The 71,644-nt window shown below is 36.2% G+C and overlaps 5 protein-coding genes across 9 annotated transcripts in view; 3 read left to right on the top strand and 2 right to left on the bottom strand.

Annotated features, from left to right (window-relative positions):
• The first annotated feature begins 20,069 nt into the window (after positions 1–20,069).
• Positions 20,070–25,234, top strand: LOC137962555 (heat stress transcription factor A-5-like). Of its 3 annotated transcripts, none has more exons than XM_068809489.1 (3): positions 20,070–20,571; positions 21,528–22,770; positions 25,095–25,234. In XM_068809489.1, the coding sequence occupies exons 1-2, from the start codon at positions 20,344–20,346 to the stop codon at positions 22,746–22,748; spliced, it is 1,449 nt and encodes a 482-aa protein (XP_068665590.1). In that variant the 5' UTR covers positions 20,070–20,343; the 3' UTR covers positions 22,749–22,770; positions 25,095–25,234. The 3 variants fall into 3 exon arrangements, with proteins under 3 accessions (XP_068665590.1, XP_068665592.1, XP_068665589.1); XM_068809491.1 differs by lacking the exon at positions 25,095–25,234 and adding an exon at positions 23,460–23,472; XM_068809488.1 differs by lacking the exon at positions 25,095–25,234 and having other exon boundaries at positions 21,528–23,007.
• A 13,496-nt stretch (positions 25,235–38,730) lies between these two features.
• LOC137961885 (adenosylhomocysteinase) lies at positions 38,731–41,248 on the bottom strand. Its single transcript, XM_068808498.1, has 3 exons — positions 40,413–41,248; positions 39,243–39,779; positions 38,731–39,142 (listed from the first exon to the last, which is right to left on the bottom strand). The coding sequence occupies exons 1-3, from the start codon at positions 41,121–41,123 to the stop codon at positions 38,933–38,935; spliced, it is 1,458 nt and encodes a 485-aa protein (XP_068664599.1). The 5' UTR covers positions 41,124–41,248; the 3' UTR covers positions 38,731–38,932.
• A 1,236-nt stretch (positions 41,249–42,484) lies between these two features.
• On the top strand, positions 42,485–46,480 carry LOC137962343 (serine hydroxymethyltransferase 4-like). The gene is made up of 4 exons (XM_068809153.1): positions 42,485–43,515; positions 45,228–45,618; positions 45,706–45,807; positions 45,930–46,480. Exons 1-4 carry the CDS (start codon positions 42,838–42,840, stop codon positions 46,172–46,174), a joined length of 1,416 nt encoding a protein of 471 aa, XP_068665254.1. The 5' UTR covers positions 42,485–42,837; the 3' UTR covers positions 46,175–46,480.
• Positions 46,481–51,608: 5,128 nt separating this feature from the next.
• On the bottom strand, positions 51,609–56,878 carry LOC137963552 (small ribosomal subunit protein eS21-like). Of its 3 annotated transcripts, XM_068810674.1 has the most exons (5): positions 56,773–56,856; positions 54,325–54,385; positions 53,887–53,985; positions 53,668–53,800; positions 51,609–51,829 (listed from the first exon to the last, which is right to left on the bottom strand). In XM_068810674.1, exons 3-5 carry the CDS (start codon positions 53,934–53,936, stop codon positions 51,764–51,766), a joined length of 249 nt encoding a protein of 82 aa, XP_068666775.1. In that variant the 5' UTR covers positions 53,937–53,985; positions 54,325–54,385; positions 56,773–56,856; the 3' UTR covers positions 51,609–51,763. The 3 variants fall into 3 exon arrangements, with proteins under 3 accessions (XP_068666775.1, XP_068666772.1, XP_068666774.1); XM_068810671.1 differs by lacking the exon at positions 54,325–54,385 and having other exon boundaries at positions 56,773–56,878; XM_068810673.1 differs by lacking the exon at positions 54,325–54,385 and having other exon boundaries at positions 53,887–53,994; positions 56,773–56,874.
• Positions 56,879–68,507: 11,629 nt separating this feature from the next.
• Positions 68,508–71,644, top strand: part of LOC137962998 (UV-B-induced protein At3g17800, chloroplastic-like) — a 3,810-nt gene continuing 673 nt past the window's right edge. The window contains exons 1-3 of the mRNA XM_068810162.1: positions 68,508–69,362; positions 70,229–70,494; positions 71,363–71,644. The exon at positions 71,363–71,644 is cut by the window's right edge and continues 673 nt beyond it. Of these exons, the coding sequence (XP_068666263.1) occupies positions 69,216–69,362; positions 70,229–70,494; positions 71,363–71,644 (695 nt within the window). The 5' untranslated portion in view covers positions 68,508–69,215. The remainder of the gene's footprint in view (positions 69,363–70,228; positions 70,495–71,362) is intronic.

Here is a 71,644-nt window from a genome sequence, read left to right as displayed (position 1 = left end):
GGCATTGTTGTGGTCCATTCACACAACATCTAATCGACTTGTAAAATAAATGACTGCAAAGAGAAAAAAAGGTTTTGTAAATAACCATTCACCTCACTAGCCTAACCGATTTGAAGAAAATGGAAGGAGCACTTTACATAGGCCGTCCAATTGGAGATTAATCGTCTAAATGGCTTGTTTGGAAAACCATACAGAAGATATTTTAGAGATTTAATTTGGCCATTGTAGGAGACTTAAAATTTAAAAGTGACCTACCATTATCATTAGCAACTCAAATCGTGGTTTTTGAATATTTTTAGAGGTTTATTGCACTCGATTTGGTAAAAAATTTAAATGATAAAGTGTTATTTCTAGGAGAAACAACACTCAAATTGTTAGTTTTTTTAACTGTTTAATCTTGTCTATTTAAAATTTTTTGTGCCACCACATGTTGACTACATATTGCAACAAAAAGAAGTCTTCTCACACTCTCTAAGCATTATAGTACAATATGAGATTTCCCAAAGAGCCACAACTAGGTGGATATCAAAAGAGTTAAATATGTTGTGCCTATAAAGTGAAATTTTTTTTATATACTTAATATTTTTTGTGTTAAACTAGGCTGAAAAGTGTTTTGAAATCATTTGAATATTTAGAAATTTCGGCTATAGCTTTATCATATTAGATTCCAATTAGTTTCTTGCGTTTCAAACTCTAATTTAGGAAATTTTCAAACCTCATTTGTTCATATTTTAAAATCATTTGTTAAAGATTAAATTAAGCTATTAATTACTTTGGTAGAATATCCTAGGATTGGGTGTATTCTTTTAATTTTTGTTACTGTAGCATATGTTAAACTAAAGAGGTTTTGCACTTGAATTGAAAAACAAGTATCCTTGTTGTGTTGTAATCCAATAAAAACTCGGATAACTTCATTGATAGTTGGTGTTGAAAATACTTTTCAAGGTTTTAGGTATTTGTACCTAGTAGTTATTGACCATAAGTCCAAATATTGTGCAGGTATTGTAATTGGACCTTTGATGCCTGTTGTTGTAAATGTCGTTTAGTCTATAAACATAGTGTATTAACTCTAAGGTGTATGCACCTTAAGAATGGATTAGTAATCCGAGATAGTATCGGGTTGTGAACCACGATAAAAATACTAGTTTATTTATGGTGGATTATTTTGATTGTTGTTGGTATAGAAGATCTAATCTCATCTTTGAAGAAGTTATCCATTGCATAAGTCATTCAAGTTTTCGGATCTCATTTTTTTTTTATATTTGCATCCTAGTAAAATGAGATTATTGTAGTTGATGTTTCTTTTTTTTAGTTTGAGAATTTGTTAGGGTTGGTTCATCCCCTTCCTCTTCATGTTGAATAGACAAAAGGAAAGGGAAAGAATTTCTTACTCCAAGTCCTTTAAGGGAAAGGGAAGAGAGGGAGTGATTATGAGTTAATTATTAACTATTTAATACTTAATTAATGAAAAATATAATAAAAATAGGTAATAGAAAACATAAATTAAGTCATTACTACTAGTTATTAAGTACTAAAACTAATAAATTGTTCACAGATGTCATTGAAAGAGTTGTTCAGTTCACAACTAGTAATGTGAGCTGGCTTTTATAGACTGTCGTGACTTGCTAATAAGATAAAAGTGTGAATTGGAGCAAATAATGAATAAAAATGCTTATTTGTGCATGGTAATCAACATAGTTCGAAGGATATTATGAATATTAGCAAATTATTTACCTCCATCATATGAAGGGGCCATGTCAGCATATGTTCCATCACTTTAGTTAAACTCATACTACCAACTCTACTTAATTAGACAAAACGCATATAGATCAACCTCTTCTACCTTCAACACTCATTAGAAAATATCTTTATTTCGAGATGATGTGTATGCAAATAATAGAATTTCCGACTTCTCACTTTCATTTTCCATAAGCTTTGTGCTTTTAACTGGATGATTTTTGCATGGATGGATTGATTTTTCATTGCTCAATTTTTCTTTTTCTTGGTTTTTTTTTGAGCCACATGTTATAGGCACCATATCATTTATGTCACACGCAATGTCCATCTCATAAGTGTCACATTTTTGTGTACTCGATCATGGTACGTATTGATATCCACAAGGTAGCTCTCATATGATTGAAGATACCATGTCTAGGTGTTCATACTTAGGAATGAATAAGTAAGAGGGACACATTTCATAATGATCCCAAAAAAATTATAATGAGACCTAGACCAAATTTAGGTAGTTTAACGACACTTTCAAGAGTACTCAATTGGTTAAGTTCGAATCAATGCTTATGTACATTTCAAATATGCCAATATTTTTCTACATGATGTTGGATTTTTTTACTTTTAGCTAAAGGTACTAGTTCTCTTTGAACCTAGTTCGATTAGGTTGGTAAGCTCCAATTCTTAGGGATGTCAATTAGGTAGTAAACAAATTGGGAAAAAGGTATTCCATTACACATTACACATTTTGATCATCTAAAAGATATTATGACACCCATTTTATTTTAGAATGGGTCAAAATTATTTTATTACCGATTTATTTACTCGTACATCTATGGATAATCTAGTAAATAATGACAAAAGTGTAGAAAAGTAAGATATAAAATCAAGATAAAATTATAAAAAGTTTTAAAATAATACTAAAATACTATAAATATTTGAAAAATATTAATTAAACATCATATTAGGTTATATTAAACGAAATATCTTTAATTTATGTTCTGTACAAAATACAAACTTTTGTTACACTTACATTTGAATGGGTAAAAAATTACATAGATGTCTCTTTCCTTATAAACGTTTTTGAGTAATTGGATATAAAATAACCTTTACCTATATCATTCTATTTAATAAACATTATGTAAGTGAACAAGTAAATCTTTATATGAGTAAATATTTTTTTTCTTATCCTTTTCTAAATGAATAGGTAAAACAATTTAATAGGTAATGGAATAAAATTATCACCTCCACCCGTTCTTATGACACTTCTTGCATCTCCTTGTTTTGTACCATTACTATGAAGTGGGTGCAGAATGCTGACATATGTGGAACAAACTAACATAGTCACAAAAGAGAAGTTCATACATTGAAGAAATGACAAATAAAGTTAAATAAAGGTACATTATTAAAAAAAATCTCTATTTTATGGTTATTTGAAACCGAACCCATCTCTTCCCTAAAATTCCGAATTTGACTGAAAATCGGGGGGGAAGTAACTTCTTGTATTGAACTACTTATTTCATGTAAAATTTCTGCTGTGGTTGGATTGCACATTAAAGTTTTTCATTGGTACACTTATATAATTTAAGAATTGAGAATAATAATTGTTGTGATTTTCATTGATGAGGAGACAAGTATTTATAGAATTACAACAGAGACTGTAAAGATTACAACTCTTTAGAGTTTGAGTTTGAGTCTATTTGATACTTGTATTTTAATATTTATCCTTATCTCTATCATTCCCCCACAAGATGGTGCTCCGAGAGGAAAGTTCAATCTTGATCTTCAAACAGGGGAAGCGTACTCGTGGAAGCTAAATAATGGGAAGAACAGCGGTATTGGTAGTGGCTGAGAAGAGCAGCGGTACTGGTAGTGGTTGAGAAGCGCAGAGGCACTGGTAGGGGGTGAGAAGAGTAGCGACATAGGAAGTGGCTAAGAAGTGCAGCATAGGAAGTAGCTGAGAAGTGCAGTGGCATAGGAAGTGGCTGAGAAGTGCAACAACATTGGTAGTATTTGAGAAGAGCAACGGCTGGGAAGAGCAGTTGCATTGGTAGCTGTAGGGAAGAGTAGGGGTTGAAATCTCATTGTCCGGTGAAGAAATGTGGAAGGGCAGCGACACTGGTAGTGGCAGGGGTGGACTTTCGTATTGTCCGATGAAGAGATGTGGAGAGCAGCGGCTGGGGAGGACGAAATTGCATCGTCCAGTGAAGAGAGGTGGAAGAGCATCGACACTGGTAGTGGTTGGGGCAGACGGAATCACATCGTTCAATGAAGAGAAGTGGAAGAGCAGCGACACTGATAGTGGCTCAGGTGGACAAAATCGCATTGTCCAATGAAGAGATGTGGAAGAGCAACAACACTAGTAGCGGCTGGGGTGGACAAAATTGCATTGTCTGGTGAAGAGAGGTGAAAGAACAGTGACACTAGTAGCAGCTAGGGAGGACGAAATCGTATCGTATTGTCCGGTGAAGAGATGAAAGAGTAGTGGCTGGGGCGGGCGGAATCGCATCGTTCATGAGGATGTTTAGTAGTGAGGGTCTTTTTTTTTCATTGATGAGGAGACATGTATTTATAGAATTACAACAGTAACTTTAGAGATTACAACTCTTTAGACTTTGAGTATATTTGGTACTTGTATTTTGATCTGTATCCTTATCTCTATCATGCCCCAACAAGATGGAGTTCTGAGAGGAGATTCCAATCTTGATCTTCAAACATAGGAAGAGTATTCACGGAAGCAAAGGAAAGGGAAAAGCAGCAACATAGGTAGCGGCTAGGAAGAGCAGCGGCACTAGTAGCGTCTGGAAAGAGCAACGATATTGATAGCGGTTGAGGAGAGCAACGGCATTGTGTTAGAATTATGGTTTCAAATAGATAATTTATAAAATAAAATTACCATGATATTAGAGGCATGGGGCCCACTTCTAGATGTTGTCATTGGATGTTCAGTACAGGGAATAATGGCCAGCACATCCCCCTGTAGAGGTAGATTAAATGGGTGCATTGACTTAGTAGACACATCCCTTGGGACTAAGGAGATATGTCTCTCTTGAGGGGATGTATCCCTCCTGAGAGGATGTATCTCTTCTAAGAGGATGTGTCCTTATGAAAAGTCATTAGTGCACCCTTTGAAAATCTATATAAACCTCCATGGTCTTACAAGTGAGGTTAAGGCTATTTTCACACCCAGTCTAGCTGAACAGGAGCAAACTTATCACTTGTAAACGAAGTATAAAAGATTATCTTGTGCACTTCAAGTTCTGTTTATATTGTTCAAGATGAAAGGTACGCTCTCTTTATTCTTCTTATTTTAATTTTATGATATATGTATGGTTTTCATGATAATGGAATTAGGAAGGATTTGATATCTATTTTCTATGATGTTTATATTATTATTAGACATCAAGTCTAACAAATACAAGTGAATAATGCCTCTGCTGGTATCATAGAGATAGATTATAGGTTTCTATATTTTTCCATTTTTTTTTTGGATTTTTTGGCTATTTATTAGTGAATGAAAATAAGCCTAATCTAGGCTTATTGGGTTCTGGCGCCGCAGGCGGGCCTGCTGTGTGTGGGCGACTGTGCGCGGGCCTGCTGCACGGGCTACTGTACGCAGGCCTGCTATGTGCGGGCTACTGTGCACGGGCTTGCTGCGCGGGTTACTGTGTGCGGGCTGTTGGCCACGGGCCTGCTGGTGCAGGCTTGTGCGGTCCGGGTCGGTGATGACCCAGAACCATGAACCAAACCGTGTTTTTACTAATATAATGAACCAGAATATGTTTTAAGGGTTTATTATTACCCAGAATTGTATTTTGAATAGGATTTCCATGTTATTTGGCTATTTGAAGTATTTATAATTAGTGTTATTGCATGCCTTGTTATATATTTATGTATTTGTATGTGAAAATTAACTTAATTATATAATTTGCAAAATCCCTAAAGGGTAATGCATTTTGTATACATTAAATTAATTTTATGTGTGTTTATTTTGAGTATAATTTGTTTTATGAGTTATATTAATTTTATTATATGATTAGCAAAATCCCCAAAGGGTAATGCGAATTGTATAATTAGATTAGTATGTTGTAAATTAATTCATATGAATCCCCAAAGGGTAAGTATGAATTAATTTATTTGTTTGTTTGTTGGTTTGTGATTGTTGGTTGTTTATCATGTGTGGAATGATTTGCCTAGTAACTCTCATGAATCCCCAAAGGGTAAATGGGAGTACTAGATGGTTGAAATGATTATATAATTATGTATGTTCTCCCAAATATTGAAATATTTTCGGGATGACAGGAATATCCAGTAGTGGACATAATTTTGCTGAGTCCCTAAAGAAAAATGTACTTGATGGGACTAATTATGTGAACTGGTCACAACGGGTTGACTTAATGCTACGAGGCTATAGGTTTGATAAGATTATCAAAGTGGATACTCCTCCTCAAAGACCTTCCCGAATAAACTACCCTGATAATCTGAAACAGCATAGGAAGGACCTTAGAAAATTCAAGGAATGGGATAATGCTAATGAAATTTCTAGGTCATATATTCTTGGGGCTCTAAGTGAGACTCTCTTGATGACTTATTTTCATGTCCCCACTACAAAAGAGATTCTCAACCAGATTGAGGCCAAATATGGTAAAAAGTCGTCTACTCACATCAATAACTTATGGCAAAAGTTCACTTGTGCCAAATGGGAAGAAAATACTGATGTGAGAAAATATGTAAATGACATGCTTGCCATGGTAGATGAGTTACAATATCATGGTAGACCAATGGATGAAGAAACTAAAGTGGTCACCATTATCAACTCTTTACCCAAATCTCTCAAATATATTCAAGACTTTTATTCTTTGTCCAAGACAAAGTGGACTATATTTGATTTGGTTAATATGATCGACCACCAGTCCGAAAGACTCAATCCAAGTATTGAGTTAGATAAACCTTCACCTAGTGCTAACGTAGTTTTGAAGCCGAAGAAAAAGAATTTTAAGAAGAAGGGAAAGAACTTTCGATTTCAAAACTTCAAGCACAAAAAAGTCAATCAACAAAGGGTTGAAGTACATGCAAATCAACGTGTTTGCTTCTTCTGTAATAAGCCATGACATATAAAGAAGTATTGTAGGGCTTTGAAAACCATGCAAGAAGGGCAACAGGAGAACACCAGTGAGTCCTTATCTTTTGAAACTTGTACTATTTATATCAAGCCTTTTAGTTGGTGGGCTGATTCTGGTGCAACTGTTCATGTATCGAATGAGTTGCAGGGTTTCAAGGAGTTAAGAAAGATTGAGGACAAAACAAGCTTTATTTACATGGGAAATGATGAAAAGGCCATTGTGGAAGGCGTGGGAACTTACCGGCTAAAGCTTGTTGATAATAAGTTTTTTGATTTAGAAGATTGTCTTTATGCTCCTTCTATGAGAAGAAGTCTATTATCTCTATCTTGTCTTGAGAAACTTGGATTTACATTTCACTTTGGAAATGGAAAGTTTCTTATGTTACAAGATGATAAAGTTATTTTGAGAGGTTTTCGAAATTCTGGTCTATATCAATTGCAACTTAGTGGAAATGTGGTGTTCAATATTTCTACTTCTTTGGATATTAAAGAAAATGAATTGTATTTGTGGCATTTATGACTAGGGCATATAAACAAGGATAGAATTACAAGACTTGTGACACAAGGATTATTGAAAAATCTTTCACATAATGATTTTCCTATTTGTGAGTGTTGTATATATGGGAAAATGACAAAGATACCCTTTCCATCCAAAGGCTCAAGAAGTTCTCATGTTTTGGATATTATTTATTCTGATATATATGGACCTATGAATGTGAATACTCGTAATGGTCATTCGTATTTTATCACATTTATAGATGATTTCTCAAGATATGGAAGAGTATATTTACTGCATAGAAAAAATGAGGCCTTAGATTATTTCAAAACCTTCAAATTGGAGGTAGAAAACGCCACAGGAAAGAATATCAAAACATTGCACATCGACAGAGGTGGAGAGTATTGTTCAGAGTTATTCTCTGAATTTTGCAAGTTAAACGGGATTATCCATATGTTTAGCATGCATTATACACCTGACCAGAATGGTATTGCTGAAAGGAGAAATCGAACCTTACTAGAGATGGTAAGATCTATGATGGCACTTGCAAATTTGCCAATATCCTTTTGGGGCGAAGCATTATTGACAGCTACCTATATCTCAAATAGAGTGCCTTCAAAGTCGGTTGAGAAAACACCTTATGAGGTATGGTCAAGCAAAACTCTTAGTCTTAACCATTTTAAAGTATGGGGATGTGTTGCTCATGTTTTAAAACTTGATTCTAAGGACTGAAGGCTAAGACTCGAAGATGTTTATTCGTTGGGTACTCTGAACATTCGAAAGGATATAAGTTATATGATCCTAAGGAGAAGGTGATTATTGAAAGTAGACATTTAAAATTCATTGAGGATAGATTTGATTGTGATGAAGATTTAGGTATGAAGTCTCACTTGGAAGAATGTGTTGAAATGTTTTCTTCTGAATCTCCTTCTAATATAGAGAATTCTACCCAAATGGATATTCGAAGAGGGACTGGAGAAAGAAAACCTAGTCAACTCTTATCATCTTCAGATTTTTATACCTATGCTGGAGAAACTTATGAAAGAACAAGGTTGAATGAAGATGTTACTGATCCTGACACTTACGAGGAAGCACTCCTTGATGTGGATTCCGACAAGTAGAAGTCGGCAATGGAAGAAGAGATGGACTCTATGTATAAAAATGAAGTTTGGAAACTTGTTGATCCTCCTACATCGGTTAAGCCCATTAAGTGCAAGTGGATTTTTACAAGGAAGAGAAATGTTGAAGGTAAAGTTGAAAGATTCAAAGCTCGTCTTGTTGCCAAGGGTTTTACTCAACAATACGGGATTGATTATGATGAAACATTCTCTCCTGTTGCAAGAATACAGTCTATTCGAACTCTCCTGGCATTGGTAGCATATTATGACTATGAGTTGTTCCAAATGGATGTTAAAATCGCTTTTCTAAATGGAAATTTGGATGAGAAGATTTATATGGAACAACCACGTGGATTTGTTAGATCTGGAACTGAAGCAAAAGTGTGTAAATTGGACAAGTCTATTTACGGTTTGAAACAAGCCTCAAGATTATGGAATATCAAGTTCAATAAAGCAATTATAGCGTATGGTTTTACTCAGAATCCAGAAGATCACTGTGTTTATATAAAAACAGTGGGAGATCGCATTGCTTTTCTTACTTTATACGTAGATGATATTTTATTAGCCGGGAATGATATTCAGTTACTCCAAGGTATAAAGACATGGTTGTTTCAGACATTTGATATGAAAGACCTTGGGGAAGCTTCTTATATTCTTGGCATTAAAATTCTACGGGATAGATCTTTGCGAAAATTGAGTTTGTCTCAAGAGAAGTATATCGACACTCTTCTGGATCGGTTTCACTTGTCTAACTGTATACAAGGTAAAGTACCTTATGATAGCACTAAAAAGATGAGCCATGTGGATTGTCCTTCTCGCCTCAAAGATAAGTTGGACGAATTTAAGTATCCATACGCTTCTGCTATGGGGAGTTTTATGTACAAGACCTGATCTTGCTTATGCTGTTGGGATTCTTAGCTGGTTTCAGGCTAATCCAAGTTTCACTCACTGGGAAGGGGTAAAATGGGTAATGCGCTATCTAAAAAGAACAAAGTCATATGCTTTGACTTATCAAGCAGACAAGTTGGAATTGGTTGGTTATTCCGACTCAGATTATCAAGGATGTGTTGATACCTGAAAGTCTACTTCTGGTTTTATCTTTATGTTTGGAGGAGGTGCCATTTCTTGGAAAAACAAGAAGCAAGATTGTGTCGCGCAATCAACCATAGAGGCAGAATATGTGGCTATGAACTTAGCTACAAGGGAAGTTGTCTATCTTCGCAAATTCTTGCGAAGTCTTCTAGTGGTAGACTGTGTGGAGCGACCTATTCTTCTCTTTTGTGATAATGAATCTGCTATTGCTATCACGAAAGATCCGAAGTGTCACTCCAAGGCTAAACATATCAAAGGAAAATACCACTTCATATGAGACGTGCTGAGGAAGGAGGAAGTTGTTCTTTATAAGATATATTTTCCGGATAACTTAGCTGATCCACTAACCAAGTATCTTCCCGTGACCAGTTTCACTTTCCATGTGGGGAACATGGGTTTTATTTGTTTATAATTGATGAGACCAAGTGGGAGAACATTGTTTTGTATGCATTGTGGTCTCAATGATTTGTAATACTATATATGTCATGACATTGTAATTTATATTCCATGGAATGATTTTGAAAGAATGCATATGCTTTTGTGAGATAATATGAGTACTCAGTGTATGCCTTGAGATTCAGCTTCCCTATTAGGTATGCACTTGTACGTGTATATGTGAGGGTCTCAATAGGGAATGACGGTTGAGTCTCTAAATTATCCAGGCCAATGGGACTGCATAGGCACAGTTTCCTTTACGGTTAATACTCATGCTGGTATAGAGCTTTACCCTGAGCTCCTCAAGTATTGAGTATGTTATGGACGGTGAGATGCCTTGATGTCCAGCTTTTCTATTAGGTATATACTTGTATGTATATACGGAAGGGTCTCAATAGGAAGGTGGGGTTGAATGTCTAAATTATTCAGGCCTATGGTACTGATTAGGCACAGTTACCTTAGTGGCTAATACTTGAACTGGTACAGAGCTTTACCCTGAGTTCAGGTCCGAGTATGCTATGAATGGAGACCGCTGAATTGGCAAGTTTGACAAGTATGGATTTTGTTTATTCCCCAACCTTGGATATCTAAGATATATATTGTGTAGGCCCGGGTTAACTACACATGTATATTAAAGTGTTTAAGGTAATGCCTATGGTCATGGTATGGTTTTATGTATCAAAATTGATTTTTCATGTTTTTTTTCGAAAAGCGGAATTTGAAACCAAGTGGGAGTTTGTTAGAATTATGGTTTCAAATAGATAATTTATAAAATAAAATTACCATGATATTAGAGGCGTGGGGCCCACTTCTAGATGTTGTCATTGGATGTTCAGTACAGGGAATAATGGCCAGCACATCCCCCTGTAGAGGTAGATTAAATGGGTGCATTGACTTAGTGAACACATCCCTTGGGACTAAGGAGATATGTCTCTCTTGAGGGGATGTATCCCTCCTGAGAGGATGTATATCTTCTAAGAGGATGTGTCCTTATGAAAAGTCATTAGTGCACCCTTTGAAAATCTATATAAACCTCCATGGTCTTACAAGTGAGGCTAAGGCTATTTGCACACCCAGTCTGGCTGAACAGGAGCAAGCTTATCACTTGTAAACGAAGTATAAAAGATTATCTTGTGCACTTCAAGTTCTGTTTATATTGTTCAAGATGAAAGGTACGCTCTCTTTATTCTTCTTATTGTAATTCTATGATATATGTATGGTTTTCATGATAATGGAATTATGGAGGATTTAATATCTATTTTCTATGATGTTTATATTATTATTAGACATCAAGTCTAACACATTGGTAGTGGCTAAGAAGAATAGCGGCATAGGTAGTGACTTAGAAGAGTAGCTGCATTGGTAGCGGTTGAGAAGAGCAACGACATTGGTAGTGGCTGAGAAGAGTAGCGACATTGATAGTGGCTGGGAAGAACAATGACACTGATAGCGGCTAGGGTGGATATAATCGCATAATCTAGTGAAGAGATGTGGAAGGACAACAATACTAGTAGTAGTTGGAACTCACTGAATTACATTATCCAATGAAAAGATGTGGAAGAGCAGCGACATGGGTAGCCAATGGGGGGGACATAATTGCATTGTCTCGTGAAGAGAGGTGAAGAGTAGTGGCTGGGGCAGACTGAATCACAACATCCGGTGAAGAGATGTGGAAGGGCAGTAATAATGGTAGTAGCTAGGGCAGACAGAATTGTATCATCCGATGAAGAGATATAGAAGAACAACGACACTAACAACGGTTGGGGCTGATGAAAGTACATTATCCGGTGAAGAGAGGTGGAAGAGCATTGACAATGGTAGTGACTGAGACGGATCGTATGTCCTATGAAGAGATGAAAGAGTAGTGACTAGGACAAACGAAATCACCTGGTCCGCGAAGAAGTTTAGTAGCGAGGGTCTTTTTTTTCTCATATGTAAAACTGCATGTGTGAAATACATGTGCAAGTTCGCACGCTACGCAGGTACGTACACGGGACGGGATGTCGAAGGGGAAAAGTATTTTCCCCCCTGCAGTAAGATCCCCCGTTCTCCGCTGAGAAAACAGGGGGGGGGGGGGGGGTCAGGTGCGGCGCCGGCGAGGGAGGTTGCTGACAGAGCAGACGGCGGCAGCGGCGAAGGTCTATTCTTGGAATTGGTTTCTGCGGGAAATCAGCTGCGGTGTGTATTTCCAACGAGAATTCTCGCCGGGAAACATGCGAATACTCAGCGGTGGCCGGCGATGATGGAGAGGGGCGACGCCCATGAATGCGTGGAATGGACCTTGGGCGATGCCCTTGGATATGGTGGAATGTAGCATAACGGAAGTGCCGATGCCGAAGTCGAAGAAAGGCTGATGCCCGCGAGGCCAACAACGGCTGATCGGGATGGAAGAGGAAGACGACACAGGGTGGGGGTGGGAGAAGGGCGGCGTGGCGCGGCTGTCGCTGAAGCTAACAGCAACGCTAGGCGGCTGCTAGCCTGCAATTTCTGCTATGATGGGTTTCCTCTGCTCGACGACGACAGAGAGTAAGCTGAGCGTCGTCGGCAGCTTGGAGACGGAGGGATTTTTGAGGGATATTGGCGACGGGAGAAGAGCAAAGGGTGGAGGTTCTGGCTAACAGGGGCGTTGACGGTGACGGCGACGTCGGTAGATCTTCCAGCAAGAAACGAAATTCCGGGAGGGATTGAGAGATACAGAGACGAAGAGGAGGGAGAGATTGGCGCAAAAGGGGTGCAGGATCTTCGTTGGCGACAGGGAGCGGCGACGGTGACGACAATAGATGGTAATTTCCAGAGACGACTTGCTGGTTCTGATTAATCGATTGAAGCTCTAATACCATATAGAATTTAGGAATTGAGAATAATAATTGCCATGGGTAGAGATTAAACTCTTTAGAGTTTGAGTCTATTTGGTACATGTATTTCGATCTTATCTTAGCGTAATGTTTACATGATTCAGATACGACAACGTGTAGAAGAAAGGAAATTAAGTAACAGAACAGAAATCATAGATACAAGAATTAGAACTGTTTTATGCTTCGTCTTCTTTAATTTATGGATCTTCTTCTAGTTGTCATCACAGACAAATCGAATACCTCTTCAGCGCTTCTTTTTCTTGATCGCCGATCAGCTGCAGAGTTCATTTTTTTAACCTCAAGATCTGGTGAGCTAAACTTCCTATACGTGAATGGCAGCTCGTCGATGAAGTCTTCATGGGAATAAGAATTCAGAGAGACCAGGGTCATTGTCTTCGCTGAGATGTCATAACAAACAAGACCTGCGCTTGTTTGGAGATGGATGATTTGAAGATGTTCATTAAAAGCACATACCCGAATCACATATGGGTATGTATAATCGTCTGATTCGATGGTTTCAGCAAGCAGTAAATTTAATGTTTGCTTGGACACTGTAGATTTTTCGCCACCTCTCTTGTATGCCAGTATCCTCGTAAAAAACCCAGATGCAGAGTCCATGGTTTGGACAGATTTGACAGTAGTTGAGACGCTCCTCTGATTCCCATAACAGTCCACGCCAATGGTACAGAGTCTGCGGCAATTCGATGAGTCGAAAACTCTCAGTCTTCAAGCAGAAGGCTACCAAGCATGAATCCCTGATCCAATATAGACTCCCATTGAAACAGAGGGAAGAAACACGAAGACGAAAGACGAAATGACAGAGATGCCAAAGTACATCAAAAGAATCCTCAGAAAACTTAGCTGGTTTCGTCTTCCAAACTCCGGTTTCGGAATTGAAGATTGCAACCTTTAGACCACGAGAGAGTGTACTGTCTATTCCTCTGGAACGGCGGACGTATGTAACGATCAATTTGTAGTGATTGCCATTGGAACCGGGCGCGTAACCTAAAGCAGTCGGCCAGGGATCAGTCTCCATTCTGAAAGGAGGAAGTCGAGGAAGAGTAGTGACATGCTTTGTGAGAGGATTATAGATACGGTAACTGGGCTTTTGATCTGTTTCGTTTTCCTCGCAATAGAAGAGGTCGCCATTGCATGAACCTATGTTGGAAAGAACGTAAACTGAATGGAAGACGAGAGAGTGTTGGTATGTGAGAGCTCCTTTGTTATCCAAGCGATAGAACATGGCTTGATTTGTTAAGGCATGGAGGTAGACGAAACCGTACTCCGTCGGTTTGGCACTAAAAGAAGCAGCTTCTTTGACCAGATTTTCCGACCTCTTCGAAACAACTTCACACTTGCGTCTTGATTTCTTCGGCAGGCGAGAAAGAATTTCAAGTAATAGGTCTTCAGGCAAGCAGACGTCCATTGAAACAGAGCAAGATCCGGCACCGCCTGTAGATGTCTTACTTATATGAAGAGAGTCACTGTTGGAGTGTAATTGGGACGTCACAGGTTGTCGATAAAAACATATTTGTCGATGAAGTTTGAATTTCTTTAAGAAAAATGTTCTCATTTGTTGACCCTAAGTGGTTTGTTTCGTCACAGGTTGACGTGGTTTGTATCACATCTCAAGAGAAATATTCAAATTAAAAACGATTTGTCCATGTGATTAAAAATTCATACATAAAAGCAATTTAAAGTAAAGAACAACATGCACGCACCACATGGACAAATAGAGTTTTTGTTATCGATGTTCTCCTAATGGAAGTTACCACCCAAGAATCCTTGCTTCATAAAATTCCACTATTAAACTCTAATAGCTGGAAAACTACACAAGAGATTCTGGCTCTCTTTGGCTACGTGTAGCTCAATACACGAATTTACACAATGCCAGTCTCCCCAAGACATTACTGCTAGATTCTAGTTCTAACTAGGCATTTTTATCTAGATTAATAGGTTATTGATGAATATTTCTCAAATACATAAAAAAAAAGGGAAAAAATTACACCCTTACTTCGAGAGATGTTTCTCCTTGATAGATTCAAGCTGCCTCCTCCTTTGTAGCACGTTGTAAAATGATCAAAGAGCTTATACTATGCTGAATGCATGGATGATTGAAAGAGAATAAAGTTTTCAAAATGAGTGGCACTTCTTTCTTTTGTCTCTAAGGCACTTTTAATGGAATTTGCCAGATAAATTATAGTGGCTTGCAGATATGCCAATAAATGCTCATTCACTCCTGTACTCATGGTTTGGTGGGGGATTTATAGTTTCCCCAACTCAAACTAGCCTTTGTTTGTCCATTTTCAAAAATCAGCACTTTGATTGATCAATCAATCAATCATAACGGTTACTTTTCTGTCAGATAGTAACTTATTGATCGATAGATTAATTTCAACAAAAGGAAAAACATAAAGTATAGTTTAATTGGAAAGGAAAATTAAAATTAAGTAAAAAATTTACTTTATAATCAAATATAACACCAATGAATACTTGTTATAAATATTTTTCTATAATTGATCATGTTTTATGTCCCTTATTGGCAAGGTTCCGACTGATCGATCAATTAGGAGGGATGATCAATCATTTCATAGAAAATTATTTACCTAGACTGTAATAATCGATCAATCCAAGTGGGATGATCGATCATGCATTATAGCATGAAACAACCATGTCCTTGATGATCGATCAATCAACTATGGTTGATCGATCATGCTTTATATTTCTGGCATGCATAGTTCTGGTTGATCAATCATTAGAGGTGCCCGATCGATCATTCCAATGCCAGTTTAAAAGTTTGAACTTTTTAAAGAATGAGATTTTTTCTCTAAGTTCTCTAGCATTTTCTAAATGATGTTTATGATAATCGTAAACATGTCTATATGCAATTTATAATCTAAAGCTCTGATTTCACAAATGCACTTGAGGAAAGGGAGTTTAGAATGTTCTCTTAGAAAATTGATTGAGTTTAGACATTTGTCTATTACACTTGAACTGTAGTTTCTAGTTGTCTTCTTCCTTATGATTGCTTCTTCAAGAGACGGTCTTCAATCGTGCTTGAGGTCTTGAATTTGGGCTTTCACTCTATAGACCTTGAGATACTTGGATGTTTAAATTATTAGTTCAATTAAGCATTTGTTATCATCGAAAACAATGTGGGAGTCAACCTATAGCAACTTGGCTGGTTAAACACTACATTTCCCAATTAAAGTTTGCTACAAAAACATAAAATTAAGATATGAATAAGTTGCTCAGGCATGTATGAGGTCAACTTTGCAATTTCAAATAGAGAATGCACAATGAACATTTGGATCAACATCATAAAGCTTTACCTTACTAATTTTAATTGATCAATGTAGGCTTAGAACACAATATGGTGCCTCAATAATGCCCAAAAACATCAGACTTACATCCAATAGAATTTATAATAGTACTTGGCTATTAAAAACTTATAGGGAAGATGAACTATATGATAATTCAACTCAAAGGGACATTAAGGATGAATTGCCTAAGAAATTGTTCACATGCCACACTTGAATAGCAGCAATTTTTTTGAGAAGGACAAATCAATGATTTTAGAACTGAATGTAGATCTGTTCTGATGGCATCCTCTTACTACTTCCATCCACACTGACACCCCATCTACTGGCCCACCAAACTACTAATCATCCTTTTGGCAATCTAAGAGTAGGTTATGGTTTATGAGGATTTGAATATAGTACTTCAACAGTTTCCAACTTTCTCTCAAGTCTCCGTTGTTGCTCTCATGGAAGCCTTTCCCCTATCCCATAAATCAACAGTTCCTTCAATGGAACATAACATTCTTCAGGAAACAAGCAACAGAACAAAAAACACTTCCTCATCTTTTTGGACTTTAAAGGGTCAAAACTAATCCTGATGATCTGAATAACTTCACCCATGACATTGTTTTGGGCAGATGGTTCTAAATTGTGCAAACGGTTCTCAGTCCCATGTCGCATGGTCGCATTCTCTTCCCCTCTCAAAACTGACCCAATTGTCACAAGAGCCAAGACTGATCTGTTTCATTTTTTAACAATTTCCTATGCTAAAGGGTTTAAATCTGGATTCAGAGCCACATCACCTATGGTAGAGTTGAACAGCATCAACAAATCCATTGGAGAGAGACCATTCCTCGCCATAATCTTCTTTACACCCATTTGTTGGCATGCAGTTCTAATTCTTGTAGCAATGATAATCTTGCAGCTCGTGCTTTTATTATCACTGGGAATTCCCAATTCATGTATCCCTAACTTTTTCCATACATTAACCAATATTATCAACATAATCTTCTGCCCTTTCAATGCATTGACTAATTGATTTGCTCTCATATTAATTTGGTTCTCAGGGTCAAGTGTTATGCCCAATCTATCAGCAATTTGTTTTTGTATGTTTTTTACATCTGGATTTTCTACATTCTTATATATCTCTGGGTTTTCTAAAACAGTCACCACAATAACTTTGTTGAAGAGTTGAGTACCTTGAAGCTTGCTATTGATCAGGCTTTTCATCGAGGTAGTTTTGCCAATCCCACCCATCCCATGAACACCAATGGATCTAATTTTGTTATCACACAATGCTTCCATAATCTCTAACAAAAGTGATTTTCCCTTCTCTAGCTCTTCAGCATTGTGAGCAAATAAGTTCAATTGCTGGTGTGGCTGGAGTATATGACACTCTTTCAATCAAGTCTCCTGTTCCTTTCAACCTCGTGTTTCAATCTCCAACTCTTTTGCTGCTTTCCTTCCTAGCTGGTACCTCCAGAAGTTTATGACAGTCCAAGAACACTCATCAATCCATTCCCTGTGTACCCTACACGTTGAACAAGACAGCAGAAACAGACTACTCCCTCTACTGTCCCCATATTCACACAGAACAGGAGAATTCCCAGCGTTCCTTCTACAAATGTCTTTATAACAGATAATTAATCAATGGGTCCTTGGGTATCGGTAAAGCTACCCGAATATAAATTCAGCTATGAAATCTTTAAGTTGCCTGAGAGATGCGAAGTAGCATTACATCATATGGAGCCAGAATCCATGTTTACGACAACAAATTATCAAGAAAACAGCGGGTTAAGCAGACACATGATCAAATCCAAGTAATCATAGTTCTAAAATTTTCCAAAATAGCCAAATAGCAATTCCACAGATAATTCATCCTTTAAGTCCTGAATTTATGCAGGACAAGAGAAACAAGAAACAGGAATGGTTAAGAATTAAGAGCAGAAGAGCTAATGAAAGGTTTTGTCCTATTTTCTTGATAATTTAGCATCCTCTTCTATGGCTAGAAGAGGAAAAAGCAGTTGGAAATAGAAGAGGTCTTATCCTGTCATTTTATCCTTATTTGACTCATTGGTTTTGAGTTTAGTATCATTATGCAGCATCCAACAGAAATGAATTCTCCAAGACAGACAAAACACCTTCTCACTGGATTCTTTCACAATATTCTGTGGCTAAATTTTCCAAACAGATAACTAGGACCAAACCCGTATCCCCTGGATACAACAGATAACCACATAAATCCAAATGAGTGACTCCCCTGTTTCACCACAACGAGTTATTTCACTAGTAATTAGTTGTAAACATCAGAGTTTGTAGCAGTTCATTAAGCACCCACGTTTTCTTAAGCAAGAAATGGCTTTACAAAACCCATATTGGATGTTGGTTCTCAAGACTAGATTCTTCATCAACACAGAAAGCTCCAGGTTTTGCTTAATATTTTACCGGGGTCGTTCCATCCCTATCATACATTTTCTTTATCGCACACTAGCCATTGCGCATTGGTATACATCCAACAAATCAACACATGTAAAACAAATTGCCTGTAAATTGTTACTCCTTCATGCAACCACGATTTTACCAAACCATTCTCTGATGGTGGTATCAAATAGACCCAAACAGAAAATTAGATGCATAACATGACTGGCTAAAACCTACCAGAAAACAAGTAAGAATTGAAATAAGAATCATTTGTTTGCATTGCATACTTTCAATTTCATCTTGGTCAAGATACTGCATTGCATACCTTTGGAGTTACTTTTCACATTTAACTGTAATCTCCTTTTGCAAGAATTAAAAACAACACAAACACCGACATAGATGCCCTCATATGTATGTCTCCTTGTTTGCAGTTTTTATCAGCATTTCCATTCAGTTAATCAGATAGAATAAGAACAATTGGATCCTCCAGGAAATCCATAAATAAATTCCAATAAACGCCAGTGGTTCTCAACTGAATTGCGCACAAATTTCAGGTGGAACAATTTGCAAAACCCATTAAGCGACTGTAATAACAGCTTTTGTAGGAAACTTTCAGAAGAAAAAAAAAATACTTAAATGACTACTAATAATTTCAGAAAGACTGTATCCACTAGAAAGCCAAATGCATGGATGAGCTGATGATTTGCACTTGCAGCCTGAGCACCCATGTCAGATAGCGAACTCTTCTTAACTAGATTTTTGAAGTCTGAAAGCCATCTAAAGAATACTCAAACTTGGGCTGCAATCTTCTTTCTTGAAACAACCATTTCAGGATAGACAGATTGTTTTTCTATCGGGGTACTGTTGTCGAGAGTTTACATCTCTATTGCTCTTATAGTGATTCATCCAAGGGGGGAAGAGTGCTTTTCTGGCTTTGAACAAGGACATAAAAAGGAAAAAATATCTCCAGAAGGATGTGAAAGATTCAGAACAGAGAGCTTAAGTTACCTAAAAGGCTGAAAGAGAGAAAAGAAGCTGAAGAGTTACCTAAAAGGCTGAAAGAGAGAAAAGAAGCTGAAGATGTTGTGGTGAAGTGGAATCAGGTCGGAATGGCGACAAAGAGAGCACTGACGGGAGAAAAGGATTGATTGAGAGAACATACACCGAAGAAAAGGATTGACCGAGAGAGTGGAGTTACCTGTATCAATTGGGGCGACTCTTAGCTCGCTCGTGAGAGATGATCGTCGAATTTCAGTATGAGGCATAGAGCGCGAGCGGCGAATGGCAAAGAGCGTGAGCAGTAGAGATGGGGATTCGATATATTTTCCGGCAGTTTTCGATGAAGCGGTTGGGAAACTGATAAGTCGGGAGCGGAATCTGTCAGAAATTATAAACGTCGTCATTATCTACCGTGAAAACAGTAATATATAATTGGAAACTCCGAAGAACATTCGTGGGTCTCAAGGAATCCATATTGCCGGGGATCACGGCCGTCGTCCTTACTAACCACCAAACGTCTCCGTCTTGTCTAATCTACGCCCGATGCGCAGAGTGCTGCGACGGCTCACCTTAGACCGTCAAAGTTGCCAGTAGCTTGCTGACAAAATGCAGACAAAAATGGCGACCAGTCCCGCAAAAGAATCGCTGGTGGGACCTCCCCTTCGGGGCTCCTCTCTTTGTACCTACTAACTAAATTCCCTGCTCTCAATCTTCTCTGATCCAAAACAAAAATCGAAATTTCTACGCGATTCTCAGCTACACTCGGACAACGAAACAGATGGAAGGGGGAGGTCAGGGTGGCGGCGGAGGTGGCGGGGGGCCGGCCCCCTTTCTGCTCAAGACGTACGACATGGTCGATGACTCATCCACGGATGATATCGTCTCCTGGAGCTCCAACATGAACAGTTTCGTCGTCTGGAATCCCCCAGAGTTTTCTAGGCTTCTCCTCCCCACCTACTTCAAGCACAACAACTTCTCCAGCTTCATACGTCAGCTCAACACCTATGTAGGTTTCTGCGTCTCTTTTGCCATTGCGCTTTGTTGAATTTTCTCGCTTGTTACCAGTTTGACGGCCTCTTTCGTTTGGATCGGGTGACGGGTGGACAGTGGGTAGTCGTCTCTTTGTCTTACTGACAGTTTCTTAATCTTTTATGGGTAGCAAATTGGAGCTTCTGATGGTCGAATTGGGGTCAGACAGCTTGTGTAGGCGAAGGTGATTCTTCGGAATCAATGGAACGAGGGTCCTTTTTATTGCACTATCTAATGCTTTTTTCGGGTTTTCCGACATGTTTTGATACTGAATCAGTTGATTTCGGTCACTGACTTTTTCTATTTTATCTTGTGGTTACTGTTTAAGTTGTTTCTGCAGTCCTTGTTGTTGCTTTCAATTCCTCTATTGTGAGGGCCGGTGGGGTGTGATTTCAGCAATTTTTATTAATATGGCAGATAGATAGGACATTTAGAATTTTGATTGTGTGAAAATCTTGTTTTGGATTTTCAAAGTTGATATTGGGAGTTTGGTCAGGGGTGCAATCTTTCTGAAATTCGGAGAGACATTGAGTTGAATTTTTTAACTTTCGTGATATCCTCTAATTAGCTAAGATTATCCCCTCTCCCAGTTTGTGATTTTCACCGAGTCTTGAGGTTATTGAATGAGCTGAAGGGAACAGACCTAAGTACTGCAATGGAGGCAATTTGAGTTTGGTGAGGATTTATTAGTTTCAGAAATCATTATCTCTCCAGCCAAAAAAAAAAAGAATTGGCTATTACTCTTTTTTTTCACCTCAGATTCACCAAAACAACCCGGTAGACCTTTCATATCCCTGATTTCATTTGCTTCAGAACTTACAATTGATTGGTATTCTATTATTTTATTATGCCTCTGTGAGTTTTGCTTTTCTGTATATTACCTACAGCTATAGGAATAAATGGATCTGAATTCAATTTTCTTCTTGTTCATAGGGTTTTCGGAAGAGTGATCCAGAGAGGTGGGAATTTGCTAATGAAGATTTTGTGAAGGATCAGAAGCATCTGCTGAAGAATATACACCGGAGGAAACCTATACATAGCCACAGTCAGCCTCAAAATTCATTTGGTGAGGCAGAAAGAACAGCTCTAGAAGAAGAAATTGAGAGGCTCTCGCAGGAGAAAGCTGCTCTTCAATCTGAGCTTTGGCGATTCAAACAGCAGCAATCAGGCACAAAGACTCAGCTTGAAGTCTTGGAGAGGCGGGTTTTCGAAATGGAGGAGAGACAAGTTAGGATGATTTCGTTTCTAGCAAAGGCAGTTAAGAACCCAACTTTTGTGGAGCATCTAATTCGAATGTCCGGAGGCTTCTTGGATTTGTCCACAATTAACAAAAAGAGGCGGCTGCCTAAAATTGACTTTTCTCAGGAAGTTGTAGAGAACAGCTTTGTCGATAACCTGAGCAGCACCTCAAAAGCTGATTTTGGACCTATTTTCCACCAGGATTTTTCTAATAAGCTCACCCTTGAACTTTCACCTGCTGTTTCAGATAATAATTTGGTTTCAGCGAGTGTGCAGAGCTCAACTGAGGATAGGGGAAGCTCACAGAAAAAGCCTGTTGAAGGAGAGGCCAAGGAGCCCAATGTTAGAACTGATTGCCTTTCTTTTGGACCTGAGACGTTAGATCTTTCAGATACTGGGGCATCTTTTGTAATAAAAAAGAGCAGTTGCCCCAACAGTTTCCTGGGACAATTCAGAACTTATGAAAGCATGGATGAAGACCATATTTCCTGCCATCTGAATCTAACATTGGCTTCTTCTCCCTTGCAAGTAAATAGAGTTCCCCAGCAAACAGGTGAAGACCATGGTACATCTGTTGAGCCAAGGTCAACTTCTAATGATAAAGAAACAGAAACCACTAGAATGACAAAGAATAGAGATTTTGGTGAGGAGTATGCAACCATGACATCTTCTCAAGGTGCACCAAGTAATAACAATAATAACAATAATAACAATAATCAAGGGTCTGCAGCTACTCTAGGCCGTGTAAATGATGTTTTCTGGGAACAGTTTTTGACAGAAAGGCCCGGGTCATCAGATACAGAAGAGACAAGTTCAAATTATAGGGGCCCTAATTACGATGATCAAGAGGAGAGGAAACCAAGGAACGGAAAGCTCTGGAGAAACAAAACGGATATGGAGCAGCTAACACTCTAATTTCTTGTATCAAGGTGTAAAGGTTAGTGAATCATCCATGGAAACACATGTTTCCATTAGTAATGTCAAAAGGTCATTGTATCCAACATGAATATTTTCACGGTCTTGCATGAATATAGGCATTATGAACTATCATCTACTCTTGTTTTTTTTCTTTTTTTTTTTTTTTTAGTTCATTAGATATTCTTTTTCCCTTTTTCTTTCTCAGAAACTGTCCATAGATGTAAAATGCAAGAGCTTTGCTGACAAAGCTGATTGATAGCGCCATGGATTCATCAATAGATGTGTGGTTTTGTATAAAAAATTTAATTGCACTAGCTGATAAAGAACCTAATTGGAGGGGAAGTTCTTTTGTCTGTGCTGTGAGGGCCACTAAACAATGCTATGCCAAAATGAAGTAAGAAAATGATACAGCTGTACATTATTTATTTGATGTTGTATAAATAATGTTGATACAAATTAGATTTTATTCATTTTGATAAAATTCCTGCTGCATCATTTTGAGTAGGTAAAATATTTTATGTGCACAAACAAAATTAAAGGACCCATATCCAGGTAATTGAACTCTTTTGCATTACTCATCACCCAATCAATGTCTTTTGCTGGTATGGGCAAGTGAGTTGGTCAAGCTCCCTGCTTCCCTTTGTTTCTTGACGACTGACCTCTGTATCCATGATTGTTTTGTTCATACATTTTACAAGCTGGTTTCAGGAGTGTAGAAGACAACAGAGTATTGTTTGCATCTGCCACATGGATGAGATGCTTTGTGGTTGATGAAGATTGCCTTTACTACTAAAAGTTGGGAGGATTGGCGTATTGGCTTCTATTTTATTTATCTTTAATATTGAATCATGAGTATCTTTATTTAGGTGACTTGTGTCCAGTAGTGATCCTCAAATTTCATATGGCCTTGGGCATCCCTAAGCATGTTTGGGAGTTTCTTTAAGAGATCACAATGCATGTTGTTAAGAATGATGTTCACAATGTTAACTGGACTCAGAAGCATATCCGACGCTGTGCTGTGTATAGATGCTAGGGCAAGCAACATGCTGACAAAGAAGGTCATCACAGGCTATAAACTAGCACATGATCAAACAAAAGTATGAACCAAAAGGGCGGTTAAATTGTTAAGAAAAAGATTAGATGGCAAGGGAGAAGAGGAAAAAAAATTATGGGTTGCAAGTAGTGCTGTGGAATCATAAAATGCTGCTCAATGGATGGTAACTGCTACTTACATAGAAAAAAGAAACATATGATGTTGTGCTTCATCTGGGCGTGAAAGGATCTCCTAATTTCTGGTCATTTCAAATATTGTTGAGATAAAAATATTCCATTTTCTCTGATGGCATCAAGAGTCAGTTTTCTGTATTTATGAACTTGTGAACGTACGTTTTCAGTATTTATGAACTTGTGCATGTAAATGTTTTGTGCATGTAAATGTTTGATAAAGATTGATCCTACTTAGCTGTGTGATACATTTCTAGTAAAAATAAAAAAAAAATTGTTTTTTTTTTCACTTTATTTGGGTGTTAATGTGCTGAAGCAATTGCTCTCTTTGGAGATGTCTGCTAAATTGATGCTCCATGGAGAAGATTAGCATAGACAAAAAATTTATCATCCAAGTCTGTTGAAACCCTTGCATTGCTTTCAATGGTTCTCAGATACTACTCTGTAGCATTGCCTTGCAGTTGCTTGAAACACTTCTCTGTGGAATAAAATTTTGGTTCAGTCTGATGGTAAAGTAGGGGTTCTAGTCTACTAATCTCATTTTCTCTTAATATTTTCATCTGTTTCTTTTTATTTTGGTTGAAAAGCTATCTATAAAATTCTAATCTTGAGTTAACTATTTAAATATTTCGTTAATGGTAACTCTAAATTTTTCTCCTGCCCTGTTACTTGATTGCCTGAACTAAGTACTTTGTTATCTGTCAAATATCACTATTTTTTTGCTAGCAAGTTTAATACTATTTTCTCCACAATGACAACCAGTAGTTTAGCAAGTCGCAACCATCATGAATTGCAACACAGAATTGATTTTAGTGTTTGGAGTTCATAGGAAATGATTGCTATCAGATCAGATCAGAAAAAACTTCCCTCTACCGGTAATACTTGTGACGTTGTTGGAGCATGCATGTTTTCCAAGCTACATCATATTATTGTTTTGCTTGGAAAAACACTGAAAGATATTCTATTACCTCAGTATGATTGATGTTTTGTGACCGCAGACTTGTATAATTATGTTTGTTGCTTTAATGGTTCATGTGCTGCTCTGCTTTGATTTATAAGTGCAAATGCATAAGTTATTTTCCTCCTGTTTTCTTGCACGCTCATTCTTACTTGCTACAGGGCCTTGGAGTCAGTTGGATGGTCTTAGGTATGAGTTATAACTCTTCTAATAATCCTTCATGATTATCATATTTAGAACCTTATTCCACTTCCAATTGAAAGGATATAGTTATACTCAGTACAACAGAGAGCATATTGTACTTTCTTTTATCTCTTTTATGATGCATTTCTTCTTAGAAGATGATTTCCTGTTTTTGTCTGTTGTTTACCTTTTGTTTTCCTACTTTCTCTATTTTGTTATCTTTTTCAAATTACCGTTCGTCCTTCAGCGCGACATTTCGTGCCCTTCTTCTGGTTCTACTGTACAACAGGGTTTTGTTCATGAATCCCCGATCCTAAGGAGATTTGAACATAAGTTCTCTAACTAGTAGATTCCAAATGAGACCACTGACCTGTAGTTCAAGTTTCCATTTTGCTATTGGTTTGATTTGAGTGAGTGAAAAAGGAAGAACAGAGTAGGAGAGAGTAAAGACCCATAAGGTGGAGAGGGCTCATTTCTCCATATGTTTTCTATAATACCTTGATATATGTATTCAAATTTTTAAAATTTGAATTGAAAGTAGATGTAATCACTGATGTTTTGAGCTACCAACTTTGAAATCAGTTAGGTGAATCTCTACATTAGAAGGCATAATTACAGAATAAGGTGCAGAAATCAGTATTAAGGAGTAGTCCCACATGGATTAGTGAATACAAAGATTTTGAGTTTATTAATTGGGAAAGAGGTTTCCTAAATTGGCTAGTTATTTTGGGATGAGTCTTGGACCCAACTTTACATGGTATTAAAGCAGGTACTCATATGTGGGCCTACACGTAAACTCTTCACTTGTAGAGCCACAAAAGAGGACCTACACCTAAACTTTACATGGTATCAGAGCAGGTACTCATATGTGGGCCTACACGTAAACTCTTCACTTGTAGAGCCACAAAAGAGGACCTACATATAAACTATCCACTTGTAGAGCCACAAAAGAGGACCTACACCTAAACTATCTACTTGTGGAGCCACAAAAGAGGGCATACACCTAAGATTATCCACTTGTAGAGCCACAAAAGAGGGCCTACACCTAAATTATCCACTTGTAGAGTCATAAAAAAATGGCCTACATGTGAAGGGGAGTGTTAAGGAATAATCCCACATGAATTAGTGAGCACAAAGATCTTGAGTTTATTAATTGGAAAAAAGGTTTATTAAATTGGCTAGTCGATGAGCCTTGGACCCAACTTTACAATTAGTATACTCTTTCCTTTTTTTTTTAACCTACCTATAAAACCCTAAGGGTATGTTTGGAACCCCTAGAAAAAAAGAAGAAGAAAATTTGACTGTTATTATTTTAAAAATAGTTAGTAAAAACGAGATAATGATTGAATTCTCATTTTCACTAACTATTTTTGGGAATAAAAATGATCAAATTCTTTTTTTTTTTCATTTTGATGGTGGGGTTCCAAACTGACCCTAATTCAGCAATCTTTAGACATCCTTGGAACATACTAGTAATGAAGCCAAAACTTAGTTTCTGAACTTATAAATGGTTCATATTCATAAAATTCTTGTGAAGAATATGTCAAATTGTAATATTATAGTATATGCTTTAATATGAAGAATTTTATCTGGTGACTTGAAATTGAAATATACCGAGACTTTTGAGAATCTGACAATAATGAACAATTTTTTTCTAGAATCATTTGATATGTTGTAGTAATTTTTATCAAAAAAGCAATATACATGTATTAAATTTAGTTTAACTTATCCATATTTCCATATGAAATTTTATACTAAATTAATTTGCCATTTATAGATCAACTTTAAAAGAATTTCAACCCTTACCATGGTTGAATGAGACATTTTTATCAAAGAAAGCTCTTAAAATAGTCAATAGTAGATGAGCAATAGAATCCCTAAACCCTTACAACTCCCTCCTAATCTTGATGGAGTCAGAATTCAAAAACTGTAGTTAAAAAAAGAGAGAGAAAGAATCGGTACATTTGTAAAAAACAATAAAATAACACCTATGAATTGGGACATTTATAATTAGACTATAGCTGCAATCTCTTTGACACATATAAAAGACAACTGAATAAAAGAGGACACATCTTATTCTTGAGAGGATATTCCTTTCCTTTGGATGTAGGGTTTTATAAGTGAACCACATTAAATCTTTGTACACATTCTTGATTATTTTTTAAGGATCCAATTACTGGATATTTAACACATGACATCAAAGCGGTTTTGAGGCGTATTAGTGTTGAATTTATGGAAAAGAGAAATATTTTATTGACTTCTTATAATCAGAGTACACGAACCTCTATTTATAATAGAAGAAAGTAGTAGGGCCAACTACAATTAAACCATCTTTGTCTCGATTACACCTAAACTCTAACACTTAAAAATAAGTAATAGCATAATTAAATAATCCAATATAAATAGACTAAAATACCTTTAAATTGAAACTCCTCTATGAGACTTGCTTCCATAATAATTGTGGTTCTGTTAGACTTTTTATTGTGTAAAACTTCTTATGCCACCTCACGTGATCATGGTAGGTAGTGGGTCTATACGTAGTGCTCAGAAGTGTAGTAAAAACTCCTCCATCACCGTGTCCCTCCACAGGACAACGACCCTCAAGTGGTAGGAGTAATAAATGCCAATTAATGGGGGTAACATATATGTAGTAATAAGTTCCTCCATCACGGTATCCCAACACGGGCTCCGACTCTCATAGGTAGAAATGGGTGATAAATGCCTATCATTCACAAGACGACGATGTGATATGTGATAAATGCTTGTCATTCACAAGACAACGATAAAAGACATGATCAGTGGGTAATACCTGTCATTCACAAGACGACGATAAAAGACCCACGAGTATATATATATAAGTTTTAATGAACTTAAAACACCCATATACGTGATGGACTTATACTCCCAACCAAAACAACACACAAAAGTTGGGCCAAAGATGTATGTGAGAGTCAAATAAAGAATGGTAGGAGTAAGGTTGTCAAATAACCAGGATAGGATGTTGAGGCCACCACTTCTTCAATAATAATGTTTCATCCAAAGAGACACAATAACTGCAACTGAAATGGGCATGAACCCATATAACACAAACCAAAATAATAAAAATTATTGTAAAAGGACCTATGAAATAATCCAATGCGAGTATTTGCACTAAATAATATGTTGACCAAATGATATGTTGTGAATACCTCAAAATAATAATCCAGCCTGAGAAATAGAATCGAGTCGAGTTGAGTCAAGTATCACCAGTAAGTACCACAATTATTATTACGAGTCAGGATTCTTGGTCTTCAATTTTCTTTGCTGTAAATATTTCTTCTTGCAAAAGCTTCATCTTTGTGCTCCCCATTTTCTTGAATATTTTTGTCACATTAAAATTACCACAACATATGAAATACTTCTTTCTGGTACTTTTTCTTCTACTTCTCCCCCTCAAGCTGGGAGGTAATGTCAGTGATCCCAGCTTGAACCAAATAACATATATGTAGTAATAACAATAACATGATAATGAGAATCAAAGAAAGATAAGATGATGGGGCCATAATGTTCTTTATTCAAATCTTCATCAGGATAACCAATGTTGACAATAGATAACAACTGAGGAGTCATTTCATAATAATATCTCAATCAAAGAGACACAACACCAGCAACGGATAAGGACAATGCCCAAAGAACATGTACCAAATTTTTAGTAGTATAACAATAGTTAACCGGTAAATAATGAAAGTCCTTAAGAGTAATAAGGACAGATGAAATAATTCGGCTTAAATTCGAATTTTCCAATGCAACAGGATACCAACATGACCTTTGATTCATCCAATGCGAATATATCATTAAATATAGATCAGATTGATATAAACATTTCTTCTTCTGAAAATAGACTTAAATACCTTTCATCCAAGTATAACTTCTCTTCATAAAATATACTTATATTGGGATATATAATCTGATAGATTTCAGTCTATGTAATCTAGCCAAACTAAGTACTCATTCTCCTTTTACTAGCATGATCGTTGACTCTTCCAAGATCAATATTTCCATATAAAAACCTCAGATCGAAAATTAGTTGAATAGGTAAGAAAATAGACTTAAAGATCTTTCTTTAGATATATAATTTTCTATATAAAATCTCGTTCTTGATAGCATAAAATGGCTCGAAAGTTGAAGTGTTTTGCTGCTGCTCGAACCTCTCTTGCAATTTGACCTTTGCTGCTTCAAATATTGATTTCTCTTTGAAAAAAACTTCGATTGCCAAAATTATTTTTTTGTTGGAAAGTAGACTCGAATAAATTTTCTTCAATATATAATATACAATATGAAAAGCTCAGTATAGAAGTGAAAACATAAATCAACTTACGGGTATAGGGACTAAAAAAGATAAATACAAACCTAAACTCTAAAAATAAAAAGTAAAAAAAGATCACATTACCTCTGTGGGTTGACCAAGTTAACTCACAGAACCTGCTCTAATACCATGTTGAATTTATGGAAAAAATAAATACTTCATTGACTTCTTATAATCAAAGTACATGAACCTCTAAGTATAATAGAGGAAAGTAGTAGAGTCCAACTAAAGTTAAACTACATTTGTCCCAATTACACCCAAACTCTAACACTTAAAAGATAAGTCCTAACATAATTAAATAACCCAATATAAATAGAAGACTAACATGACTAAAACACCTTTAAATTGCTCAGTGATACTTGCTTCCATAATAATTGTGGCTTTGTTAGAATTTTTATTGTGTAAGATTTCTTATGCCACCTCACGTGATCATGGTGGGTCCCATATCTTATGGGCTTGGGCCCATCTTCCAACAGTATGGTCTTAGACAGGATTGCTATTTTTGTTAGTTGCAACAAAAGGAACTAAATGCTAATAAGTTGGATAGCTATTTGGGGGATTAATCATTGTTTGAGTCCATAGGATGAAAAATATTAGTGTTTGAAAGGATTTCACACCCTCTTTTCTTCTTGGTAGAAAAGGAGAAACTTTGGGTTTTTTCGGAAATCCTGTTTGAAATATTGGATAAATAAAAGCCACTTGACTTCTTGAGATACTTTCTAAAGTTGTAGAAATTTAAAACTCCTACAAGTTATGGCAAACTTTACACTAGACTTATGCAATCCAAATCGATTCAAGAGTTTTTTGAGTGAAATTTTAATTATGAAATCCCAAGCAGGGGATAAGTCAGTTACTGAGTTTGATTATCATGTGAAGATCACTTGTACTTAGTTACATATTGTTGGAGGGGCAATTTCATCTCAAAACAAGGTGTTCAATATACTTACCAAACCATGGATGAGTATTCTAACTTTATTGGTGGACTCATGACACAATTACAATTGCCCAACTTCACCCATTACTACTACAACAAGAGCAATTCCTCTTTAAGAATAAAGGTACATTTGAAGTTTCATAGACACTTGAAGCTCAACTAATATGGTTGGTATGCATCTGAATTGGACACTTGACAAAGCCTGGATAGTAGATAGAGGTACTATAGAGCATGTCATAAATGATCTAGATATCTTTTCCATTCTATCCCTTATCATGTGAAAACTTTGTAGTCCCATCACATTATTCATGTAAGCCATGTGTGCATCAATACTTTGATTGGTTTGTTGGAACTTAAATTTGTTGTTCTTATTCTTAGTTTTGAAATAACATGTATTTTGTGTCTCAATTTATCCAAACCTATTATGTCGATGTTTATTTACTCCTTCCTTTGTTTCTCGAAGGATTGCTCATCCAAGGAGATCCTTGACCGAAGGCATAAAAGTGGATATCTCTATCTTTTTAAAAAACTGTTGTTAGCTTAAAGAAGGATCTTGTCTATCCGTTGTCATTTTATTTAATCCTAGTTTTGTTGTTGATTTTAACTCATTACCCAAACGGTCATCTACTTTTAGTTCTTATTTATGGCATCGTTGACTAGGCCATTGTACAAATGATACATTTTGTAAGCTATTGGAGAGTAAATTACATAAATCTTTTGTCCTAAGTAGCTTCTCAAGAAGGGGTAAATTGAAAAAAAAAAATTAAGTGTAAAAATATTCAAATAAAAGTGTAAATTCAGGTAAATATGCACACCACAAAGAGGCCAAGAGTTTTTGTTTCAATGTTGCCCTAGTGATAATCACTGCTAGGGAAAAAATTCACTAATAAGCCCTATTAGCTGAAATTATATGAAAAATATTTCAACTCTCTTGTTGAATTGTAGGGTTTGATCCACGGATAACTATGAGAGTTTTTGTTTGAGCAGAAGAAGAATAATAAAGAAGAAGAAAGAAGGAAGAAGCGAAGAGAAAATGAGAAGGAGAGAAACTTTACAGGTTAAGAGAGAGTACGAGTTTGAGCACCTTCCCTTCTCTTTCTTATTTCTATAGGTGGGGCATGGATGCCCTAATACATAAGAATAAAAAAAAACTTAAATAAACCACTAATTATAATTTATGCCACTCACTTTCATAATTACATAGAATACCACTCAAACTACTTCAATACTCCCCCTCAAGATGGGGAGAAAACATCAAATATTCCTAACTTGGAGCAGGTATCTGTGAGTGACTTTGCAACAATAGCCTTTGTGAAGATGTCTGCCAATTGATTCTTTGTGTTGAGTTTATAGAAAAGAGAAAAACTTCATTGACTTGTTGTAATTTGAGTACATGAGCTTCTATTTATAATAGAGGAAACAAGTAGAATCCATTTTTATTTAAACTACTCTTATCCCAGTTACACCCAAAGTTTAACTGTAAAAGATATGTCATATAATAATTGAACAAGTAAACATAAATAGAAAACTAACATAACAAAAATACCTTTAACCAAGACTCTTCTGTGAGACTCCTCTTGTATAACTCTTCTTAGACTCCACTATATTAATTATGGCTCTATAAGACTTCTTGTTGTGAGAGTCATGTGAGACTACTCACTTTTTAAGGGTAGCTCAAACACAAATCACCTCTTGGGTGAAGAACAAAAGACTTGACTTAAGTAGGATGTTGGACACTCCTATAATTTCTAGGCATTGTACTGAAACGATAAAAACACAAGATGATAAATTGAAGAAATACTAGAGGAAAACAACTTTAACTTGAAAGAGGCGACTATGCAAGACTTACTTCCAATGTGGTTTTTTGTTTTGTTTTGAAAACTAGGGGAGACTATAGTGGAAGAACTTAATGAATTTGACCAAGTATAATTTTTTTTGGGGTGACCACAATTTTTCGGAAGATACACAACCAAGTAACAAAAGCACAAAACTAGAAAGCAACATCAAAACAAGATATTGCATACTTTGAATGAGTACATTATGGAGTGATTAAGTTTGACCAAAAATCTATTATTTAGAAGAGAAATTTAGATAAAAAAACTCAGATTTTAGCAGAAAATGAAACTAAATTCACATCAATGCTTGGAGAGATAATAGGAGAGTAGATAGGGAAAAAAAGGAGAGATTTTTAGCTGAACTGACCTTTGGTACTTCAGGTATCAATATCTCCCAAAATATAGCTCAGAATCACAAACGATTTATTTCCAAAAAAACTAGACTCAATGAAATTTAATTTGATACCAAATTTGACATAAAAAGAATTCATTCTTGAATATTTTATGACCTCCTAATTTTCTTCATTCTATAGTTTGACCCTTGCCAACTCCAATGTGAATATCTCCTTAAATATATAACAGATTGACATGAAATTTTCTCCTTCTGAAACTAGACTTTGGTAAGTTTTATCCAAGTATAACTTCTTTTCATAAAATATTATTCTTTTGAGAGAAAGAATCTGATAGATTTCTGAATCTTTAATCTCGTAGAACTGAGTACACTTTTCTTCTTTGACCAGAATAACCATTGAATCTTCCAAGATTGATATCTCCCTTTAAAAAACGGAGATTGAGAATTGGTTGGATAGTTAAGAACATAGAGTTAAATATATTTCTTTTGATATATAATTCTCCATATAAAGTCTCGTCGCCTCAAAATTTGAAGTTTTTTGCTACTAATCGAACCTCTCTTGAAGTTTGACCTTTGCTGCTTCAAACGTCGATTTCTCTTTGTAGAAAACTCCGATTGCCAAAACGATTTTGTGTTGGAAAGTAGACTTGGAGGAATTTCCATCAATATATGATTTGAAATATAAAAATCTCATTATGAAGGTGAGAATTCCAGGAAAATAATGGGTATTGGGACATGATAGTAAGAAAAAAGATAAAATACGAACTTAAACTACTTGAGATGACAGATCAAAATAGGATCACATTATCTCTGTAGGTTGATCGAGTCAACTTACTGAACCTGCTTAGATGCCATTTTGAATATCTAGAAAAGAGAAAAACTTCGTTGACTTGTTGTAATTTGAATACATGAACCTCTATTTATAATAGAGGAAATAAGTAGAGTCCAATTACAATTAAACTACCCTTATCCGAGTTACGCCCAAAGTTAAACATTAAAAGATAAGCCCTAGAGCAATCAAGCAAATGAATATAAATAGAAGACTAACATAACTGAAACACCTTTAACTAAGACTCTTTTGTGAGACCTCCTCCTATAAGACTTCTTAAACTCCGCAATATTAATTTTGGCTCTATAAGACTTCTTGTTGTGAGAGTCATGTGAGACTCTTCCATACTTTCTCTTCAACACATTGAAGGGATATATTGTATAAATATTATTCCAACTAGAGGTTTTTTTTCTCTTATGAAATGAGAATTTATCTAAATGTGTTTGGTTCTCTCATGAAAGATTGGATTGGTCGCAATATGGATAACTCCCTGATTGTCACAATGAAGTTGTATAGGCTAGGGTATCTTGAACCCAATCTCAGTCGTGAATGATTTTAACCATCACAATCCACTTCCTGCAAGTGTCATCGCTCAATATTTTGCTTCTACACTCGATCTAGCCACTACATTTTGTTTTTGCTTCTCTAGGTGACTAGATTATCCTCAATAGTTGTGTAGTCACCAAAGGTAGATTTTCTATCATCAGGGGACCTAGCCTAATTAGCATCAGCAAAGCCTTCAATTTCTATATGACCATGACATTTATATAGCAGCCCTTACCTTGGATTTTTCTTGAGATATTAAAGGATTCATTCAAACACTTCCCAATGTGATTGTTGTTGTTGATGCATATACTGGCTGATAACACTGATCGAATAGAAAATATTTGGTCTTGTGACTGTGAGATAAATTAGTTTTCCAACTTACCGTTAAAATTGACCAACATCAACATCACTACTAATTCATGCACACAACTTGACATTAGGTTCCATAGGTGTGTTCGAAGGCTTGCATCCAAGCATCTCGGTCTCCTTCAACAAATCAAGTACGTACTTCCTCTGTGATAGGACTATACCATGTCTGTGATAGGAAGTACTTGAGAAGCTGAAGGTCCTTCGTTTGGAACTTCTTATTAAGATCATGTTTTACATGTTTAATGCTACAAATGTTACTGTCCGTAATAATAATATCATCCACATATACTGCCATAAGAATGTTGTCCTTAGTGGAATTTTTGGTAAACACTAATTGATCACTTTCACCTCCTGAACCCAAGTTTATCCATTGGAATAAGTAGATTTGGCATCGATGAGAAACCAGAAGGAGAGCTAGCAGAAAAATTGGGTTGATGCTCAAAAAGGAAACATCAATAATAAACATTTTCAAAGAGATGTCATAGAATTATAATTAAGCAATTTGGTGTATGTCCTCTTATGTCTATTTATTTTTTAAGTATGTAATTCTAAGGGCATTGTAGTTATTTTAAACACCTTCTCACAACTATAAATATAGCCTCAAGGCATGGGGTAGAGCGTTCAAGCGTCTTCCTCTTGGCTCAAATTCAACCTTACACCTCTCTCTTGTTTTCTCTTCTCTCATCTTCTTCTTCTTTTCTCTTCTCTCTTTCCCTTGAGATCTCATGTTTATGTGAAGACCCTAGAAATCAACATTGTATCAAAGCGGGCCATTAAATGATATAGAAAAGGAGAAGACAATAGAGAAGAAAGGGAAGAAGAAGAAAAAAAAAAAGGAGTTTTTTTCGTTTTTCCCTTTAGTCTCTTCTTTCCCAATTCCTGTTTCTCATTGGATTTTTGCACTCTTTTATCATACATTTCATCTATCAAGGTATATACTGCCAAAATTTTCATTTTTCTAGTTTCCAAATCTAGATAATTTTTTTCAATCAGAATTCTACAAAGAGAATTCAACATACGAAGCAACAAAAGTCAAGCATCATAAAAATTTCAAGTAGTAATAGAAGGCCTCAACTTTATGAATGATTTTTACCAACATGAATGAGAATTTATATAGAGAATTATATCTCAAAAGAAAGATTTGTGAGCCTAATTTCTATCCCAATAAACCGTTTATCAAATCGATCTTTCTAGTGAGAGATATCCACATTAAAAGAATCAAAGGTCAGGCTGGTAACCTATTGCATGTGGGATCCGACTTTAAGGCGATTTTTTTGCTTCACTTTTTGAGTTGCTGATCTTGGTCAATACTCCTATTTATTTTGAAACTCTATTCAAGATTTTAGCAAGTTGATTATCTTTCCTTAAGAGTTTTCTTTCTTTGATCTCACATTACATTAGTTTCCTTAAGAGAAGTCTTTCACAATATGAATTTAATTTTCTTTCTGACAAAGTGTGAAATTTTTGAATTAGAAAGACATGTTTCCTAATTCTAAATTCAAAATATTAGTGTCCTAAATCTCCCTTATTCCAAAATTTCTCTCTTGGATATTTTCTTTCCAAAATTGGCCAAGTTGAGGTAAAATGTAATGGCCTTATATGATAAGTCTATTTTTAGAAAGTTTCATTATTATGTTCCATCTCAAAACTTTGGTATTGGAGTTTTTTAAGTTTCCTCAATGTTAAAGTAGTTTAAGTAGTATTCTATGTAATTATGAGAGTGAGTGGCATAAGTTGTAATTAGTAGTTAGTTTAAGTGTTTTTTCATTCTTATGTATTAGGGCATCCATGCCCCACTTATATAAATAAGAAAGAGAAGGGGAAGAGCTAATTCACTACTCTCTCTTAACCCCTTAAGTTTCTCTCCTCAACTCGTGCTCTTGCTCTTGCCTTCTCCTTCTCATCTTCTCTTCTAGTCTTCCTTTTTTTTTTTTTTTTTTCTTCTTCCTATCAAACCAAGTTAGACATGGATTAAACCATAAAATTCAATGATCAATTATCATGTCCATAGAAGAATTATTTCTTCTCCCTCTTCAATCAAACCCGGTCACTTTTTACCCACTTGTTCATCTTAAAACTCCCCCTTCTTACTTAAAAGTATGAAGAGTTGCATTGTGTGCCTCCTTTTATTTGAAGTATGAGAGTTGTTATTTTTTTATTCACACCCTTAATTCCTTAAAGTATTTTCCTCTATTTGCATTAGTTAAAATCACTTCAGAGCAATGCCAATAGATCCACTATTTACAAAGATCAGAAGTGTGCACAATATTCAACTTAATTCAATTCTTTCCAAGTGGTATACGCAAGTGGTATTTTGAGCTACCCTTAAAAAGTTATTAGACGCTTTTCATTGCCCTAAAATGGGTCAAACTACCTTTAAATTTGACACCATTTCAAACTGGATTTGGAGTTTGTCATTGGGGCATGGGTGATTTTTCTTCTCTCACCATTATTTTGTGCAAGCTAGGTATCTAGGTAAATAACACAAAAATCCGAAACTTGAGGGAGAAAGTAGAAGAAGAAATCAAGAAAGAGGTAACCAACAATAACAAACTCCATGTGTTGTGGTAATCAAATTTTAGTGATTAGAATATCTAAAGGGGAGAATAAGATGAGAAGAAGAATCAAGAAGGAACAAGAACAAGATGAATGAAAGCAAGGTAATCAGATTTTTTTTCAAATAACACAAGATTAGAATTTATTTTCAAGCACATAAGGTTCATGACCAAGATTATTTACAAAGTGAAGTTACAAACACCACTGTGAGGGGGGAGTCTTAAAAGACACCCACATGTGTAGGGTGGCATTATGGTAAATAGGACAACTCTTCAATAAGAAGTGGCATGACTTTGTAATTATACAACTTGGTGTATGTCCTTTTATGTCTTTTTTCTATTAAGAAGTGTAACACTAAGGGCTTTGTTGACATTGTGAACATCTCTCAACAAATATTAATACAGTCCAATGGGCATGGGGAAGACATCAAACTCTAGTTTCTTGAGTCTCATTCCCTCTTGGAATTCGTCCCTTCTCATCTCTCTCCCATGAAATCTTTTATCTTCTCTCCTAAGAGCTAGAATTTCTCTTTTCTCTCCTCTTTTTCACCTTGTTTTCTTTTCTCCTTCTGTTGAGATCTCTTATGTTTATGTGAAAACCCTAGAAATCAACACAATCAAAGATTGTCACATGTTTTTATTGTGGTAAGAAAGGACTTGCTAATGTTGATTGTTGATATAAAAGAAGCAAGGCCTAACTCATTTGGCAAAAGGAAAAGACTAACTTGGATGGACTCACTCAAAGGAGACCACACAAGTAGAGAATATTTGTGTGAATGAGCTCAAAGGATAGAAAACGTCTCAAAGGCCAAAAAAAAGGAGGAATTTGATTCCTAGATAACGGTGGTCAGGGCACATGACTGGAGACAAAAGTTTGTTCACCCATCTAGACCACAAGGAAGAAGCAGTGTTCAAGTTTGGAAATGGTCAAGGGCAATTAAGCATCAAAATTTTTAACTTAGAATCTCAATTCAACCCCCTTCTTGAGAAGTCACTTGGACCAACAAGAATTCTATCCCAAGCAATGAATGTATAAACCTTAATCAAATGCTTTTACTAGAATTAACAAAATAATTTCACAGTGAATGATTATTCTAGCAAGGATAAAATTAAGAAGTAGGAGATTTCAAAATGATAGTACATATATACGTAGTTCCTTTGGAGAATGGCTTTTGACAAACCCGATTTTGAATTCCAATTATTTCAAAGTATAGGAATGCTTACAAGTGGTTTAGAAAGTCTTAGGAATCCAAAACTCAACTGTTTGGGTGAAATAGCTTAAATAGATGAGTTCTCCATGTTCAAAACTTGAACCACTGACCAAAGAACACTTTGCCCTTTAGCAAAACTCGAACAAGTCATAGAATACAGAGGTAGGTCACTTGTTAATTTTAGTGACCTATGGCTAAATTGAAGCTCTGAATCTCCTTCAAAAACCCTTCTAGATGATATCAATTGAACACAATTTGCGTTATTCAAACCGTCTTGCATTTTGAAGGCTTACAATTTCTGCTTCTTGCTCGTTGTTCGAACATATGTTGGACATCCTTCAAACGTTCTTCAGTCATTGGCCGTTCTCTTGGTTTTATCATTCAAACGTTAGGTCAAACATAGCATTAGAGCTACCTGATCCATCTCTGTTCTATTGAACCCGCATATGAAAGGAGGTGCTAGTGTGGGTATTATTCTGACATTGAAATAATATGTTGGACATCCAGAGAGGTTCAAAGTAACTCCCCAATCCCATCGCCTTTGGTTCGATAAGTAATTGTGTCATTAGCATTTACCAGTGTTAGTGTTATAAAACTAGAACTTTTACTCCGTCCGCTGTTAGGATTATAGACCTTCAAAGAAACAAATTAACCTGGTCCTCACTGGATTTTGGAATAATTTTACTTGATATGCTCCTCACGGAATATAAAGATTTCCTCACTCGTCTTCATCAATTATGACTAACACACACCCACTGAAAAGAGAAATGGAAAACAACAAAGCTGAAATAAAATTCATCTTCCGTTCTTGTTCCCTCGCAAATTTTCCAATTTTCTTCCTCAGTACCTGTATTGAGCAGGCTTGTAGGGACCCTCAACAGGAAGGCTGATGTACTCAGCTTGTTCTGGTGTGAGTTTAGTTAGCTTCGCTCCAAGCTTGCCGAGGTGTAGTGCTGCCACCTTCTCATCCAAGTGCTTGGGCAGCACATAAACCTTCTTCTCATACTTGCCGGATCCCTTCTCCTTCCACAGCTCAAGTTGAGCAATCACCTGCAAAAATTCCATTAACAGGTTTCTAAAGTTTAATTTCCGGTGACACAAAGCAATCAGGAGGAAATATAATCAATAGCCAAAAAGGGCAACTTGATACCTGGTTGGTGAAGGAGCAGGACATGACAAAGCTGGGGTGACCAGTAGCACAACCGAGGTTCATGAGACGGCCTTCAGCAAGCACAATGATGCCGGAGTTGGTATCAGGGAAGACCCACCGATCAGTCTGGGGCTTGATGGTGATTCGCTTCACACCAGGGAAATTCTCAAGGCCGAGCATGTCAATCTCATTGTCGAAGTGCCCAATGTTACAGACAATCGCGTTGTTCTTCATCTTTCTCATGTGGGAAACCATTATGATATCCTTGTTACCGGTGGTTGTGACGAAGATGTCAGCCTCGCTAACCACATCTTCCAGGGTTAGGACAGGGATTCCCTCCATCAGCGCCTGGAGGGCACAGATGGGGTCGATCTCAGTGACTATTACACGGGATCCAGCCTGCTTGAGGGCGGCGGCGCAGCCCTTGCCCACATCTCCGTAGCCGCAGACAACAGCAACCTTGCCGGCAATCATGACATCTGTTGCCCTCATGAGACCGTCCGGCAGGGAGTGGCGGCACCCATACAGATTGTCAAACTGTCACAAGCAGAGACATCGGAAGAGCATGAGAAGACGATACCATGGTGTCCAAACAAGACCACGTAACACCCAAGAGTTAAACGATCAAATCAACTAGAAATCAGGAATATTCAAATTCTTGTCGGAGTCAACTAATCCGCCAGAGAAAAACATAAGGAGAAGATTCAATTTAGAGGGAATTAAGAAGCCAACAAATAAGACCAGGTAGAAGAATCTGAAACTAAAAAACAGGAGACAACAGCATAAAACAGGGAAATATGAAATCCAAGTGCCTACTAGTACAGAACCAACTGGTAAAATACGAAAGCGAGAAACTTCGAGAGAATTCAGGAATAGAATACCGACCAGACAGCAATTACAGTCTAAACAGTTTAAGTCGTTCAGATCCTGCCGTGAAACACAGAATAGCAACTAGATCTAAACCAGGAAATTGATACGTTTGCCATTTGAAACAAATAGTTCATTTATTAGAAAAAAAAATTGTTCCAAGTATAACAGAGCTGTAGAAATACTAGATCTAAACCCAAGTTCTAAATTCAGTAGATCCAAGTACAGATTCACAATAGATCCAGTACACTGAATCTGAAAAATAAGCAAAAATGAAATAAAGCGATCTGGATAGATAAATACCTTGCTTTTGGTAACAGAATCATTGACATTGATGGCCGGGAAAAGTAAAGTACCGGCGATCTGCATCTGATAGAGCCGCTTGACTCCGGTGGTGGTCTCCTCAGAAACCCCAACTAATCTCTCCTTCATCTTGTGGAATCTCTTGGGATCCCCCTTCAACCCATCCCTGATAATGGTAAGCACGATCTGGAACTCTGCATTATCGGTGGAGGCTGGATCTGGCAACTTACCGGTCTTAGCGTACTCCTCCTCGGCCTTGACGCCCTCGTGGATGAGAAGAGTAGCATCACCACCATCGTCAACGATGAGATCCGGACCGCCGCCAGGACCCCAGTCAAGAGCGCGCTCAGTGCACCACCAGTACTCCTGAAGAGTCTCACCTTTCCAGGCGAAAACGGCGGCAGAATCGCGGGCAATAGCAGCGGCAGCATGGTCCTGAGTGGAGAAGATGTTGCAGGAGCACCAGCGAACCTCGGCACCGAGGCAGGTGAGGGTTTCGATGAGGACGGCGGTCTGGATAGTCATGTGGAGAGATCCAGTGATGCGGGCACCAGCGAAGGGTTTCTGGGGACCGAACTCGGTGCGGCATGCCATGAGACCGGGCATCTCGACCTCGGCGAGCTCGATCTCGAGGCGGCCGAAGTCGGCCTGGGACATGTCTTTGACCTTGTATTCCCGCCCGGAGGAAGTCTTCTCCACGCTGAGCGACATGATTTCTCTGCTTCCCCTCTTCCGCTACCGACGCCGGTTAAAATAGAAAGACGGACGCACCTATTCTCAGCCGCTTAGAGGGAAGACGCCTGGTTGTGAATTGGAAGTGGCGCAGGGAGTGTTCATTTATAAAGAAACAGTTTGCCAGATTTTTCCCTATAACAATGAAAGCGTTACAATTTCGCCTAGTTTTTCTTTCAAAATTATCTCGGTGGCTTAATTGCTATCACCAATCACCCCTGGACGCATCAGATCTAGGGAGGGCATCGGGTTTTATGGGGAACCCGACCCGACCAGAAAAACTCAGGTTCAAGTTTGTAATTTCCTTGGTACAGGTAGTAGGGGATGGCATCGACTGCCTATGTTCGAGCCGAGCTTGATTTAAATATTTTAAATTTGAACTCGAACTTGAGCCGAGTCTAGGTTCAAAGTATTTTATTGCAGTAAGTCAAAACCGAATCTGACATATTTTTTTTTGTTATTTAGTTGGTAGGAATTGGGTTGGTTGTTGGAAACCTCAAGAGTAGGGTCCGCACGGGTCGGGTCGGGGATGGATTTCTTAAAATCCGAACAGAGAATAGAAAACCAACCCGTCTTCGCCCTGTTCCCCTAATAATATTTAGATTAGGGTAATTTAATAATATTTGTCATGGAATATAATTATTTTAAAAAACCATTTTCATCAATTGAGAAGAAATTTACTAAATTTTGATCCAAATAAGAGATCTAATCGGTTAAATTGGGTTCAATTAGTTGGTCCAATCTAGATTTTATAAAATTATATCTAAACTTAAAATAAGCAATGTTATAAAACCTAGCCCTAACCAATTAAATCAAGTTCAACCTGACCCAATCACTTGTCTAGGTTAAAGGGGTAGGAGCTCTCCCCATGGCACATGGTGACAAATATTTTAATTTGTGATGCAATAAAATGTAGTACAATTCATTGGTATTATTTTGATAATTTTATTAAAATCGAACCAGCCCTCAAACCGATAGGCTAACTCGTTTTTAGTTCGATCGGGTTCGATCGGTTCAACCATTACTTGGACCGGGTCCAAGGCTTCCTTTTGTTTTTGTATATAAATTATTTTATTAGATAAAATTTTCTTACCATTTCTTTGTAACAAATGATTGAACCCGATTAAACTAACGGGTCCGGTTCAATTTCAGACCAAACTAACTAGCCAGGTATTCATGTTCTTATATTAGAATCTAAAAAAGGATTCCATTTACATTTTCTTCATGTTAGAATCTGAAAAGGATTCCATTTAAATAAAGATTAAATAAGGATAATCTAAATGAAAGAAGGAATTAGGAAAGGTGATAGATCAGAGATCCGATCGTGTTGGGTGTGGAGTTGGTGAGACAGCGATCGAAATTTAGTGTTTTTTGAGCTTTCGAGTTTTGACCGGGTTTTGGTGAATTGGTGAAGCAGAAGCTACCCCTGATTTGACGTTAACCAACCCCTACTTTACGCCGGACGGCGACTCCCATGGCCCGCCGTTACGGGAAACGTCGGCAGCTCCGCCATCACCACCGATCTCAATTTTTTTCTTCAAGATCTAAGCCCCATGGCCACTATAGTAATTTAATTTACCTAATCCGAGTTTATAAAATCTTTCTTCTGCTTCACCTAGTCCCCTGCTACTCTCTCACCATCGCCATTCCCATCCCTCTCTCTCGGTCTACCCCTTAATTCCCAATTACTGCTATGGATGCCGTCGACGACTGGGGTAACACTCCTCTTCAGACCCTCGACGAGGAGATCTACGATCTCATTGAGAAGGAGAAGCGCCGGCAATGCCGTGGGATTGAGCTCATCGCCTCCGAGAATTTCACTTCCTTTTCGGTCATGGAAGCCCTTGGTAGCGCCCTCACTAACAAGTACTCTGAGGGGATGCCCGGGAACCGCTACTACGGAGGCAACGAGTTCATAGACCAGATCGAGAATCTCTGCCGCTCCAGGGCTCTCCAGGCCTTCCACCTAGACCCTACCAAATGGGGCGTTAATGTCCAGCCTTATTCCGGCAGTCCTGCTAACTTTGCTGCCTATACTGCTGTCTTGAACCCCCATGACCGGATCATGGGTCTTGATCTCCCATCTGGTGGACATCTCACTCATGGCTACTATACTTCCGGGGGGAAGAAGATTTCTGCTACCTCCATCTATTTCGAGAGTCTGCCCTACAAGGTCAGCTCCACCACGGGGCTTATTGACTATGACAAGTTAGAAGAGAAGGCCTTGGATTTTCGGCCCAAGCTTATCATTTGTGGTGGGAGTGCCTACCCTAGAGACTGGGATTACGCCAGGTTCAGAGCAATTGCCGATAAGTGTGGATCACTTTTGCTCTGTGATATGGCACATTACAGTGGCCTTGTGGCCGCACAGGTATTCTGAATTGCTGGTTCTCACTCTAATATTTGTCATTCATTACTTATTGTTTTTGTGTTCGAATATCGAAGGAGAAGTCTTGATCTAGCTTTCATCGAAGATTTATTGTGTCTGACTAGCAATTATGAAACATATCTTAGCTTTTGTTTGTTTTTGTCATTCAATTATTACGATTTCTGTATCTACCTTTTGGATCATGGAATTTGAGGATCTGCACCTGGGGTTTTGTGTAGCATTTTCATGTTCTTCAGATCCGCACTAGGGTTCGTTCACATCAACGTGAACAGTAAATCTCGCTTAGTGAAGGTTCTTTTGTTACTTTAACGAGAGTGGCAAAACTGTCTGCATGGAAAAGACATCTTAAACGTTAATTCCAGACTTTGTTGTATACTAAGGCTTTCTCCATCTTATGCAGCGATGGCGAATTTTGCAGGTCTGATTTCTTATAAATGCAACAATTGAAGCGTTTCAGTTTATTTTATTTTATTTCTTAGAATTTTCTTCTGAAAATTTTGATTATGGAGTCTTCTTTGATATATTCTTGATTGAAGCATTTAACACAATTCCGATTTGGTATTTTCTCTGAATTGTTCAGAGGTGTTAACAAACAACTTTTTCATTTTTATGTCAAAAGTTTTGCTGGTTTTGCTTTTGTCTGCCGCCACTCTGTCTACTTGGTTTTCTGAGATAACACCAATTGATAATTGTTTTGGCCTTCTATTGATTATGAAAACAGTTAGTTATTTAAAAATTGCATTTCTTGCTATGTCAGTTCTAATTGAATTTCTCACTGAAATTAGGGAAATATATGTTGGTTTTACTGTTAAGAGATCACTTGCATCCCATTTAATATTATAATGAATTACTGAGTCCCAATGTCTAATCTTAAAACCAGACTGAGAAGTCCTATTTGATTAGTTCTAACCCTTTGTCCCACTGGACTTGTGGATCCTTATTGAATCTACTTGGCTTCCTTAGTTGACCTCATACAGCTGCCAGTGTCATGTTTTGCTTTTGTAAATTTTTTTTCCGAGCTGTTTCTTTTCCCCCTGTTTTTACTGTTGATGTATATTAGTGGTGCTTGCATTTGGCTGTATAAAACTTCTCCATCTGTGCTGTTCTGAGATGGGTTCACAGCTGGTTTGGCTGTTCTAGGCTACTTTAGTTTGTTAAGTTAGTTGACCCGCAACTGTATATGTTAGCCATGGATGTTCCTACATATGAGTGGGAAATGAGGCAACAAATTTCACTCAAGGGAAATAGATATGAATTAGCAGTTGTTGTATTGACTTTCAAAGAAAACAGAAAACATCTTCTCCCTCTTAAAAAAAAAAAGAAGAAAAGAAAACAGAACTGAGAAACAACTGTTGTGTCTTGGAATATGTACTAGGAGTATGAGCACTCTGTCAGGCTTGCTCCTAAAAATCATCAATTTGCCAATAAAAAAAAAAGATAGCTAGGTTTGTCTGAAAGGTATTTTATCTAGTGGATACCTCCGCCGGACAATTTCGTTAGTTGCTTTTGATGCCTTGTACTCGCAGATTCAAATTCGCTTTTATAATCACAACTGTGATTGCTTGAACATCTATTTCTCTTTCTCCAGCAGTTTTAGGTGCTATTTTTTTATGGGAGGACGGGGATGTCTATGTTTCATTGTTAACCTCAACAATATGGTAGTGACAGTACTTGTTCTGCCTCTTTTGATGTAGGAAGTTGCAAACCCTTTTGAGTACTGTGACATAGTGACCACAACAACCCACAAAAGCTTGAGGGGCCCACGAGCTGGTATGATCTTCTTCAGAAAGGGCCCTAAGCCTTCTAAGAAAGGCCAACCTGAGGATGCCGTGTATGACTTTGAGGACAAGATTAACTTTGCAGTTTTCCCTTCACTTCAAGGTGGACCACACAACCACCAGATTGCTGCCTTGGCTGTTGCTCTGAAGCAGGTCATGACTCCTGGTTTCAAGGCCTATGCCAAGCAGGTCAAGGCCAATGCCGCTGCTCTTGCAAACTACCTCATGAGCAAGGGATACAAGGTTGTCACTGATGGGACTGAGAACCACCTTGTTCTGTGGGATCTTCGTCCTCTTGGCTTGACGGGTAGGAAGCTGTTTCCATACTATGATCGAATCGTTATTAAAATTTATGATGCTGACTTGTTTTCCTTCCCTCTTGTGCATTGGATAGGCAACAAGGTAGAGAAGCTGTGTGATTTGTGCAACATCACACTGAACAAGAATGCTGTTTTTGGAGATAGCAGCGCTTTGGCTCCTGGAGGTGTTCGAATTGGTAAGAGATATTGTTTCTAAGCTCACCCTCTTACAACTAAACTGTAGACTGTGAATCTTGTCTACTAAGTTTTCTCTTTGAGTTGATTTTTGACTGGTTGTTGTGGGGTTTGCTCATTGTAGGTGCTCCTGCCATGACTTCAAGGGGTTTGGATGAGGACGAGTTTAAGCAGATTGGTGAGTTCCTTCACCGTGCTGTCACCCTCACATTGGATATCCAAAAGGAACATGGGAAGCTGTTGAAAGACTTTACCAAGGGTTTGGTCAACAACCAGGACATTGAGAACCTTAAGGTGGCCGTTGAGGAATTTGCAAGTTCTTTTGATATTCCCGGTTTCAAGAAGTCTGAGATGAAGTACAAAGATTGAACTCAGCCATCCTTCTTACCAGTCACAATTTGGCTTGCACCCAGAATTTTCTGTTCATTTTTTGAAATTTCTGATCTAATCATTCTACCTCCCGATGGTTAATGTTCTCAACTAGAATTAGGTTGTGTTCGGAACACAGAAAGTGAAGAGAAAAGGAAAAGAAGAGAAGAACGAGAAAGAGAAAAGAAAAGAAAAGAGGTTTTTTATTTTCTCTTTGTTCGGATGCCCATAAAAAATAAGAGAAAAATGGAAGAGAAATGTACCATTCATTCCTTTATTACTAATTTTCGGTTGTTTTTCATTGTCCCAATGTGTCCAAACAAGAGAAATTATATTATATTATACCTATACAAAATCGAACTTATGATTGGGTAACTCGACCTACCCACCCTAACTTATTCCAAATGAATCAAATGGGGAGGAGGAAGATTTTTGGTGATAGTAGACTACAAATTAAAGATTGTTTTTCAATGGTCAATTCAATATCAAGATTTGTTTGATTTAGGGTTGCCAACTAGTTGAAACCGAATCGATTAGTAAAACTTAAATTCAAACCTATTTCTTAATAGGTATTAATCAAGGCTCTTAACAACTTCAAACCTGAATATGATATGTTTGTCATGGTCCTTCTTTTTTTTTTTTTTTTTTTTGTATTTTCATCATTTAATTTGCCTAAGGCAAGTGAAAGAGTATTTTGTCATCATTTTTGTAACATATGATATGTCTGTATTTTTGTCATTTTACTTTATATTATATTCACAATATGTGAAAGAGAATTTTCATAATTTTGCATTATATTGTGTGAGAGAGTGTAAAAAGGCATTTAGTCATTTTTGGAACATATAACATGTATATCATATTCATTGTTTGTATTTTCATCATTTAATTTTATATTATATGCATAAAGTATTTGAAAGGTATTTTTATTATTTTATATGATGTTAAGTGAGAAAGTTAGGGCATTTCATATTTTTGTAACATATGATATGTTTTCATAACTAATTTATATTTATATTTTTATTTCATATTCATAATATATGTCAAAGGGTATTTTTGTTATTTTATATATATTGTAGGAGTTGGCAATGTAAACAAATACTTTTCATTAGTTTTTTGTCATTTTACTTTATATTACACGTATAAAGTATGTGAAAATATTCGTGAAAATATATTTGGTTATTTTACATGTCTCGTGTGAATGCAATACATAAAAAGATTTTTGTAACACACGATATGTATAATGTATGTAATAGAAATGAATATTGTTAATGCAAACCCAATAAAGTTATTGTTATTAATGGATATTCATCAGTTTTTATTGATTTAATTTGGTTTGGGTTTGGATACTTGTTTAGTCTATCAAAATAAGGTATGCTTATTTTTAAGTAAACCATCATATTTGAATTGAGCAACTTAAATTTGGACTTCTTGTTTTACTGTCATTAACTATCACATATGTATTTATGATTGATGTTAATTTTATTTTTATAAAAATTTAAAAATTCTAATAAAAAAATGACATTATTCTAAAAATAAAATATATTTAACTAATCGACATTCTTGTATATGATGTAATTTTTTTAAAGAAACAATATTGGTTGGTTGCAACTAACATTGACTAAACTGGAGTCCAACCTCTATTCATAGCATTAACGAACCATGAATGTTTAAGATATTGGTTTTCAATCATAAAAAAATCTATTCAAAGATCTTTTCATAGTGCAAATAGTAATAAACATGGGGTCCCTTTATGTTCAAAAATAGTTTCCTTAGGATCAGGCCTAGTCCAATCAAATTCTTCTACAATTAGACAAGCTTTAAAAATGCATTATTTGAGCACTAGAGGTTTCCTTTATGATAATGCATTACTTGAGAAGAGTTTCATAAATCTAGAATGATTTAGAGAACCAAGGTTGTAAAAATTGATTCCATAAAGTGACCAGGCTTAATCAAACTCGGTTCAATGAAGTCTTACCACAATTAGCATAGAAAACCATGGTTGTACAAGCAAATCCATTTGTTCATCGCCACCAACCATAATATAGTCAATAGTAGCATTAAGGTTCTAATGCTCATAGTTTTGGTCATAACAAACAATTTAGAACCTAAAGATGTAACTTAAGGAATTTTGAGTAGAACCAAAGTACAGAAAAATGCCAACGGTTTTACCGTTTGATTAAGGATGCTATTTAAATATGCTCCCATAGGAGCAAAGGCAAGCAGATGTAGGTTGTTTAATTAAAAGGGCACTATTCGAACAAAGAACAACAACAAAATGACTATTTTAACAACATTGACATTCAAACAATGTGGAAAAACAAAAAGTTAAGATAAGATAGTTGTTGTTTTAACGATGGTGAAATTCGAACATTGTGAGTCAACAAAAGGTTGTGGTGAAGGTTGATATTCGACCAGAGGTGATATTTGAACAACGTGGATTAATACAATTTTCTAGAATAGTTAAGTGTTCCAATAGGGTCAATATTCAAATAATCACCCTTTTCTAAAAAAAAAAAAAACTCATTGCATAACTTTAGAATTTGAATAATCATGATATCCAAAAGATGGCATTCTAGAATGTTGCAAAAGGAAGATTTCATGTCTTGGATTAGCCTCCATAGGTCATCAAATCTCATGAGTAAGGTACCATTTTGATTAACAACTTTAAAAAATTCAACTATTTTCTCTTAATTTTTTTGGCATTGTCTTGATTGGTCTTTCTTGAAGGACAAAAAGTCATCGGGTAAGATGAGTATTTTTTGGAATGTTGTAATTTTACTTAGTTAAGCGATTTTGAACTTAGCCTTTAACATAATGATTGAATGAAAGATAAAGATGTAATATGGTTGAAGTAGGTGTCATTTCTCTTTGAAATTCACTAACGTAGCCCTAGGGGTATATATGCTTTCCATGTATTTTATTTTATACACTAAATAAGGAGAGGAGGGTTCTACCAACACAATTGGAGAACTTCTCTTGCCAAGTTCTACCTTCTAGTCATTCATCCTCTTCTTTCTCTTTTTACACTTCTTCCTTCATTTTGCTTCATCCATTCTTCTTCCTTCTCACTTGGTTGTTTAAGCAAGACTATGGAATCTAAAGTTCACCTCAATTACAACTCAATGTTTTTTTAGGAATCAAACAATGATCCATAAAGCAACAAGGAGAAGAATTTCTTCCAAGTCCCTCAGTCAACTAATTTTCTTATCTTTTTCACTAGTTCATATTATGTCGTGAAAGAGTTCTCCCAGTTTAAATTAGTTGCATAGTTTTTTTAATCTTTCCATGCTTTCATACAGGGTTTAGCCTAGAAATTGGTAAAAAAAGAAAAGAAAAAAAAAGAAACCTTTAAGATATTGTCTTCAAATAGTTTCCTTCTCTCCCTTGTTGAACGAAATACCACTATATAATATTTTTTCCTCCTTGAAATCCGAAACTCATCTTTGTTGGTTCTTCATCTTCCTTGATGGACCGTCTCTGGATAAACCTTGACCTTTGGTTAGGAGACATCACGACAACTAACATTGCATTAAGAGTTGTTGTTGATTTAAAAGAGAGTTTGGTTTTATTTCTAATTCTGGAAACTCCTGTTGTGGACTTAATATAGTCTTTTGAGTCACTCTCTGGTGGGCTGACTCCACAAATAAAAACCAGTGTTTTGGTCATGTTTCATTCTGCTTCAATTTCCTAAGTTCAATGGGTAATGGGAATTTTTGCTCCTTGATTGCAACTCATGTTTAACTGGTTCAACCATATATTTTTTAAACAATAAGCTGTTGTAGGGTGATGAACTTTTCGTACTAAAATCCTGTGAGAAGACATTATTTCTTCTTGTATGAACATTTGATTTTGACGTTTGAGAATACTAATAAATTTGATACTTAGGTTCATCTTCTTGCTTTCACAATTTTTGCATGCAACTAATAAGTCTCCTCCTCTCATCTTTGATTAATTCTAGAACCAAGAACCTGCTTCATTTTGAGGTGTCTTCCTTCTCGTAGACTTGATAGAAGTCTTTGAATCATTCTTGTTCATGTGGTGTAATTCCTCAAATAAAAACCAATGTTGTGGTCATGTTTCATTGTGCTTCTTTTTGTTGCGAGAAATAAAAAAACAACATGAAAAATTTAAGAAAATAACTTGAAGTTTGAAACAACATTCCATTCTTCTAGAAACTCATAGTCAAGTATAACTAATGACTTAGAATCCTCCTAAGTCACCTTCGACAATGCACAAACACATATAATTCTCATTTTGCACTTTCATATCTTCTTTTTTTGTGTTAAGGTTTTTCATGACTTTTTTTCTTGTTTGCTCACCTTTCTCAAGCTTTTCTTTGAATTGTTGTATTTTCTCTCTTTTTGTTGAGAGCTCGACCACTATGTGACCATAGGACGTATTTTCTTAAACCAAAGTGTGGTCTCTCCTCTACTACTCAATGCAAGTTTTGTCATTCTTCAAAAGGAAGTTTATTGCCATAGCTGCTTGGGCTTTGAGGATGAAATTCTCCTTTAGTAAAATACATTTTGTTATAATTTTCATAGTAAGACGATATGCTCCAACATTTTTGTCAGAGAGTGGTGAACATAGTGCATTAACTTAGGAGTGGATAGCAATCCATAGAAACGGGTGTCATCATTTTGTACTTGTGGTTGCATGCTTTGACTACTTTAAATTGTTTATTCATCAAATCAATCTTAAAGTGTAAGTGAGATTGGTAACAATCTTGAGCACTATGGCAACCATTCCTCACTTTAATTAAGACGGAAAAACATAAATAGGGGAGACAGCAACACTTTGCCTCTGTCATAAAAATTCAATTAAAATTCACAAAAAAATACTTTAAAATTTTATTGAGTTAAAAGATAGATAATAATTTATTTAAAAATTTTAAAGACCTATCTTGTTAAATTGAAGTTTGCTAGTACTCCACACCATTCTGGCCACTACTATTAGAATGTTTTTAAGTATTGTTTGCATATTGTTCAAATGGTGGGTAAGATCATTTGACTTGTCTTTTAACTTTTATAGCTTTTGTTCTGCATCTTGTGAATGAACCATTAGAATGGTGGGAAAATTTTATTTGAATAATCAGTCTTTCTCTTTTGCTTACTAAATGTTAAGAACACTTAAATCGATTGGAAGAAACTTAGACCAAGTGTAACCATTGTAGTAGGAGGGTATGGATTATTACAATTTCTCTCCTCTTTATCTCAAATATTCTTGGTTCCACACCCAGTTGAGAGCACAAAGCACTCCAATGTCACTTGCATCAATTGATTCAAAAGGTTCCACAACCCCTGATCTTTCACAAACTAATTGCTTCAAAATCGGAAAGATCTATGCCATTGAAATTTTTAAAACTGGATGCAGGAATACCACTCCAATCAAATGGAGGACCTTGACCATAGATAAAGGCATAACTATTTTAAAATACTCAAAAAAGCATAAAACAATTCCATTATAAGAGCTATAAAAAAATGATATAGAGTTTCATCTCATGCTAGCATCCACAACTTAAACTGATGTTCCCCATCAATATCTTCAAAATTTGTTAATTGAAAACACAAAATCTATGGCTCAAAATCCCTACTGCTGTCTGACCTCAGCTTTCTTTTTTACCCAGAGCCTGTCAAGAGCACCATCAGCATCTCCCTGAAAGTAACAATAAAAGAACATCCCAATTAATACACAAATTGAGGGCTACACATAAAATAAATACATAAATACATATTTATTGTATTTAAACCACAGTAACCATGGATGAACAGAATTTGTAACCACCCAAAATTTGTAAACTAAATTTAGTCAGGATGAACAGAATTTTGGAATCACAATCATGCACCAAATCAACAGTTTGTAAAATTGGATTGTGTAAGGGTGGCACGTCAGTATTGGGTGTAGTTTTGGGATATCCAAAATCCAATATACACATGATTGAATCCAGTTCACATCCAAACTAGGAGTTGTTTCAACCTTCCAAACACCAATTAGGGGCTGTCACGTTGAAGCCTCACATCAAGCAGAGATGGCAACCCCTTACTCCATTTCCATCTATGCCTTTAACAGGCAGTGCTTATGTATTTTTTTTTAAAAGTGCTTTACATTTAAATAAAGTGTTTATCAGACAAAAACCAGTGTTTTTTCCAAAACTGCTTGTTTGGAAGTACGAAAACAGCAGCCCTTTATTGGAAGGTCCAAAGAAAGCTTGCTCAGGTATGATCTGGACTCCATATATGAACCGTATTTTAGGCTGCAGCAGGCTTGTATTGGCACACCACTACAATCCAACACAGCCTGATAAACGGCATGTGTCTATGACAAAGGCACCCTGGATGATACTACAACCTTACATGTAATACATACAACCTTACTACAACCAAGCTCGGCTCCATGTAGAACATACATAATGTAAATCAAAATCAAAATAAACATACTGCATAACAAACCGATCACCAGGACTGTTTTACAGAACAGAATCATCACAGGTATTACACCTTCTAGAATCGATTCTACTATAACCACTTAAGAAAACTCCAAATCCACATCTAGTTCAGTTGAACACAATTCTAGTATCATCAACAAGCACCAAATGAACAGTTAGTTTTGAATAACAGAGATTGAGAACTTTAATCTGCAAGGTATAAACCACATACACTATTTTTATTTTATTTTTGAAATAGCATTCACAATGTGTATTGCAACAAAAAAAATTTCAAATCTACAAGATTGAGGGAAGAATGATTCCATATTATGAACCTACACAAATATTTTTACCTTTTTTCAGTTTACTTAAAATAAAGGAAAATTTCGTAGAAAATCTTACCTTTCAGTATGACAATCATATCATAGTGGTTGAAAAGCTAGCCAATCAACACCATTATCATTACCCAGTTTTGAAGTACATTACAAAAAGTTAAATTGCCTAGTGCAAAAAAAAATGATTATATTGCCTGGCAAAACAAGATCATCAAATGACTAATTACTGAATAATTCTAGATATAATCCAAACAGAGTACAATCAGCAGCTCCTAGTTTCGCATTTTCTCTAAGAAACTTCAAAAATGACTCAACCAGAAACAACTTTTAGGCATTTATTGAATAGAAGATCTTTTTACTTCGACCATGTTGTAGGAAACAAACAATAACAAAGACATTAGACTTCAAGGATCTTCACAGATGCAGAAAACAACCTACTTCCCAGAAAAACACACAGCATAGAGTATAGATTGCATTGCACCATATAGAGAAGCAGCAAACAATTGTAAATTGTGTGAATAGATTTTTTAACATCAATCTATAATTGGGCCCTCTTTGATGAACGTAAGCACAGGAAATTACCACATACATCACATAACACTAGCAGGCAAGTGCAGAGAACAAAGGTGCAGTTACATGCTCGAATTTTCAGTCAAAATAACATATTAAAACAAAGAACACTAAAGGAAGAATATAGAAGTAGAACAATGTGTAATTATAGGATAGATACAAACTTGGGCACGGACAAAACCGCAGAGAGCAAAAGTGGAGAGCTGCCCGGTGTAAATGCCACTCTCATCCAAATGCCCAATGTTTATCTGAACAGAGGCATGGTCCTTCGAAGTTATCAGTCTATTTGTAGCAGAACTGAAAAAAAATCAATAAATGCAATGTTAAATAACATCAAGTATATGAAATAAGATAACAAAAAATGAACTAAACTTCCATTGTACCATTTTCTGGGGATGTAAAGATCCATGTGCTGCCCTTCTTCGTTCTGCATTTTGGCAGTTGTTTTGACAATAGAATTTCACAAACGACCTTTACACCACCTGAAAGGACTTAAATATAAGATATTCAGATGAAAATAAACCATAATTTAAAACTAAAAAAAATCATGACTTAACAGTATAATCTCCATAAAGAGATTATACTGTTAAAAGAAGAAATTAAGACAACTCAAATGCGACTTAACGGTATCTCTCCTAAGCACGAAGTAAGGCAACTTAAATCTAAATAAGAGATGACTAAAAGAAGAAAAATTAAGACTTCAGCCCCTTCTAGCCCTATTCAAGAAGGGGAATGAACCTTTTGCTATGTTAAGAGCAACAGAAGCAAATCCAAAATCCAGAGTTTCATACATGTAAAAAAAAAAGGGAGATACTACTTACAAATAAATTTGTGGCATATATGCAAACGAAAATATAGGCGAAGCACCAGAAAACAGAGGGCCTGCAACGGCCGGGAAGCAAGAGGAAGAAAAAATGACAATTTATAGCAAAACGCAAGTAGAAGCAATCATCATAACCTAAACAGCTCATTTTAAAAGATAATATACCAAAGTATCCTTTCAGACTCCTTTGCACACCAAATAGTACGGGCATTGCTCGATATAAAAGCAGCGATCACTGTTTTACACCACACAGAATGAAGGTTACTCAATCTGGATGACTCTTTTGCAGCCATGGCAAAAACAGTGATCACTGACCTTTTTTTAAAATACAAAAAAATAAAATAAAACTTCAGGAAGTAGTTATCGATCCTCATAGAACTGAGCGCAATTTTTAAATATAACAGAATCGATTGTAATTTTCAAATAAAACCCCCTTGGATACTTCCAAGGTGAAGTAAGTGAGAGACAAAATTAAAAGCACGTAGTTGGATCTCCCTAACTTGTGGTCCTCACAAAAAGGAAAAAAAAAAATAAGAGTCTCCTTGCTCTAGGCTTCGACACATCCTTCTTTTCTGCTTCTAAATGATGACATTAGCCCTTGAAGCAACCTACTCTGGTACCAAATTTATTCCACCTTATACTAGTGCATTTGGTGTAAAAGTTGATAAATGAAGAAGAGAATAAGGAAAAGAGAGACTTAATAGAATAAGAGGTAATTAAAAAAATACAAAAGAAGTAAATTTTGTGGGGCTCAAATATGAGTCTCCCCTCGAACTATCTTTAATTAATAGAAGAGCTTTAAAAACTGGTGGGTTCCTAATAGTTTTCCCCAAAATGTTCCCAAAAGATACCTGAAATGTCCCTAAATATGCTGCACATAACCCATTCCTGTTTCCATCTTCCTTAGGGGAGATCAACAATAGAAACAAACCCTAAATAAAATTGCCAAATGACTAACTACCCTCATCAAGCATAACAACCGAAAATACCCTTGTAACACATAAAAGTACATTAAAAAATTCTCCCCTATAGTATGGATATTGAGGGATCATTCTCATCAATTTTATGCGAAAATAAGTACTGACAAAGGGATAGGTATGCTAGAGTGAGGAGAGAGTATGAAAGGGTGGTCCGCATCCGCTTCTCATGACATCTTGGACTCTATATAAAAAATAAAAAAATGAAGCAATTTCCTTTCTAAAAAAAAATTAAAGGTAACTTAAACGAACTCTAAAAACTAGAAAAGTAAGAAAGAGCGACTCTCGTAGGAGAGTGGAGGAGGGGAATAGCCCATTAGCAATTTTTTAATTTTTACGTTTTACGTAAAAATATGTAATAAACAAAGAAAGACTATGGAATTATTTATTTATGTCAGATTATTCTAAGCGTGATTTGTTTAAGAATTCACAAACATGGTTGTTGAAATTTCAAAAGGTTGACACAATACTTAGGTATGTACAACATTGATTCAATTGGTGGACCCATTAAAACACACGCTATAGGCCCACCTCTGATACACAATAGTAAGTAGAGGATCAATCATAAATAAATGTAACTTTGGCTTGCTTCAAAAGAACTTAAAAGGTCCCAAGTTAGATTAAAAGCAGGAGAAGCAGGGGAAAAGTGTCAGAGAACTGGTAAAAAATTGACCAAAGAAGCCAAATTCTCAAAAAAAAAAAAAAAAAAAAAAACGTCGCCAAGGCAAAAGAATCAAAGCAAGACTTCCATAATCAATCATCTTATCAAGAATGGATGTGAACCGAGCAAAAAACATCTAGCATATGACGGAAATTAAAATACTCGCATTAAACCATGGAGATTTTTCAGTTTCTCGAAATTTTTTTAATATATTTACATCAACACCAGCTAACCATCTATTCTTAAAGTGAAAGTATTTAGTGCGAACAGAAAGCACCCAAAAACAAAGTATTATAAGATATCTTAAGAGGCCAGAAAATCCAACTAAGCTTCTTAGGTCAAAAATCCCAGTAGATTGAAAAATTATGTAACAAGTTTTGTGGGCTGTTGGGTGATACCGCAAGAGAAGATGGAAAGTAACCTGCCACACAGTGAATACAATAAGGGCAGAGCAAATTACTTCTCACTCTTTCATATATGGCTACACATCACCATATGAATCTCATTACCGGTACGGAAGTACCACGTATTAATCACTTGTTCCAAAATGAATAAAATTTCTAAAAGTAAAGAGGAGAATGAGAAACTGCTCTAAAATTACCTAAGAACTACAGTGAGAAATAACAGGAAGAGGATGAACAGAGTGGACGTGGTTCAGGTTTGTGGAAGAGGGAACAAGTTCTCATCGTTCAAAGAGACATGGAGGAAAATTAGACCTTGAAACGAAGAGAAGAAAAAATCGAGTATCTCCTGAGTGTCTGTCGTGTTCTTGCCTGAGTGTGTGAAAGAGAGGAGAGAAGATTGTTACCAGTTCGACGGCAGTATCGCGCAGGAGAGACAACAGCGAGGAAGCTCGGGGAGAGACAACTGCTAGAGCGTTCAAGGAGATGAGACCGATCCAACGAGCAGATTAGGTTTAGAGGAAATAAAGCCCGCTGATTTTCTGTATATCGCTGGAAATACTGCCCAAGTGTTAGTGCCCTAGCTGGAAACGTTCCTCGGGAAAAGCCAATTTTTTTCATTATAAAATTTTAAAAATTTTTAGGTTTAGTTATTGTTGCCTAGAAATTTATTAAGTTTTTCACACTGATTATGAGTATAATTTTTAATAAAAATATTAAAAAATATGTTTTTGTGTACCACCTTATTGTAATTTAGACATGTAGATTAGTTTGAATTTGTATCCTTGAGAAGATTTAAGCAAAACCAAATGCTCCACCAGAGTATGCCTTGTTTAAGGTGATGAATTATGTTACATGGTAAGATGAACCATGTCCACTTAGTTAGCTAATATTTTGAGGGTCTCTATAGGTGATACAAGTCTAGTAAAAACATTTATTAGAAGTTAATCATTAGACTTATTACTAATTGTTGATTTACAGAGGAGTCAGTCCATGAAACAGCACGATCGTGAGTACAAGAACAAAAGAAAATTACAAAATTTTGAGTTAGATAAGGTTCAACCTCTAATTTGATGATCTGATTCGATCTCCACATACAAACTTATTTTGTGTTTTGCTTAACTTGACAAACAAACCACAACCTCCTTGCTCAACTAACTTCAATTTTAACATTAGTCTCCACTTAGTGCAAGACTATTCTTTATAAGGTTGTGGGGATGGTTCAATCACCCTCTCCCTTTTCTCTCCTTAATCTTCTCCCTCTCCCAGGTACAATACAAACACAAGAGAGGGCCACATGGCAAAACCTATTCTTTATTTGATGAATGTGTAACACTTTAGCTTACCCTTAGCCATTTTTGCTTTAAGGTTGAGCCTTCCTATGATGCCATGTGTTGCCTATGTGGCATTCTCCTTGCTTGGGTGGAGCATTTCTACGATGCCATGTGTCACCTTTATGTCGCTCTTAAGATACACCCACGTGTGAAGGGTGGCATGACTAGTAGTAAGTAATGAGAACTTCCATAAAGTTGTAATTATACAAACTGGTGTATGTTCTCTTATGTCCTTTTTCCTTTTAAAACATATAACCCTAAGGACATTATATTCGGCGCAGACACTTTCACACAACTATAAATATAGCCACAAGACATGGGGTAGAGCATTCAAACCTCTTACTCTTGATTCAAATTCTTCCATACATATCTCTCTCTTTTCCTCTTCTTTCTCTCCCTTAGTTTCTTCTCTCTTCTCCCAAAAACGATAAATGTTGGGTCAAGGATGGACGTGGCCCTACATTATTATAAGGACGAGGCAAAACAAAATTCCTCAAATAGGTTTAGACCAATCCTCAACCTGTACAAATAAGGGTAGGATACCTTTTGCATGAGAAGACAAGGATAAATTCAGACATGGGGTTACAAGACAAGATTAGTTATTATTATTATTTATTTCATTAATTAATTTTCACTTTCTTTAGTGAATGAAAGTAAGATCTTTTTCTCCCTTATCACTCAATTCCACTGACTCATTATTGCCACAATTGAGCCCTATGCTAATGATTATAATTCCCTCCACTACATTAACCATTAGCCATTAAGCATGTTTAAGTTGCTTTTTCTTACTAAGAAAAAACTATTTCAATCATCTTCATTGAGTCAAATTAAAGTTTGATCACAATGTACCTGTGAAGACTAAAACCTAATAAAATAAAATAAAAATGCCATCAATGAAACTAATTGATTTCGTTTAAGGAGAAAGTGGTGCACAATATGCACCAGGAGTAACATAGTTATAAGCATTTCATGGAGTCTTTTAATTAAATAATGGAAAGCATGTGACCTTTGTCCTTCACAATTGTTTATCCTCCCTCCAAATGCAATCAAAATTCTGCTCAAAGCATCCCTTGAATCTTGCTCATTAACCCCTTGACTCCCTATTGGCTCCCCCAGCTGATTCAAATCCCGTTGCTTTCCCTCGCTCCTCAGAGTCCACTCCAACCCAACAATTTGCATTTTCTGGGTTTGCAAGAATAAAGCAGGATAGTGTTTCCCAAGCTCACAAAATTCGCATGACAATTGTGAAACCGAATGAAGTGAAGGAACTAAACTTTTAAATTTACTAATGAGGGATGGCCAAGCTTTTTAAGCCATTTTGACTCCTCTTCTGTAGTGTTTGTTGCTACTATTGTCAATGTGGTAAGATCCATATGGTAAAGGCCCCCTCTGTAAAGGCCGCCACCAATCACATGTTTCATCTTGATGTCCTAAAACACTCAATGAAAGGTGGAAAACGTAACAAAACAATTTAGGTTTTTTGGTTAATTGACTCATTGACATAAAACTCAATGGAAATTGAGGGCCGAACAAAACATTAGAAAGTGAAAATGATGGTGACATGGTGGATGTACTAGGCTATGGCACTTACAGTGAGTGAGTTATTATGGCTAAGGTCATTCGTGATTGACCTTGGATTCTAGATAACAAAGCCCATGCAACTTCATTGTGATAATCCGGCAATTATCCATATTGTAACCAATCCAATGTTTCATGAAAGAACCAAGCATATTGAGATAGACTGTCATTTCATTCAGGAAAAACTTCAAGTCTAATTAATATCTATGCAGTATATACCTTCAAGAAATTAATTGGCAGATATTTTCACTAAAGCCATCCCTATGAAGTCACTCACAAATACAAGCATCAAGTTGGGAATATTTGATGTGTTTTTTTTCACCAACTTGAAGGGGAGTATTGAATAAATTCAAGTGGTCTCTCATGTAAGTAAGAGAGTGTGTGGTATAAGTTATAATTAGTTAGAATCTAGAGAGTTTATTTGTTTCTCTTATGTACCAGCCCCACATATGTACATAACATAGAGAGAGGGAGGAAGCTCATTCGAGCTCTCCTCTAAACCCTCAACTTCTCTTCTCCAACTCGTGCCCTTGCTCTCATCTTCACCTTCTTTTATTTTCTTCTTCTTCTTCTTCTTCTTCTTCTTCTTCTTCCTTCCTCTTCTTCTCAAGTTAAGTTACCTATGGATTAAACCCTAGAATTTAACACTTTGTTCATGACACATCTCCTCTCACAAACAAATTGTTTCCTCAAGCTATTAAATATATTTTTTTGGATACACTTGTATGCTAAAGGGATATGTATTATAATCTACACTAAAAAAAATTATTTATTTCAGCAGATGTGACTTTTATTGAGGGGTAATTCTTTTATCCGCTACGTAGTGCCGCACCTAGGTTCTCCCCTTTTACAGGTTTTCTCAAACCTATAGTGCCATTGGAAGATTCACTAAGGCGTAGCATTGACAACTATATCCATCTCCCTAAATCATTATTAACCACCCTCATTTGGAATCTACAAATTCTCTTGAGGTAAGTTCTCCTCCTTCACCCATTATGTTTGGACACTTGTATACACACAACCTATTACTATTAGGACGGAGTTACAGTCTTTCACTCAACCGTCTAATCTCATCCTATGTGTAATTTCTTATCCACTCTTCAATTGTCTTCTACTTATTGCACGTTTTTTGCCTCTCTTTTTTCTTCACTTCCCCCCAAGTTAGGAGGCCCTTCAACATCCAGGATGGAGAGCAACAATAAAAGAAGAACCCAAATGGCACAATAGTAATAATTAAAGCTCGGCTAGTGGCAAAAGGATAAACTCAGTGTTATGGAATTGACTATGAGAAAACATTCTCTCCTATAGCAAAATTAAATTTGGTACGAATTCTTTTATATCTCGTTGAAAATTCATTATAGTATTTTATATCGACTTGATGTGAAAAAATGTCTTTCTTAATAGAAATCTTATAGAGGAGATTATATGGATCAACCACTTGGATTCGTGGTTGATGGGGAATCAGTGTGAAAATTATAAAAATCTCTATATGGGATAAAACAGTCCCCGTGTGCTTGGTTTGAAAAGTTTAGTCGATCAATACTTTGGTTTGGATTTACAAGATGTATAGTGGATCAATTGGTTTTCTTTAAACATACTAACAAGGGCGTCATTCTCCTAGTTGCGTATGTCAATGATATCATTATAACAATGTTGATTTTTCAGGACTCCATGGATTTAGGTCATGGAGGAAAAAAGAAAGACACCCATTGGGAGAAAATTGGAGGAAGAAAAAGTTATGGACTTGATATCCTAACTCTCCCCCCTAAAGCTCAATTTATATATTAATTATCCTAAAATATTATAATAATGTCCTTAGAACTTTGACCTAATTACATCAATGTCATCTCTATGAGATGACTCTTTATTTATCATCCCGCCATCATTGTATGGGCATGTGGGCCTTCTCCTTGGTCTATGGGCCTTGAGCCCATCTTCTACATCTCTTGGATGTGTGGCTCTTTGCTAGGTCTTATGAGCTTGGACCCATCTTCCAACACACTTGGATATGTAGGCCTTCCTTGGTCGTGTGGACTTGGGCCCATCTTCCAACAAACAGGAAGTGATTCAGAAAGTACCAACCGAGTGAAAGAAAACATATCCAAGGAATTCAAAACAAAAGATTTTGGAGTCAATATTTTCTTGGAATTAAGTGCTACAATCTAAGCTTGATAATATTTTGTCACAACAAAAATATGTACTTGATTTGCTTAATGAAATAGGGATGTTGGGGTGTCGCACTACAAACATTCCAATGGATACCAATGTGAAATTACGTGGTAGTTCTAAAAAAGAAGTAAATGTTGGGAAGAACCAAAGGCTAGAAGGAAAATTGATAAATGTTAGTTGGACACTTCAACTAATCCATATGGATTTAGTTGCACCAACCCAAACCTTAAGCTTAAACAAATAGTGTCACACCATGGTGGTTGTGGATGACTATTCTAGGCTAGTGAAGTAGATTTCCTTATCCACAAGGATGATGTGTTTCAGTCTTCACAAAGCTATGTGAAAAAAGTACAAAAAGAACAAGATTGCAATGTTATCAAAATTAGAAGTAATCATGGAAGAGAATTTGAAAATACATAATTTGTGGAGTATTACACTCAACATGACATAGACCATACATTTTCAACTTCTAAAACTCAATAAAATGGTGTGGTTGAGATGAAGAATAGAACCCTAATTGAAATGGCAAGACCCGCACTACATGCATATGACTTAAATCAATTTTTTATCTAAAGTTGTAAATATAGCTTGCTACACAGTGAACCAAGTAAGTATTAGGCTCATCCTCAAGGAAACACATTATGAGTTGGATATTGGTATCCTTCCCATTATTTGTTGTTTTAGAACATTTGGATGCAAAATATTCATACACAAAGTACCAAAGGATAAGCTAGGGAAATTTGACTCAAAGGCTGATGTAGACATTTTTTTTAGGTTATTCGTCTCATAAAAAAACTTATAGAGTATACAACAAAACTTTATGAGAGTTGAGAAGTTGTTACATATTGAGTTTGATGAGTTGAATTCACCAAATCATCACCAACTCCACTTTCAGATGATGAAGAGGAAAATCTCCGCATATCATCTAAGAGATCTAAATCTCAAGCCCAAATCCTGAGGAGAACCCAAAAAACTAAAGGGCCAAGAACTATAAGTTCATGGCTGATCACGTCTTGGAACAAATCATTGGTGAACCAATAGGTAAAATGGAAAGTAGATGAGCAACTCATGAACATAAGGCAAATAATATCTTTTTTTTTTCCAATTAGAAACCAAAAAAATTGTTGAAGTTGATCTTTGGATTATAGCAGTGCAAGAAGATCTTGACCAATTTGAAAGAAATCAAGTTTGGATTCTAGTTCATTAACCCTAAAACCAACAAGTCACAGGTGCAAAATAGGTTTATAGGAACATAATTGATGAGTCAAATAGAACTGTGAGAAACAAAGATAGATTAGTTGTCAAGGGCTTCAAACAAGAGGAAGGAGTAGATTTTGAAGAATCTTATGCAATCGTGGCAAGATAAGAAATTGTTAGAATTCTCTTAGCCTATGCATGTCACAAAAACTTTTAAGTTGTATCAAATGAATGTAAGAAGTGCATTTTTTAAATGGGTACGTACAAGATGATGCCCTTGTAGAACAACTTGATGGGCTTCAAGAAATTAGCAAGCCAAACCATGTCTACAAATTGCATAAAATTTTATATGATTTAAAACAATCTTCTAGAGCTTGGTGCAGAGAGGGTGCAATCTGTGAACAAAATTATTATAAGAGAGATAGTGTGGATAAGACATTATTTACTGAGAGTTGTTACAAAAATTTGATTATTGTCCAAATTTATGTGGATGATATCATATTTGGCTTTACAAATACTTCTATCTATTAAGAGTTTTCTAAGGTAATGAAAAATGAATTTTTTATATGACTTTTTTTTTGTTGAAAAAATAGGGGAGACTATAAAGGTATAAATTTATAAATTTGACCAAGTATATCTTTTTCGAGGGTGACTATAATTTTTTGAGTTGACAATGCATAAGATACACAACCAAGCAACAAAAACATAAAACTTGAAAACAAAATCGAAACATAAAATTTTTGCATACCTTGAACGAGCACATCATGGAGTGATTAATTATAATAAAAATCTGTAATTAGAAGAGAAATTTGGCTAAAAAACTAGGATTCTATGAGAAAAGGAAACTCGAATCATGCCAATGCATGAAGATATAATATGACAGAAAATAGGACAAAGGAAATGTTTTTGGCATAAATGACCTTTAGTGCTTCTGATATCAATTTCTCCCTCAATATAGATCAGAATCACAAACCGTTTGTTGCTTAAGAAACTAGACTCAAAGATATTTAATTTGATACCTAATTTGACATAAAAATAATATTTCTTGAATCATGTATGACCTCTTTATTTTATTTATTTTGTTGTTTGTTGGTTGCAGTGCTCAAAATGATCTATCATAGAACATGGTATGATTGATCATGCTTTGCAGCTCATACTGGCGACTCTCGATATGATCAATCATTCCAGATTGGATGATCAACCATGCTTTATGTACTTTTCTAGACTGCATTTTGCATGATCGATCATGTCATAGATATGATCAATTATGCTATATACCAAATGAGAGATTAAATTTTAAGCATGACGATAACATGATTAAGTGGGTTTGCGAGTTGAAAAACAGTTTTAGGCATCGATTACATATGGTTGTAAAAAATCAGAAACTCTAAAGCTCCAATGCTCTTGTGTATCTTAAAATCAAGTTTAGTGTTGTCCTTTTATATGGTTAGAGTTCTTGAGATATTTCTAGACAACATAGAGTCTAGTCTTCAAATCTTCAAATCTTCGATCTTTGCTTGTGGGTGCTTCTTCAAGAAAACTCGATATGTCTAAAGCTCTAGGTCTTGTCTTGAGTTTGTCGGTTATATGTATAAACCTTATTATTGTGTCTCTTGAAGGAATTGCATCTAAAATTCTTGATTTAAAAATATTAGTACAAATGAGATTAAATTTTGTTGTTATCAAAATATGGATGAAGGTCAACCTAGGTCAACACTTAGTTGATCTAGATGAATGTTTTGACGGGAGAGGTATTTGTATGAGGAGATAGATGCTCATAGGATCCCTTATAAGATTTTTATTATTTTTATATATTGTATATGTATTTTGTATATATTATAGCTTTTAAATTTCAAAGAGTCAATTGATTAGTTCTTAATGAAATCTATTACACTTAACTATAATTTATTTTCAAACATATGCAATTATCGTTGATCGTTGATCGTGTAGCATTGCAATTATATTACAACGCGTAAACCCTAAGGGGGGGTTAGTCAACTTGAAGGACGAGATGATCTTCAATCGCATAACACCCTTCAACACTTGAAGTTGTTAGTGGAACGCAGATGAAGCTTCATCTCGATGAAGGGGTCCTTCATCTCCACAGTTTAATTTTCATCATCTCGAAGAAGGCCTTATTCGATCTTCTTTGAGTTGAAGGATGTGTGACGCTGGCTTTTTCCCCTCTCTCTCCTCGCGCGTCGTCATTTTTCATTTTTTCTTCATCTCTCTCGCACTCCTTCTCTCGTCTCCCTGCGCCCCTGACGTCGCTGTTGTCATAAAATCGATCGGATTTTCGTCTCCGACCACCGTCTCAGCTCCCTCTTGTCTCCGGCCTCATCTCTCGAGCTCGCTCTCTCTCTCGCATCCCCTCTCTCATCTTCGTGACTCCCTCTCTTCTCTCGGACTCGCTCTCTCTCACTTCTCTCTCTCTTATCCCTCCCGACCTCCCTTTCTTCTCTGTCTTCTCCCTCTCTTCTCCCTTTCGGCCTCCCACTCCCTTCTCTCTCTGGCTATTCTCCTTTCCCCAAAAAATACCTTCTGATTTTGTTCGATTTCCCCATTTCCATTTCGATTTTGGACATTTGGGCATCAATTGCTTAATTTCTACTTCAATTAGGCATCGATTTCCCCATTTGGCATCAATTTCACCCTTCAGCTTCGGTTTTCCCTAAATTTCAGAAGGTATGCCTAAACCCTAATTTTTTTCATTAAATTAGTGTTTTATTTGATTTAAATTTATTTTCAGTGCCTAATTGGGGGTTATTTGTGCATTATTGTGGGATTTAGGGTTACGGTTTATAGTCTAAATTCTTGATTTGTGTATGGATTATTTTAGGGTTTGTTACTTGGTATTTAAGGGTCCTGTAATTAGGGTATTTTAGGGATTAGGGTTTTTAAGGTTTTGGGGATTTTGTATTTTTAAGCTCTAGGTTTTTTTGGGTTTAGGGTCTGGAATTAGGGTGTAGGGATTAGGTTTTAGGGCTTTTAAGGTATTAAGTTCTGGAATTAGTGTTGAGGGTTTAGAGTTTAGTAGGTGATAGGGTTTAGGATTTTTAAGGTTTTGCGGGTTTTGTGTTTTTAAGCTCTAGGGTTTTTTGGGTTTAGGGTCTGGAATTATGGTGTAAGGTTTAGGGTTTTGGGCTTTTAAGGTTTAGAATATAGTAGGTGATAGGGTTTGACTTTAGGGTTTGATGGTTTAGGATTTAGGTTTTATTAGGGATTTTTTAGTCCAATTCATACAATGTTGAGTCGCCTACACGGGCGTCCATTAGCCAACGAAACCCAACCCCCATCACTGATGAGGTACAGTTCGTAGTGACTGCGAAGTTATATGGGGCTCTACTAGGGGTGTTCGGTGAATTTGGACTTGATGTGTGTGCTTTCTCATTGTTTAGTGCATATGCAGTAGTGAATTGTTGAAAATTTTTGAAATGTTATGGAATGTTTTTGCCATGTGGTGAGGAGATTCGGGTGTTTTTGCCATGTGGTAAAGAGATTCTTGCTTTTCTTTTTCCTCTATTTGAGAAGTTAAATAAACAACAAATCGTAGAGTAATGTTCTTGTTCTTCATTGATTACAAGTTTTGCTGAACTCAAGGCTATGAAAATATAAAAAAATTGTTGGTTTAAAATTGTGTTTTCAGATGAATTTTGTTGCAGACATGCATGCTGGTAGAAGCAATGGTTGAGAGACTATTTTGATGAAGGAAGTGGACTTGAGCAAAATCATGTGGCTGCAATTATACTTCCTACAATGGAAATAATCCGCGATACAGATGTTTCATCTACTGGGTAGTGATCTCATTTTGCAAACTCATTTCTCAACGGTTCAGTACTGGTTCAGTTTGGAGTCCATTAAAAGCCTCCTTTGTAGTTTCTTTTGCAACATTTGTTCTCACTCATTGTATAACTTGAAAAATGGTGACTAATGATACTATTAATTGGGAGGGGCAGTTTTGTTCTTGATATATATTTTTATATATGCGTATGAGTATATGTCTTTATATGTACTTAGCACAAGATTTTGTCATTGACAATACAAGTTTTTGAACAAAATAGATTGGTGTTGACTGATACAGAAGAAGAACATTATATCTGTAAAGGTTAGACATAGCTTGTGGCTTAAAATCAAATTTTCCTCTCCACCCCGACCCCTTCACCTAGTTGCAGTTTAACTGGACTTAGAAACTATTATCATATACACAGTCATTCTAATTTCTTTACTTTTGGGTGTATTCATTATAGTTCATAGATAATCAAAATAAATTTTGAGGAGAGAAAAACTTTCTGTCTATCTCCCCTCATGCTCTTCAATGAAATACAAAGGAAGAGAAACTACTTTGTTGATTTTTGCCAACAAAAGACCTGCCATCTCCCTTTGACAAAAATTGGAATCATGCCCCCTCTCCTCTTTTCCATTTTCTTTTTGGTGGAGGGTGAAAAGATCCTTGAAAGTTTTTATAATAATTATTTTTAACATAATAAAACTAATGTTTCAAAAGTATATTTTAATCATCTAATTTAATTAAAGTTATCATTTTGGATAGTATAATATAATATTAATATATTCTATTATATAAATGATTAAAATAATGTCAAATTTTAAATTTTGACATGATTGTTCATTTATTATTGTAAATGGGATTCATGATCTATATAAAATTAAAATTTAATATAATAATGTTAATTATATTATATTAAGCTCAATTCCTTCAAAAATCCACATAATTAAACAAACCCTAGAATCCTATAATCTAAAAGTATTTATTATATAATTTTGTATGTCTATAATAGAATCCCAATAAAAGAATTCAAATAATGCAATTTCAAACATACTAAATTACTAATCCCCCCAAAGAAAGAATAGAACATGAGAAAGTGAAAGATAACTTGATATTATAATAATAGTTTATTTGGGGGGTTTGTTTTTATTTTATTTTAAAATCTAAATGGAGTTTGTCATGTCACGAACTCGTTATTTGAATAATCTTTCTTTTAGGTTATTAATAAAGTTGTATATGTATTTATTTATTATTTTTGTTCAATTTTATTACTATATTAAACTTCATATTTATTGTTTCCGGAAATAAAATATAATTAAAGTATGTATTTGATTAATTAATTACTTTTAATTTTGTGAAAATATATTAGTAATTAATACTATGTAAAAAATCTATCTTATGTTATTAATATAATATATTTTTTATTAATTATATTTATTTTTTATTTACTCTATTGTATTAGTGATTTAATATTGGTAATTAAAATATTATTAACTCAAACATTTGGTTTAATTAACTTATTTTTATAAATAATAAAATCAATAATTTTAAATTTCGAAGATGAAAATGAACTTGTCCACACTAACACTATCTTCGAATATGAACTTGTCCACACTAACACTATCTTCGAACATGAACTTGTCCACACTAACATCCGTTTTGAAGATAAATATCATATAGATGCATAAACTGAATATGCAATACAGATTTGTTTGTGACGAAGATCAAATTTCTAATTTGTTGACTAACCCCCTACAACCCTCAGTGTTTAATATAATGGCGATAATCATGCACCAATATCGTCGACAATCCATTGGTCCAACTTATACGGCTTGTCTCTACCGGAGCTTCTTGTTGACACCATTAATGGATGAACGATATCCGCTGATAATGTTTTGAATAGTCTACGACGGTGCGACGTTGACAGAGTGGAAACCAATGTATGAGCCCAGAGTGCCTGCCAACAGAATCGCAGATCTTATCCTTGAACTGTACGAGCACAAGGAATATTGCTGCCTGGTTCAGTCCACCCCTTTTTTCCATGTCACTCTTACATGTAAACCTTATCCACTTCTGCACTTCAAAAAGCGCGGCGTCATCTCTAATTCTCTGCTGATCAAGAGGAGATTCTGGAAAATCCGAGTCAAATTTACGCCCTGTTTTTCATCGACATCTCATTCCGTCTTGGAAGCGAAAAGGTGGAAAAACAGGAAACCCAAAGAGAAGATGGGTCGTTTCTACATATATTTTCTCTCTCTTCTTATCTTCCGTGACAATCAAACTGAATCTCAACTCCATTTTTTAAACTGTTACGGGGTTGTGTGCAGAAGACAGAAGATAGTCGGTTCCGTCATCCATCCAGTTTTGGAAATTGTAGTAACTACAGCAGCTGTACACTGACCGGCTTTCGAAATTGGGCGGTCCCAATTGATTGGTTTAGAGCAGAAAGGAATCTCCTTCTGGAAAGCGGCCGGAAGTGGGACCTATTTTCCTCCTTCAACTTTTAATTTTTTATTTTTCTCATCTGGTATTTTTTCCTTCCCCATAAATACCCACCTTGGAGACTCCGATTGAACCGAATTTACCCCTGAGGAGAGCGATTCAAATCGCCTACATTCCTTCGAGTTTTCTTTCTGGGTTTGTGGGAAAAGCGCCGGAGCTTTTTGCGAGTGGGAGATTGGATTCGCCTGGTGTTTGTCAGAACTTGGCCGGCGGATAACAAGGAGCAGTGTTTTTGGGTTTTGTTTCAGCTGGGTGTATTTAGGTTTTTGTAGGGGTTGGAGTGTGGATGGACTGCGGTGCTTGCTATGGAAGAATCCCCGCTGTTGAAGCTTTGCCCGCTGCGGTGAAGTCCATAGGGGAACGTGCCGGTTTTTCTAAGGTTGGATTCGTTGGTGGGCTGCTGAAGATCCGTCGTCTCTCTTACGGGTTTCAGGTTTGGCTTTCGTGTGTCCTCCAGATTATATTTGGTTTTTGGTTTTCTGACGTTGTTTGCATTGATCTGAGAATGGAAACGGACAATTGTCTTTACCATTCACAATTTGTGGATGGAAATGATTTGGAGACTCTGACGGATGGGATTTACGTTTTGGGGCTTATTTTTCTTTAATCTCTTCGTTGCCACGTTGATTTTCGCAAAAACGACTGTTCATTTGCCATCTCTCTGTTTGCCTTGGGATTGAAGGGTTTTATTGACTCTTTAACGATTTTTTCTTTTTATTTTTTTATTGGCAGAAAACGATTCTTCTTTTCAGAACATAATTTTTCTTTTTCTCCCAATGCCACCTGAGTTCTGTTCTTTCCTTGATCTCCTTATAGTTTTTATAGATTGCTTTCCTTTGCTCAGTTGGGTTTCATTCAGCTAATATGAGCTACCCACTTGTATCTGTATTTTATATTGGGTTATTTTGAGTCTAAACTAGTTTTGCTTGCTCTTGAGTAAGGAAAGATGAGATCCAAAAACAAACTACTTTAAAACTCAGTTGGCTCTATGCGAGTTCACTAATATTGTAATTCGTTTTTAGGCAGTGGATTAAGATTCATGAGTGGATGACTTAAATAGAGAACCCCTTATTCTCGTTCTCATTCGATTGTTCATATGTATCTTTCTACTTTCTTAGAACAATATAAGGTGAAAAAAAAAAACTTCATATAGTTACAAAGTCATCATGCTTGAAACTGACTAAATAGAAGTTTTTTATATTTATAGTTTCCCAAAATTCTTATTTAATTTGGCACTGTTGGACATATGGGTTCATGAATTTCATTGTAGTCCTGAACCTTGATCTCTTCTGTATGCAGGGTGGTTTCAAGCTTGCCAATCTTAGAAGCCCAATCCCTGATACGGTTGCAAGCGCTGAATTTAGCAAATGTGAATTTAGGAGTGTGCCCACACCACTTGAGCCCACGTCGTCAGCTGGGAAGTTCTTGAGTAGTATCTTGCAGAATCACAGACATCTTTTCCCTTTTGCTGTGTCAGAACAACTTGAGGCATTGGCTGCCGATAGAGATGGTGCCATTGCACGCCTAGAGAATAGCATGAGCTCCACTGAATCATGCCTTCATGGGTTGGTTCTTCTAAACTTCATCCTGTTATTGGCTTTCTTTTTTTTTATAAATGAATATTGTATGTTGTACTTTTCTTATTTATCTGAGTTAGTATTTAGGTTTAACTAGGCCTAGCCAATTATTCCATGTTTTTTCAACTCCAAGATGATACTTTTATAAGATTGCCGGTTGTCTGGGTCTGGATTCTATAACCTTCTAGAGATGCTTTAGGTGTTCCTTGGACTTCTTTTAATGCCGCTGCTGGTTTTATTTATATTAGGTGGAATTGTTTAGTTAGAGAATTTCGGTACATAGCAGTGCAAGTATGAGCCGGAGGAGTGCTTTAGCTTTTAGTGATTCTTTGAGATGACTGATTTCCTTTATTTGCTGCACATCATTTTTCTGCAGAGATTATAACTCATGGTGGGCTTTTTTATGCAATCCACTTATGTTTGCAGCATGCTCTGCCTGCTATGATTTAAGTGGTGTATCTAGGGCAGCATATTTTTGCTGCAACTTTGGTATTCTCGTTGATATTGATATCAGAAGCAGGCAAAGAATGTTAATCTGTTTTGATAAAATCTGCTAAAATATGGCATAACAAGATTGTATTATTTTCGAATATTGGTTTTGGAGTAAAAAACTTCATCTTAGTCTGCTATTTTTGTGATATAAAACTATTTTCCAATGAAAACAGTTGTGCATCCATAATTGGGTTTTATAAATGTAGAATGTCTTGATTAAATGGTTTATACTTTGTTATCTAGATTTCATATGCTTTCTTTGACTGGCTCCTTTTGATAAATGAATTTTTTTGTATATACAATATTTATGCCTATGAACATGAACCAACATTTTACTAAAATTTGCCATTGATATGATCTCCAGGAGGATAGCAGAGATGAAAGAGGAAGAGTCTCAAATTGCTATTGAAGAGGTTTTGTACATGTTAATTGTTCATAAGTTCTCTGAAATTGATGTCCCCATGGTTCCAAGATTGTCAACCTACATGAGCAATGGGAGATTGGAAATCCTGGCTTTCAAAGAGAGGGAGTTGGAAAGCATTCATGGTATAGAGGCTCTAGACATGATAAGGGAGCACCTCTCCACTATTATTGGCTACAGAGGTAAACCTGACATTTCAGACAATTGGACCACAACTCCAGTACC

Source organism: Aristolochia californica, unplaced genomic scaffold (assembly GCF_029961685.1).
Source record: "Aristolochia californica isolate CCGP_79_NKW_82.1479 unplaced genomic scaffold, dmAriCali1.0.hap1 SCAF_4, whole genome shotgun sequence".
In the NCBI taxonomy this organism is placed as follows: domain Eukaryota; kingdom Viridiplantae; phylum Streptophyta; class Magnoliopsida; order Piperales; family Aristolochiaceae; genus Aristolochia; species Aristolochia californica.
This window is presented reverse-complemented; position numbering and strand designations above follow the sequence as displayed.

Excerpts from the sequence above, each read along its gene's own strand:
- LOC137962555 (XM_068809489.1), top strand. The coding sequence starts at position 20,344 with ATGGAAGGGGGAGGTCAGGGTGGCGGCGGAGGTGGCGGGGGGCCGGCC. Across the intron at positions 20,572-21,527 it reads TACGTCAGCTCAACACCTAT|GGTTTTCGGAAGAGTGATCC; the intron begins GTAGGTTTCTGC and ends TCTTGTTCATAG.
- LOC137962343 (XM_068809153.1), top strand. The coding sequence starts at position 42,838 with ATGGATGCCGTCGACGACTGGGGTAACACTCCTCTTCAGACCCTCGAC. Across the intron at positions 43,516-45,227 it reads GTGGCCTTGTGGCCGCACAG|GAAGTTGCAAACCCTTTTGA; the intron begins GTATTCTGAATT and ends CTTTTGATGTAG. Across the intron at positions 45,808-45,929 it reads TCCTGGAGGTGTTCGAATTG|GTGCTCCTGCCATGACTTCA; the intron begins GTAAGAGATATT and ends TGCTCATTGTAG.
- LOC137963552 (XM_068810671.1), bottom strand. The coding sequence starts at position 53,936 with ATGCAGAACGAAGAAGGGCAGCACATGGATCTTTACATCCCCAGAAAA. Across the intron at positions 53,801-53,886 it reads CTTTACATCCCCAGAAAATG|TTCTGCTACAAATAGACTGA; the intron begins GTACAATGGAAG and ends ATTTTTTTTCAG. Across the intron at positions 51,830-53,667 it reads GCGGTTTTGTCCGTGCCCAA|GGAGATGCTGATGGTGCTCT; the intron begins GTTTGTATCTAT and ends TGTTACTTTCAG.
- LOC137961885 (XM_068808498.1), bottom strand. The coding sequence starts at position 41,123 with ATGTCGCTCAGCGTGGAGAAGACTTCCTCCGGGCGGGAATACAAGGTC. Across the intron at positions 39,780-40,412 it reads ATTCTGTTACCAAAAGCAAG|TTTGACAATCTGTATGGGTG; the intron begins GTATTTATCTAT and ends TGCTTGTGACAG. Across the intron at positions 39,143-39,242 it reads CCTGCTCCTTCACCAACCAG|GTGATTGCTCAACTTGAGCT; the intron begins GTATCAAGTTGC and ends GAATTTTTGCAG.